The 71,599-nt window shown below is 41.3% G+C and overlaps 4 protein-coding genes across 9 annotated transcripts; 2 read left to right on the top strand and 2 right to left on the bottom strand.

Annotated features, from left to right (window-relative positions):
- Positions 1–17,394: 17,394 nt before the first annotated feature.
- On the top strand, positions 17,395–18,406 carry LOC117551349 (zinc finger MYM-type protein 1-like). Its single transcript, XM_034224193.1, has 2 exons — positions 17,395–18,052; positions 18,245–18,406. Exons 1-2 carry the CDS (start codon positions 17,480–17,482, stop codon positions 18,404–18,406), a joined length of 735 nt encoding a protein of 244 aa, XP_034080084.1. The 5' UTR covers positions 17,395–17,479.
- Positions 18,407–37,138: 18,732 nt separating this feature from the next.
- On the bottom strand, positions 37,139–45,058 carry LOC117551348 (coiled-coil domain-containing protein 106-like). Its single transcript, XM_034224192.1, has 6 exons — positions 44,931–45,058; positions 43,710–43,778; positions 43,254–43,331; positions 42,550–42,696; positions 41,666–41,929; positions 37,139–37,455 (listed from the first exon to the last, which is right to left on the bottom strand). The coding sequence occupies exons 1-6, from the start codon at positions 44,989–44,991 to the stop codon at positions 37,139–37,141; spliced, it is 936 nt and encodes a 311-aa protein (XP_034080083.1). The 5' UTR covers positions 44,992–45,058.
- Positions 45,059–45,448: 390 nt separating this feature from the next.
- LOC117551365 lies at positions 45,449–48,671 on the top strand. Its single transcript, XM_034224223.1, has 4 exons — positions 45,449–45,675; positions 45,806–45,919; positions 47,017–47,224; positions 48,139–48,671. The coding sequence occupies exons 1-4, from the start codon at positions 45,581–45,583 to the stop codon at positions 48,601–48,603; spliced, it is 882 nt and encodes a 293-aa protein (XP_034080114.1). The 5' UTR covers positions 45,449–45,580; the 3' UTR covers positions 48,604–48,671.
- Positions 48,672–55,422: 6,751 nt separating this feature from the next.
- zc3h11a (zinc finger CCCH-type containing 11A) lies at positions 55,423–69,712 on the bottom strand. 6 transcript variants are annotated; one of them, XM_034224205.1, is made up of 18 exons: positions 69,554–69,710; positions 69,157–69,238; positions 67,965–68,557; positions 67,221–67,329; positions 67,005–67,124; positions 64,498–64,621; positions 63,564–63,746; positions 63,389–63,454; positions 62,292–62,462; positions 61,687–61,764; positions 61,490–61,588; positions 61,255–61,314; positions 60,623–61,138; positions 60,401–60,474; positions 59,765–60,308; positions 58,802–58,974; positions 57,185–57,366; positions 55,423–56,696 (listed from the first exon to the last, which is right to left on the bottom strand). In XM_034224205.1, exons 4-18 carry the CDS (start codon positions 67,272–67,274, stop codon positions 56,483–56,485), a joined length of 2,658 nt encoding a protein of 885 aa, XP_034080096.1. In that variant the 5' UTR covers positions 67,275–67,329; positions 67,965–68,557; positions 69,157–69,238; positions 69,554–69,710; the 3' UTR covers positions 55,423–56,482. The 6 variants fall into 6 exon arrangements, with proteins under 6 accessions (XP_034080096.1, XP_034080097.1, XP_034080098.1 ...); XM_034224206.1 differs by having other exon boundaries at positions 67,965–68,028; XM_034224207.1 differs by having other exon boundaries at positions 67,965–68,028; positions 69,157–69,197; positions 69,554–69,701.
- Between the last annotated feature and the right edge of the window lie 1,887 nt (positions 69,713–71,599).

Genomic DNA, 71,599 nt, shown 5'->3' with positions numbered 1-71,599 from the left:
TTATCATGGCTGCCAGTGACGTACTTCCGGGTCATTTCACTCCGTTAGGAAGGTTCCTAAGCTAAATGGACTATTGGAATGCAACCCTAGAGTGATGACACTCACTCTGCACATGCGCAGTTAGATGGTAAGATCGCTGAGAAAAAAAGGAGCCACGTTTGAATTTCTCGCGTAAGATATCAGTAAAAGTGTGTTTCTGAGGTAAAATATTAACTACAATTATTTGATGTATTTTTTGGATACTGTCTTAAGTTCAAATGTCTAGGAATCCAAACTAGTATTATTAGAATCACTGTTTTGTAAGCTACAAATATAACTAGCAAAATATGGGTCAAGCTAGCAATCAGGCAGGTTCACAGGGGGTGAAAGCAAGACTGGTGGTCCTGGGACGGTTGTAACATGGCACATTGACAATGATGGCTCATTTGCTTGAATGGTCAATTGTTCATTCAAGCATACAGTTGTATCGTTGATTGGTGTGCATTGTCCCTGTAAAAATAAACAGAATAAAATACTGTACAGTAGGCCTAAAGTGTGTGTGTGTGTTTACAGTATGCCAAATGTCAGAAAGAGGAAGACAGACAGGGGAGTGCCTCAAATGAAGTTGAGAAGGGCAATCAGGGAAGTTTCAAAGTCCCTGGATATATGCCATGTCACCCTGTACCGGTTCCATACAAAGAGGCTGAGGTTGGAGAGTCAGGGATCATAATCACCCCCAAGAGTAGGCTACTGGACACCAAAGAAAGTGTTCTCAACAGAGCAGGAGATGCTTTTGAGAGACTACCTGATGGAGGCAGCCGATTTATATTATGGTCTCAGCTCAAAGGAGGTAGGTCTACATAATTAAGGTAGAATAGGCTATATATACTGAACAAAAGAAAAGTAAGTGATCAAATATATTGAGGCCTATAGTGAACAGACAAGTGAAATATTTTCTCACCCATGTCCATCCGTCCACATCCAAAAGCTGGACCAAGGAAGCAGACCACAAAGGGGAGAAAAACAAGAGAAACCGCTGTCCTCACAGACACTCCTATAAAAAATATACTTGAGGCTGAGAAAAAAAGATCTAACGCAAAGAAGTCTAAAGCGAAGACAAAAATCAATTTCTACAACAAGAAGGAGAAGATGCAGGACTCAACTGATGAAGATGAGGCCCAATACTGCATTGTGTGCCTGGAGAGCTACTCCAGGTCCAAGGAGATCTGGCTGCAGTGTTGCTCCTGTAAAGCCATGGGCACACAAGGACTGCACAGATGGAAGTGTCTTTTACGCCTGTGAATCTGATTAATTCTGGTGTTCTGTTTTAAGTTATGTTCATTATTTGATGGAGGATGTGTGAAACCCATTAAAATCTTGTTGCCTTAGAATTTGACAGCTTTCCCTATTTGTTGTCATGTAGTGTGAAAAAAGGTAACCGTTATTAACATGTTACAACCGTGCAGTGGCGACTGGTCATTAGGGGCAGGTGGGGCACAGCCCCATCTAGTGTCAGCAGAAAGTATTAAAATAATGATTACAACAAAATGCAAAAAATAAATTAAAAAATATATTTTAAGATCATGTTTAATCATCGGATTCGTCTGTATATTGCTGTTTTAGTATGTGTTCTTCTAATTAGTGTTTACAGTGTGTGCCTATTGAGCTGTTTAGAGCCATGTGGGACAAAACCCGATCATGCCCCTCCCTCTCACTGTCTAAATGAACGGTGACTGTAAAAACTACACTGCGCATGCTCAGAGTATTTTCCTATTTAATGTGTGTGGCAAAAAATAATGACCATAGGGGCATAGAGCTGCCATCCCCACCATACGTCATCTCACATAATTCAGAGCTGATTAGCTGTAAGTACGTGTGCCGCGAAAAGTGTGGTGTGTGAAGAGGAGGAGAGAGACGCATCCTAAAACCAGGAAGTATGCTGCGCATGGCTTCCCTCCACAAAAAAGCAATGAGATTTCTCCATAGGATTTTAGAAAATAGCTCAAAATAACATCTGTGGGAAACGTACCTGTTAGATAAATGCACGTTTTGTTCAGCCGGATAACATCCACATGTCTACCCTACTTTTATAATTTTCGAATCATAAATCCATCATTTAGATTTATGATAGACTTTTGAAACTACAAGAAGATAAGGAGGACTTTTACAAAAAAGTAATAGAGATTTTTGTCCAGAAGGATAGGCAAATGGACTTCATCTTCAAGTCAAGGTAAGACCACCATTTTATTGAAAATGGGATCTTACTAAGAGAGAACAATTCAATATTTAAATAATAAAATTACATTTTTTGGGTATCCTTCTGTTGAACTGTCTGTTTAAAATTAATTGAAGCATCAGACTAAAGAGGCTTTTGAAGCCCCACCACTTTTGTACATATAGAAACGCCACTGCAACCGTGCCTGGCATGTGCTACAACTGTGCTCATTTGACGGACCGTAGCCTTCTCCTCTGCCAAAGCCCCTCTTACCTGTGGGGTTCCCCAAGGCTCGATTCTGGGCCCCATCCTTTTTCTATTGTATATACTGCCCCTAGGTTCAATTTTCACAAAACATAATATCCCCTTCCATTGTTACGCTGATGATGTACAGATTTATCTGCCTCTCAATCAAAATGCCAACTCATTACAGCAGTTGAAGGACTGCTTAACAGAGATTAAATCCTGGCTGAGCCAAAACTTCCTCACCCTCAATGAGAGCAAGACCGAGGTCATCTTGTTTGGACCCCAACCAACAGTCTCCCCGGTTGATATTCTGGGCTCCCTCAATAAAAATATCCTCCCCTCTGTTATGAACCTTGGAGTGACCTTCAACAGCGCCTTTAAATTTGATAAGCAGGTCAGCACTGTAGTCAAGACCTGCTTTTTCAAAATACGACTATTGGCTAAGACCAAGTCGTTTTTATCTTTTAAAGACCTATAAAGGGTTATTAACGCCTTTGTTACCTCGAGACTGGATTACTGCAATGCGCTATATGTGGGTATGGACCAGGCCTCAATTAGACGCCTCCAGCTAGTTCAGAATGCAGCTGCACATCTTCTCACTGGCCATAAAAAGCGTGACCATATCACCCCAATTCTGGCTTCATTGCACTGGCTTCCAGTTCGGTTCAGAATAGATTTTAAACTTTTATTTGTTTTTAAAGCCCTAAATGGGCTGGCTCCTGCCTATATAGCCGAACTCCTCCATCGCTACACCCCAGGCAGAGCCTTAAGGTCGGCTGATCAGCTGATATTGATAGTGCCTAAGACCAGGCTTAAAACCCGAGGGCATCGAGCTTTCACAGTGGCTGGCCCTAGGCTCTGGAATACTTTTCCCCTCCATGTGAGGTCGGCCTAGACCCTGGGGGTTTTTAAATCAACACTTAAAACTCACTTTTTCTCTCTGGCTTTTGTTTAATTATTTATTTATTTATTCATTTAGTTCTTTATTTTAATATTTATAACATAACATAGGATTTCATAAAGTATTTTTAAAATAGTTTATACATTATTCGAATATAGGAATAGTAGATAGGATTACGTAAAATATAGTACCTTATATTTCATATTTTTTCCTTTTAGACCCTTGCGGTTTATTCTTAAAAACCCTTACCCTTACCCACCCCCCATTTTCCCTCTGCTGGTCTATGGCCTTGTAGAGGGTAACGGGGTACAGAGTCGCTTAGATAAGCGGGGGAGTGCATCTAACGAAGAGATAGGTTGTTGTGCTCCCTCTCTCTGTTTCTTATCCTATATCTAATAGAACTGCTCGGGTCTTGATAGATTGAGTGGGGAAGTTCATGAGATCTTTCTAGAGGGTTATCAAGAATAACTTTTATCCAATGACCTTTTCCCTCTCTGTCTGTGTCTGTGTATTCTCTTGTTCCGATTAACCCAGCCAAATCTTTTTTCTTGTTTTGTATCTATATCTACGCCGGAATCCGGAGTCGAGGCTGATCCTCTTGCTGTAGTCCTGTGTCTTGGATCCTCTATCCTGAATTCTGGATTAAGTCGTGGACTTCGGGTCGTGGCTGAACCTGTCTCTGCGGTCCTGCCTTGGGTCTCGTCATGCTGCTTCCCTGATGGCTTCCACAGGATTGTAGCTGACATCCTCGTGGATTCATCTTCTTATTACAGACACATGCATTTCCTAACATTCGGTCTATATGCTGTAAAATGTATTATCTCTTCGATTTACACACGGCATCTATTGCACGTCTGTCCGTCCTGGGAGAGGGATCCCTCCTCTGTTGCTCTCCCTGAGGTTTCTCCCATTTTTTCCCTTTAAACTGTGGGTTTTCTCTGGAAGTTTTTCCTTGTACGATGTGAGGGTCTAAGGATAGAGGGTGTCGTTTTTCTCATACTGATATTCTGAACAATCTGTGCTGTTGTATTTGCTGTAAAGTGTCTCTACTGTAGGCTATTTTTATTATATGTACAGCACTTTGGCTCGACCAAAAATCTTTATAAATGTGCTATATAAATAAAAATTGATTCGATTTGATTACAACTGTCCCTGTACACAAGCAAGGACAGTTGTAACAGTTGAGTTTTTAAAAAAAAATACATTTTCCAACCTGTACTTATTTCATAAAAACATCTTAAATACATTATTTCAGTAGCTGACATATTGATAATGTATAATATAGCAAAATGGCTATCCTATTGTAAATGTTTTTTTACTTATTGGGGTAAGCCCAAAAAGTGTTGCAACTGTCCCTGGTCTCCCCTACTTGATCTACTTTGTTGCTTTACACCACTGATTCCAGAGAAGGTAATAACATAATTAGAAAAAGGAATATTTTGAGTATCATAAACGATAAGTACCGTTAGCCGTAGACAAAAGTAAGCCTGCAGAGCGGGGCATTATGCGAACTGAACGTTAGCTTAATAAAGCTAAATTAGCTTAACAATGTATAATAGCTGAAAAACAATTGTTCTGACAGAGTATCAGTATCAAGTGTTATCCCACCTTGCCTTAAAACTACCACTATCATTCCTGTTCCTAAGAAAGCAACCACAGACAGCCTTAATGACTACCGCCCCATTGCACTCACACGTGCGACCCTGCTGCTGTACTAGCTTGTAGTTCGTTTATAGCATAACGTTAGCATTTTGCTTCTGGCGACTAGATTTATCATTCAAAAATTATAAAAGTAGGGTTGACATGTGGAGATTATCCGGCTGAACAAAACGTGATTCCTCTCTTAAATGTGTGTCAACCACAGACCTTATTTCCAGCTATTTTCCGAAATCCTATGGAGAAATCGCATTGGTTTTTGACGAAAGAACCGGAAGAAGTTTACTTCCGGGTTTTAGGATGCGTCACTGCGGTTCTCTATTCAGGGGCGCCGTAAGGGGGTGAAAAGTTAGGACGATTCTAAGGGCCCGTGACTGACAGGGGCCCCAAACATTTTTAAAACATTAAGAAAAAATGTTTAAGTAACCTTTCATCAATCATCAATAATTAACATTAATATAACTTTATATTGGTAATGTACTCACTAAACTTACGATTCATTTCACTTTTTTTCTTCCAAAAGTTAATTATCCAAAGCCTCTGTACACTCCCCTCTATTTACATGTAATGGTTTGGTCCTGCCTCCAAACGCTGTGCAGCACCGCACTTTCTAGCAGCAGAGAGTGGCTGCATCTCAGGGGTCCATCTCAGGTAGGTTAAATGGATTCCTTGCGTCCCTCACTTGCGTCGTTTCCCTGCGTTTAGTCCCTCCCACCAGGGAAGCATGGAGAGACGCAAGGAAATACGAGAAGCAGGGAAATGAGTTTTAAGAGCAATGGGACGTCCTTTCCTCCGGAGCGTCACGTGAAGCGACGTCCGTTTGTGATGACGCTGCACAGCTGATCGTCTGACAGCAGCTCTGTCCCCGTTATTTCCACACACACCCCCGCCTCTGTTAGTACACATTTACTGACATATACATTTGTATCATCTGTTGTAGACCCAAATAAATAAAATAAAATAAGAACTCATCCTCAAAAAAGATAAACGCCATTCTTAAAATGTATAAACGAAAAAAGCGATCACTAAAATGTTTCCAATAAATGAATACAATTATTTTTGACCACTTTGTTGTTCAGATATATCACATATTTGTAACTAAATGATACATTAATTGAAACAAAACACGGTATAAACTGAGGAGTGACTCCCGTGAGTTTCATGTGTTTTCTGCACTCCGCTGGGAAACTGCTCTCATGTCAAGAAGCAACAGATCAGTGCATGCACTGCATCGTCCAATCAGTAGGGTTGGGTACCGAGAACCGGTTCCGGTTCGGAACCGGTTCCAACATTTCGATTCCAACGGCATCATTTAGAAATGTGAATTTCGGTTCCGCTTTTCGATGCCTGAGGAAATGTTTCTCGCCGCTCTCCGTAGCCTACTGTATGACTGCGGCGGGGCGAGAAATGTAGCGTTGTACCTACACTTCCTACCTGGGACCAGGGCCGGCCCGTCGCACTGGCGTTATAGATGTTCGCCAGTTCTGGGGGGTGCTGCGCTGGCAGCTCTGGGAGGGAAAAAAACATTTTTGACCGTTGGTTCTCATCCTAGTTTTCGGCCTTGATGTAACAACATTCATAATTTAGTAAATGTAACACCCTTTTCATCCCGGTTACACTTTTCATTTGCCCTGTACGATGGGCGCTGTAAGTGATGAAAATGCGGGATGTTGGCTTATGGGCATAGATATGTCTCATAATTATTTGTGTGAACATAAAAATAATTTGTGTGTAAATATGTGATTTGTAAATGTAAAACACCATCCACAAATGCATTTAAAAGATTTGCAAACTCACAAATAAATTTGCAAATGTAAAACGGATCTGCAAATACGCTAAATATTTTCACAAATAAAAAAAAGATCTGTGAATATCTCTTTAACATTTACAACTTTCGTTCCGGCATTTGTGAATCCATTTTGTAATTGTCCACCAAAAATGCGCTTGCGGATCTCAAATCTCTGCTCGTGGATCTCACATTTCTGCTTGTGGATCGTCTTTTTACACACACGGAATTTTGAGACATATTTTCCGCCGGTCTCGGCTAAAATCTACTCGTGTCACTCGGTTATTTTCGGAAACCACGTGATTGCCCGCTGATGACGACATTTCCGCATGATTTCAAAGTAAGAGCATGATGGTTTGTTTAATGCTCTGTTTTTTTATTATAATGAACAGCGGAACGTTAGATGCATTCTTTATCACCATCATCATCATCATGTTATAGTGATACAGTTAGTTTGTGTTAGTTTATTGGTTCAATATAGCATATATCGAGCACTTTCGTTGATGTTGAAGTACAGGCTAGCCGTATACGCCACTTTCGGGTCCCGGGGGAGCAGCTGGCAGCTGACAGCCCAGATAAAACTCTTTCTACATTGTTTGTTGTGTATTCAGTCAAGCGGGTCAAAGTTACAAAGCACTTCACATCTTATTAATCGGCCTAATTTTACCTTACCAATGCAGTAATAAAGTAATCTGTAGAAAAGTACCGTATTTAGGTTAGCCTTCATAGTAAGGCTACATTAAATGTTATAATATTCATCGTGTCCTTTCTACTGTATATGCATATATTCCTGTCTATTGCTTTCATTTGTATTTAATGTTATTGTGTTTATACTTGTTTCCACACATTTCACAATTTGGGATGAATGAAGTATCTATCTATATATGATATCCATCTATCTATCTGTCCGTCAATCTATCTATCTATCTGTATATCTATCTATCTGTCTGTCTGTCTCTGTCTGTCTGTCTGTCTGTCTGTCTGTCTGTCTGTGTCTGTCTGTCTGTCTGTCTGTCTGTCTGTCTGTCTGTCTGTCTGTCTGTCTGTCTGTCTGTCTGTCTGTCTGTCTGTCTGCCTGCCTACCTACTATTTGTTTTTGTTTGGAAAGGTTTTGTCATTGTATTGTTCTTTACCGGCACCTGCAGAGCACAGGACTTTACATTGTACTTACAATTTTACATTGTAACTTTGACCCGCTTGACTGAATACACAACAAACAATGAAGAAAAAGTTTTATCTGGGCTGCTTCGCTGCCAGCTGCTCCCCCTGGGATCCGAAAGTGGTGCATAGCCTGCACTTCAACATCAACGAAAGTGCTCGATATATGCTGTATTGAACCAAACTAACACAAACTAACTGTATCACTATAACATGATGATGATGATGATGATGATGATGATGATGATGATGATGATGATGATGATGCTGATGATGATGATGATGATGATGATGATGATGATGATGATGATGATGATGATGATGATGATGATGATGATGATGATGATGATGATGATGATGATGATGATGATGATGATGATGATGATGATAAAGAATGCATCTAACCAGTGGCGGCGCTAGGGGGTGGCTACTTGGGCTCAAGCCCCGGATGTTTTCTGAAAAGCCCCGGATGTTTCACTTAAAAAACGTCTCTGGAGTAATGTGCAGTACCGGAGTCCACCAGAGAGGCATCCGCTGCGGGACATTAGCCTGCGTACTACGTAGCCTGCCCTGAAGTAGAAGTGATCCTTCCTAGTGCCTGACGAGTTTTAAGCTAATAGCCTATACAGTTATGGATATTAGAAAGTTATTGTCATTGAAGCAGGCGCCACAAGCTGCAGCAGCAGCAGTATCAGCAGCTGACAACAATGTCATCACAAGCAGTCAAGAAATGGATAATGTTTCAGGTTTGTGAATCTAATGGTGATATCTGCACTCTGGCTGACTGAGTAAGAAGTGAAAAAGAGTGATGTAACGTTAATGTTATAGCTAGTAAACATGGAGTAACCACACTAAGTATACCCTTATGTTAGTATGTATACAGAACATGACTACAAATTATCCTAAGATGTAACGTTAACCCTTCATAACTCAGTCTACTTTTAATACTAAAATAACGTATTCCATGTTTTATTTTGTTTTCGCGCGTGGAATTATACCGGCTCTCGTTTCAGTACACATAACAACAGAACTGACAGGCAACACTCTGAATCAGACTCCGATTGGCAGTGACTGCATCCACTCAGAGTGTCCGATTCAGAAACGTGACTCTTACACATTTTTTACGTCACAAACAAAGATGGTGGATGAGAATAGATCTATAAAACGATAAGCAATGCGCCAGAATCAAGGTGAGACTATCCGCATCCTTTAAAACTCTACGCACATTCGTTTCACCTTAATAAGTAAACGACTATTTGAGTGAGTTAAGGCATTAGTTTGCTTCATTAACGGGTGTTAATGAGTGTTCTCCAGTGCCTTTTGTCCGCTTTAAGGTGTTATTAAGGTAAGGTTAATGTTGCTCTCAAAGTGCACCAGATTGATGCTTTCAACTTCAATATTTAAAAAAAAATCTTCCCGGGGGAGCATGCCCACGAACCCCCCAAGAGGAGGCGACGACCCCCCTAAAGGATGTTCGGTCCACCCGCAGGCAGGGGTAGCACTGTACCCCTGCACCCCCCCCCCCCCAACAACTCCTGGGCTAAGCCCCGGATCTCCTACAATCCTAAATCCGCCACTGGAACTGAAGTAATAAAGAATAGGCAGACTACTACCATTAGTTTGTTTTAACATTCACATGTTTCAGCATTCCTGACCTCAGCCGTTTTATTTTGTAACCCGTTGGGAGAGAGATTTAAATTGAGTTTTTCTCAGTAGCTGAATGGCTGTGATTACAGCAGCATTGGATAGTTCTGCACCACCTTTTGGGTTCTCTGAATCAGTGTGTTGGTGAAGAGTTGCTCACTACAAACAGAAGAAGTGTGCAAAGAACGCATCTCTGAGGAGGTATTGACATTTTGCTTGTGCCTCAATCAATCAATCAACAACTTTATTGATCCTCGTTGACCTTTGTCAAGGCAACAGTGGTGTGAAGAGGTACTGCTGTTTTGGGGGGATTTCTGCTGTACAGAGGACAACGTGTGTCTGCCAAGTGATTCCTTCCCTCATCCCAATGCCAGGGAGAGTTTCCTTGGAGCCCACTGACCAGGGCCGGTCCTAGCTTTTTTGGGGACCCTGCCACTGACTACAGCTGCATCACTGACTGTGCTCATTATGACAAGATCTTGAGACATGCTTGTCTCAGATTGTTCAGACTCTGAAGGAATGATGCAATGATTTTACAGCATAATTGTGCAAGAGTTTCCCAGGGGGTGGTGTAGAAACCTTAATGCTTAGTGTTTAGATGAGAGGCTGCTTGTTTAAATGATGGTCTGGAATACTGAAAAGATTAAAGTTTAATATTCTTGTTTAGCAAACAAGACATCTGATTATTATGTCACACATAATAATCTTGACATAGAAACTAGCTATGGGTAAAACGTGTGGTTGTTATACCATTGTTATCATGAACAAAAGATAAATAAGGAAATAGTATCTGCTTAAAGATGAACGGATTTCATAGAGAGGATTAGTTATTGTGAATACTCCACAAGGTATCTACTAATGTATTTTAAAGAACCAAATTTAAAGAACTTGAATTGACTTGATAAATAAGTGAAGATAAGAAGATGTATTAACCATGAATTAATCAATTGGTAAATTAAAAATAGCGGTAAAGAGGAAAACTATTAAAGTGAAGTGAAAAATCATCCTAAAACACACTGATGGAACAGGGGGGGAGGCGTGATGGAAGTATGCACTAGACTTTAAGTAGTGAGTTTTTGGGAGTTAGGAGTACAGTGAAGAACCATATTCTTCAATCTTTTCATCATATTTACAAATTATTCTTTTAGAGTTTTTATTCATGTGTGAATTTGGTAGTGTTTTAATTTGTTACAGTATTGATCAGTTCAAAGGGAGAGTTTTAGTAACATCTCTATAAGATCAGACAAATATTTATTTATATAGGCCATGTTGAAGGGAAAGCTAGTTCTAAACAAAATATAGTATTTCAATTTGAGGTACTGGTTTCACCATTGTGGCATAGTTATTACCATAGGAGGGCTTTCGGATGGACATACGAAATGACTTCTGTTTTTAAATCCTTGATAAAGTAGGGAGTAATTGTTGCATGTTCGGACACCCAGGGTTCCACACACTGCTAAAGAGTTTAACATTGTTTTTTAGGTAGACCAGAATTGAAGATAAATGAGTATAATGAGCTATGAAATGCAGAGCTACACAGATCCTAGTAATGGTTTGACTCAAGATAATAGTTAAGATAATAGTTCTGAATTATATCTATTAGACATTTTAATATAGATTAGGTGTTAATGAACTGCAGTAGTAGTACTATAAGGAAGTGAGTTTTGTACCAAGTTGCAGGAAATGTGGGAAACAGCTGTCCCAATGAAAAGTTAGAGATATCTGGAAAATTATAGTTGTAATCGTGAATTAATAAATGATGGCGCTCCATATATGACACATTTTTGTAGACAAAGGATACTGGCCTATGCTGAAATATCAAAGTCTCTGCAGAGCACGACACATGGCCAAAAACACTGAGACCAAATGACCTTTGACCCTGACTGACAGTGTAACTTGAGAAGGCACTGTCAATGACTGACTCTGGGGTGAACCTGACCAAACTTGACCAAACCTGACTTTACAACCTGACAGTGTGAGTGTATGTCTGCATGTGATCAGTGCAACTGCATGATTTAAAACAATGACTAATCAAGCATGTTTTTGGACTAACACATTATTCTGGGGCTCTGTGGGAAATGAGGGATGTACATTTGTGAATGATGTTTGGTATTTTCTTATAATCCATTATTACCTGAAGGTTTTCTTCCCATACAGGATTTTGTTACACATGAGTTCATGTGTAAAAAGGGGGAGTGTAAACTTCACAATCTACATTTTTCAATCTGACCATTGATTGACAGTTTTAGAATTAACCTGTTCCATATCTGGGGATAAGATACTGTTTGATGGATGTTGACATGTTTCTAATATTGATTGAGTTATAACAGGTAACACAGATGCAGAATCAGTGGCCAAGGGGCTACTGTGAGAGATGTAACTCCAGAATGGAATACTGAAGAAGTTGACCTGTGATAATGAAACAATTTTGTAATATTTCAACAGGTAGTCAAGTAACTGAGGTTTGAAATGTAGAAAGAACATATTACAGTTAAAACTAAAACATAGTAATGTAATGAGACAGAATTTAATTTAGACAACATCATGTAACTAGCCTGGTAAAGAAGTAAAAGCCATAGACTTTATTGTTTAGGTCATTATGGGGATATACATTTCATCTAAATTCATAATAGAAAGACATTTGATGACAGTTTGTTGTATTAATTGTAATTGTAATTCTGTATTCATACGCAGTGGGGGATCAAAAAGCTGAGGGCCCAGGAGCCCTGAGCGTAGGCTTGAGGGATTTGTATCAGATTTCTCCACACAGGTTGCTGGCGCCAAAAGGGGGACCCAGGAGGCCGACACAGCGGAGTTCGTCTGGCTGAAGGTCATCAGGACAAAGTGGCTCAACCCCAGGCTCTCCGGCCCCGACCGAGTGACCCAGCGGATCTCTCATGCCGTCCTAGGGGGGCGCGGGGCTCCGTTGGCGGGGCGCAGCGCCCCTCCAAAACAATGGTAGGGGAAACACTGGATAGTGTTTAATCAACGATAGGTTTCCCCCCCTCAAAGGTGATTGGTTCCCTGCATCGCAGGTATTATTGTGATTGGCTCTTGGGCCACATCAAAATTAGACTTGCTGTCATCCTCTCACACTGACACCTGACACCCTCTCACACTGACACCTGACACCACACATACACACCGGGAGCCGGGACGAAAGTAACACGGGACGAAAGTAACGGAGCGATTTTATCCGAGCCCAAACCACTTTGACCGGCCAAATTACGTTAATACTTAACAGACCTACTAAATATCAGGTTTAACTGTCAGGAGTAGCTAGTGTTGTCACGATACCAACATTTTGGTTTCGATACCAAGTCAAGAATTGCGATTCCGATTATTTTTCGATACTTTTCTTAAAAAACAGTCTTAAATGTAATTATTGTGCTTTATTTCACACCAGAACCATAACCATAACACAAACTTTTAAACAATGAGGAACATAAATTAATAAATGACAAGATTTTCCTATTAAATAAAATTAATACATTTCTCACAGACAGGCCTCGTGGTGTCCGTAGGCTTGCCCCTCACTGTCAGAGATATAGCTCAAATACTTCCAAATTTCGCTTCTTGGCGTCTTTTTTGTCACCAAGCCGAGGCGCAGCGGCAGTTGCACTCCCACTTGCAGCCATGCTTCTCGTTTTCTCACATGCTCTGGCAGCTAGCGCGTGCACGAGAGAGGGGAGGGACTTAGAGCGTTGCTTGAGAGGGCGGGACTGCAGGCACGGCTGCAGTGCAGGGAGTGGAAGCAGAGCGCTAAACACACACGGCTTCTTATTAAAACGGGCCCGCTTTCTCACCGGAGTACTTTCCCCCGTCATTCTTAAAGTACCGATACTAATGAAACGGAGGAATCGTAACATTTTAACGGCAGGGTATCGCGGTGGTACCTTTCAAGTATCGGTACACCCGTAGGGAAAGGGGGACAGCTGGAGCCAGTGTGCGGCGGGGGAAACCACCTGCTAGGACCAGGGGACGACATCAGGGACGGATCTGGCTCTCGTCAAGGAGGTCGACTCGGAAGCTGTCATCAGCGGACTGGAGGAGAAGGACCTCGAGGACATCCATGCAGCAGACGACTTGGAAGCTGCCATCAGCGGACTGGAGGAGGAGGATTGGGAGGACATCTCTAGCGGGCCGGAGAAGGAGGATCGGGAAGACATCTCTCCAGCATCGACCCGGAAGCCGCCATCAGCGGGCCGGAGGAGGAGGATCCAGAAGACATCTCTCTAGCAGGCAGCCCAGAAGCCGCCGTCAGCGGATCGGGGGGACAAAGACAGCACAGGGGACTACACTCTCCGCTGAAACAGGTTGATATAGCCGGTGTGGACTTTGTTCTAATATCCCATTTTTTGAGGAACTTTGTTTTAATATCCCATTTTTTGAGGAACTTTGTTTTAATATCCCATTTTTTGAGGAACTTTGTTTTAATAACCCATTTTTTGAGGGAGAAGCTGCCCCTTCCCCTTCGTACCAAATGCCCTTGCTGGCTTACGCATCGGAGGGGGACGAGCACGATGACTCAGCCGACAAGGACAATTTTGTTAACATATTTTGGTCTCCCTCCACTGTCATAAGAAGTTGTTATGGTGGACTGTTTCTAAAGGTTTAAAGTGCTCTAAATCCCAGCTTCTGATGGATTTATATAAATGTTGGGGAACAGACAGTAGAAAAGAATGACAGTGGTTATGTTTCAAATGCTGTGTATAAGTTGATCTCTGAAGGTGAGATCAAAAGAGGGATTAAAGTAAACAGATATTGTTCTAAACTGTATTAAAGTAAACAGGTATTATCTTGAACTGTATTGAAGTGAACATGTATTATTTGGGACTGTTTTAAAGTAATCCTATATCACACACACACACACACACACACACACGTTCTTTTCAAGGTTCTTTCTGGGGGACAATATAATCTCAAGCACCAATATATCTGTGTACAATGTTTGATACGAATATATCTGTGTACAATGTTTGATTGTTTGGGAAGGAATAGTTTGTGTGAAATCTTCCTTGGGAAACTAAAGGAGTGAAGTTAGGTGGAAGATAATGATTGACTCTGCCTTTGTCTACTCACGCTCTGTTCAGAAGTAATGTACCAATATATCTGTGTACAATGTTTGGTTGTCTGGGAAAGAATAGAGTTTGTGTGAAATCTTCCTTGGGAAATTAAAGGAGTGAACTCAGGTGCAAGAAGGAAGGGAAGTGACTCTCCGCCCCAAATATGTCCATATACAGTGGGGCAAAAAAGTATTTAGTCAGCCACCAATTGTGCAAGTTCTCCCACTTAAAAATATCAGAGAGGCCTGTAATTTTCATCCTAGGTACACTTCAACTACGAGAGACAGAATGGGGGGAAAGAATCCAGGAAATCACATTGTAGGATTTTTAATGAATGAATTGGTAAATTCCTCGGTAAAATAAGTATTTGGTCACCTACAAACAAACAAGATTTCTGGCTCTCACAGACCTGTAACTTCTTCTTTAAGAGCCTCCTCTGTCCTCCACTTGTTAACTGTATTAATGGCACCTGTTTGAACTCGTTATCAGTATAAAAGACACCTGTTCACAACCTCAAACAGTCACACTCCAAACTCCACTATGGCCAAGAACAAAGAGCTGTCAAAGGACACCAGAAACAAAATTGTAGACCTGCACCAGGCTGGGAAGACTGAATCTGCAATAGGTAAGCAGCTTGGTGTGAAGAAATCAACTGTGGGAGCAATTATTAGAAAATGGAAGACATACAAGACCACTGATAATCTCCCTCGATCTGGGGCTCCACGCAAGATCTCACCCCGTTGGGTCAAAATGATCACAAGAACGGTGAGCAAAAATCCCAGAACCACACGGGGGGACCTAGTCAATGACCTGCAGAGAGCTGGGACCAAAGTAACAAAGGCTACCATTAGTAACACACTACGCCGCCAGGGACTCAAATCCTGCAGTGCCAGACGTGTCCCCCTGCTTAAGCCAGTACATGTCCAGGCCCATCTGAAGTTTGCTAGAGAGCATTTAGATGATCCAGAAGAGGATTGGGAGAATGTCATATGGTCAGATGAAACCAAAATAGAACTTTTTGGTAAAAACTCAACTAGACGTGTTTGGAGGAGAAAGAATGCTGAGTTGCATCCAAAGAACACCATACCTACTGTGAAACATGGGGGTGGAAACATCATGCTTTGGGGCTGTTTTTCTGCAAAGGGACCAGGACGACTGATCCGTGTAAAGGAAAGAATGAATGGGGCCATGTATCGTGAGATTTTGAGTGACAACCTCCTTCCATCAGCAAGGGCATTGAAGATGAAACGTGGCTGGGTCTTTCAGCATGACAATGATCCCAAACACACCGCCCGGGCAACGAAGGAGTGGCTTCATAAGAAGCATTTCAAGGTCCTGGAGTGGCCTAGCCAGTCTCCAGATCTCAACCCCATAGAATATCTTTGGAGGGAGTTGAAAGTCCGTGTTGCCCAGCGACAGCCCCAAAACATCACTGCTCTAGAGGAGATCTGCATGGAGGAATGGGCCAAAATTCCAGCAACAGTGTGTGAAAACCTTGTGAAGACTTACAGAAAACGTTTGACCTCTGTCATTGCCAACAAAGGGTATATAACAAAGTATTGAGATGAACTTTTGTTATTGACCAAATACTTATTTTCCACCATAATTTGCAAATCAATTCTTTAAAAATCAGACAATGTGATTTTCTGGATTTTTTCTCATTTGGTCTCTCATAGTTGAGCAGTGGCGAGCCGTCAGGGCCCTCTAGGCCCTCTCTGAGGGCCTAAGATATTCTAAAAAATAATATTTAAAAACATTTAAAAAATATATTATTTTTTTTAAATATATATTTTTTAAATATTATTTTTGTTGTATTTTTACCGAAAAAACTTGATTTAATTGTATTTAAAATAAAATTTCCAAAGAAATAAATCCTTCGAATCTGCCTGTTCAGTTTCTGTTTGAATGTGAAGGGTTACATGAAAAAAGCTCGTCTGGCCCTCTATGCGATTCACAGAGGGCCCGCTATAGTAAAACAACGAGAGAGTAATGTCAAGTGACAGAACAATTGACCAATCATATCTTCCCTCTAAATGGGAGGGCTTTATTATCGCGGACTTTATGACAAGTTCCGCCCGCTGCGCTGCCAAGTTTATGCATGTGATATATCAACGGGTCAAGCTAGGCGGAATTAGCATACGTTCATTCACGATGGCTCACGTTAGTGATAGTAATGACATCGTTGCGAAACTACTAACCGAGTCTTTTTCAAGAATGAGTTACACGGATAAATTAGAGTTAATTACCAAAGGGCGACCAACACCACAGCTTAATTTGGTTCAAAAAACCAAACGGTTCGAGAGGCATTTTTAATATCGGCAATTACGCCAGATACAACTGGATGACCGGATCAACCAGGGAACACAAGCTGTACTGCTGGGATTGCTTGCTTTTTGGAGCGGACAGTGGGTCATGGGCCAGAGATGGATATTCTGATTTAGGAAGTTTATCCAAATCAGCACATCGCCATCAGAATGCTTCAGGTCACCTCAGAGCTACTATTCTGCTTAAAACATTTGGGGACACCAGGATAGAGCTCCAGCTGGATGAGCAACAACGCCGGGGTGTCATCCTTCATAATGAAAAGGTGAAGAGGAACCGAGGAATTTTGAAACGCCTGATAAATTGTGTGGTGTACTTGGGCAAGCAGGAGTTGCCGTTCCGAGGTCACGATGAGAGTGTAACTTCATCAAACAAGGGGAATTACATAGAGTTGCTGGATTTAGTGGCAGAACAGCGACCTGCACACACACCTCGCCACATCAACAGTATTTACCGGCACATCTTCAAGGATTCAGAATGACCTGATCAGCGCTGTCGCTAGTGTAATGACGGATAGCATGAAAGAGGAGCTGAGGAAGGCACCTTTTGTTGCGGTCATGTTGGATGAAACGACAGACATTAGCAACGTGGCGCAGATGTCATATGTGCTTCGATATGTCACTGACGATGGGATAAAAGAGCGTTTCTTCAAGTACGAAGATGTGACAGAGGACAAACGAGCAGAGGCCATAGCTACACGGCTGCTGGAGTTCCTGAGGGAGAGTGGCTGTATTGACAAAGTGGTCGCGCAGTGCTACGATGGAGCAGCTGTTATGGCCTCTGGATTGAATGGGGTGCAAGCGAAAGTTAAGGAAACAATTCCACAGGCCCTTTTCATTCACTGCTATGCTCACATCTTAAATCTCGTTTTGTCAAATGGAGCTTCCAAGATAAGAGAGTGTAAGGTCTTCTTCTCCCACCTCTCTGGCTTGGCCACCTTTTTCAGCCGCTCAGCAAAGCGCACCAAGCTACTGGATGATATTTGCCAGCATAGGCTTCCACGGGCAGCTCCTACTCGCTGGTGCTTTCATTCTTGCTTGGTGTGCACAGTGGCAGAGAAGACCAGGGAATTGAGAGAGGTAAGATAATAATAACAATGAACGTAATGGAAATATTAACAATAATAAAGAAATGATTTAGTGTTGGAAACTACCCACTCATAAAAACATGAAGGTAAAGAACTATGCTAGTATTACATTAAATGAAAAGCTAATCTTAGTGTTTACTGGAGGTCTAAGTTGTTTTTTCTAAACTAAGCATTACTCTCGTAGGTGTTCGAGCACATCGTAGACCATCACACAGAGTTTGATGACGAAACTGTTCATTGCTCTGATGGATACATCACCCTCCTTACCAGCTTCGATTTCAGCTTTTGGTTGAAAACCTTCCACGCTATCTTCTCCTACTCGGATGTTGTTTTTGAAATACACTGAACAAAAATATAAACGCAACACTTTTGTTTTTGCTCCCATTTTTCATGAGATGAACTCAAAGATCTAAAACATTTTCTACATACACAAAATAACCATTTCTCTCAAATATTGTTCACAAATCTGAAAAAATCTGTGATAGTGAGCACTTCTCCTTTGCCGAGATAATCCATCCCACCTCACAGGTGTGGCATATCAAGATGCTGATTAGACAGCATGATTATTGCACAGGTGTGCCTTAGGCTGGCCACAATAAAAGGCCACACTGAAACGTGCAGTTTTTCTTTATTGGGGGGGTCTGGGGGGGTCCGAAAACCAGTCAGTATCTGGTGTGAGGGATAGGATTAAGGTTAGGGGTAGGGTTAGGATTAGGGTTAGGGTAATGTTGTGAATTGAGTGGCCCATGGTGGTGGTGGGGTTATGGTATGGGCAGGCGTATGTTATGGATGACGAACACAGGCCACTCGATTCACAACATTACCCTAACCCTAACCCTAACCCTACCCCTAACCCTAATCCTACCCCTCACACCAGATACTGACTGGTTTTCGGACCCCCCCAGACCCCCCCAATAAAGCAAAACTGCACGTTTCAGAGTGGCCTTTTATTGTGGCCAGCCTAAGGCACACCTGTGCAATAATCATGCTGTGTAATCAGCATCTTGATATGCCACACCTGTGAGGTGGGATGGATTATCTCGGCAAAGGAGAAGTGCTCACTATCACAGATTTTTTCAGATTTGTGAACAATATTTGAGAGAAATAGTTATTTTGTGAATATAGAAAATGTTTTAGATCTTTGAGTTCATCTCATGAAAAATGGGAGCAAAAACAAAAGTGTTGCGTTTATATTTTTGTTCAGTGTACTTCAGAACAAAGGTTTTGATATGCAGTTCTGCCTGGCCAGAGTGGATCAGCTACAGCGACAAATTGAACAGGAGAAGGGGAACTTTGACAGCGTCTACGATGAAACCCAGGCTTTGGTTGGTCCTCCGCGCGGCCGTGGAGCTCAAGGAGACGTTCGTGCACGGTACAGGGAGCTCCACTGCAGCGTAATTGACAGCCTGCTAACCCAGATTTCCAACCGCTTCAGTGACCACAAAAAGCTGGAATTCCTGGCCCTTCTGGACCCGCAACAGTTCGGGCATTACTGTAACTATTTCCCAACTGCTGCCTTGAACAGTTTGATGGAGAGCTATGGCGGATATTTCGACCAGCCTCGACTGCACACGGAACTCGCCGTGATGTACGGCATGTCTGACATTTTGGGGAAAAGCCCAGCCGACATTCATCAGTTTATCCTCAAAAAAGGACTGAGTGAAAGCATGAAACAGGTGTACACCCTCTCATGCATCATCCTGACAATACCTGTGTCCACTGCCTCTGTGGAGAGGTCCTTCTCTGCGCTGAAGCGCATAAAAAGCTACTCGAGGTCCACGACTGGGCAAGTCCGACTGTCAGACTTGGCCTTAATTTCGATCGAGAAGGAATTGCTGATTGCTTTAAAAGCAAAGGATCACCTGCATGACGACGCCATCAAGTTCTTCATCCAAAAAGACAGGAGGATGGACTTTGTGTTTAGGTGATTTGATCATCAAAGGTAAGTCAAAGTGATTTTCAATGTGGGCCGCCGTGCCGACTTAATTCATTTGTAATTGTTACTTGGCTGTGGGTGCCCTGTCATGATAGGTGTTTATATAAATGGTGTTGTTTTGTGTGGTAGAGGGTCGCTGTCATTGATGCGTTTTGCACCCCGGGCCGCTGTTTTGATATTCCGCTGAAGTATACTATAGGCTGTGACGTAAAAACTTTTTTTTTTTTTTTTCGAGGGAAGAGGGGGGTGGGGTCAGAGGGCCTAGGTAGAAAAGTCACGGCTCGCCACTGTAGTTGAGGTATACCTAGGATGAAAATTACAGGCCTCTCTCATCTTTTTAAGTGGGAGAACTTGCACAATTGGTGGCTGACTAAATACTTTTTTGCCCCACTGTATACTGTTGTTTACCCATGCAAAATGCCCCCTGTTTCTGACTGGCTGGTCCCGATATCTGTATCGCACGGCGGTAGAGCGGGGAGCCCGGAGTGCTCTGTTACAGGGCACTCTGTATTTCGTATTGTGTTTTTTACCATTAAAATCAGATTATTGTTATAACTTTTATGCCGGTGTTTTGAACTCCTTCTTTTATTAATCTGACCAGGCTCATCTAAACGGACGGCGCGGAGCAGAGGTGGGCTTTAAGCCACCACTACTGTGTTTGCTTCTACAGCACCCAGGCAACAACTCGGACCAGTTTATCCAAGCTGCTGAATTTCCTCACATCAATCAGTTGCCCTATAACTGAGCCAGCTGGTATTCTTCGGGTTCGAGTCTCTTTCTCACCCTCAGAGGGTTTTATAAGGGTTAGAGGTTATTTGCCATCAGGATGCTTCATCTTTGCCTGAGCTCTGGTGAGTGCTGCTGTGAATGTTTTCCTTTGGATTTTATTGATGTCCTCTTTTGCATTTGCCGCAACCTCCTTTGCTGACTTCTTTGGCCACTCCTTCACTGGCATTTTCAGAAAGGAAGGTCCTTTCTGCCACTCAGATCCCTCCTTGAGATCAGCAGGGGTCGCTCCTCTTTCCACCATTTCATGTACCTGTGCCTTGTAGGCAGCTTGCCAATCTGGCTCCCTCTTGAGTTGTTTTTCTGTCCTCAGAAAAGTTGCTTCCACTGCAGTCCTGTTGTTGGGAAGAGAGATTGGGTCCTCGATCCAAGGGTACTTTGTATCCCAGTGTGGAGCACTACTGTGGGCATCAGCTGTAACATAGGTAAGGCCTTGTTTTATGATTTCCAGCTCTTTTTCCTCAATTAATGTAATTTCCTTTCCTCCAGGCTGACAATGACCACATCGACATCCTCCACATTTTGGTTCACAGGCTCCTCCAATACTGTCCCACTTCCACCAATCCAGAAACTCTCTGTCAACAGCTGTGCTTTTTGTTTCAGCCTGAATCTCTTCAGCTCCGATGATTTCCTCGTATTTCACTGCGGCCATACGCATGGAGCAAGCGAAGTGTGTTTCAGACTTATGTGTTGTCATCTCCACTTCCTCAAAGAGATCAGGGTGAGCTCCAGCCACAGTTTTACCCAGTGGGCTGTCCCACAAAACGAGGTCTCCGACAATCTTCACCCTCTGTGGGACCAGTCTACCTTCTCGGTGGCTGATAAGTAGCTCAATGTTTTCTGGTCTTTCTAAATCCTCAAGTTTGACTTCTGGAAAGAATTTCTTCAGCTGTTCAGGTTCGATGACTCTTTGCACGTTGGCTATTTAATTGAGGCCATAACAAACAAGTTGGTGCGCTTTTTCTGTACCTCTGGGTGTCTTGACACTAACTCTGAGGAAATATCTTCTGCTGTTCACCCTCAGTGTCATTCCTCCAACTCCATGGACAACCAATGTGATTTTTTCACTTTCCAGGTTTAACCGGTTGGCGGCTCTGTGGGTTATGTAGTTGGTGTCTGATGCTAAATCTATCAGGGTTCCAACTTTCTGACCTGAATTTGCAGTAACTTACAGCAGCATCATGATAACTGGTATCTCGTCATGTCTATTTCCTTCCATCCGCACAGACCGGTCCTTTTCATTGCAGTTTGTTATTGCAGTCATATTGGAAAAGGCGTTCTTGTATTTTTCTGCCATTTTGGGAGAGAGTTCAGCAATACATTTCACTTGCTCTTCTGTGAGTTTGGGTCTTTTCTTCAAGTCTTTCCCACCTTTGTCCAGTTCACGTTCTCTGTACTCTCCTTTAGGACAGAGGACAAAGTGGTGGTCTGAAGAGCTCCCCTTCTTGCATTCTCTTTTCCTGCAAAAGTAGGTGCTTACACACTCATGTCCTTCTTCATGACATCTCAAACACCTCTTACAAGCTCCCAACCTCTTCACAGCATCTAACTTTTCGACCAGATTTAGGCTCTTGAACTGCTGGCAAAAGAATAGTTTCTCTTCATGCCTTTCTTCTCCACAGACAATACAACGTCCGTCTCTCCTGGTGGAACGTGTTGAGGAATATTTTCTTTCAAACTTCCTTTCCGGTTTCTCTGACTTTTCAGTTACTCCAAGCTGCTCCAGTTTTTCCAAGATCTCTTCTTGTGTCTTCAGAAACTTGAGGAGACTGTCAAAATGGTTCTCAGGGGTGACTCTATTGCTGGGATTTACCATGAAGACGAGCCAATCCTTCTTCACAGGATCCGGCAGCTTGCTCTCTATGGACCTAGTGACCAGTGGGTTCTTGATGGTATCTGTCCTTCCAAGCTCTGTCAGGTCTGCCAGTGCTTTCTCCACAGTTTGGATTAAGTCGATGACTCTTCTTGGTTGATCTGCTCTTAAAACAGGAATTTTCTCAAGATCTTCAATTATTTCTATTGCAATTGTAGACTTATTCCCATATCTATTTTCAAGCACTCTAAAGATGTTCTCTGCTGTATTGTATGTTGAAAGTCTGAGGTTTCTTGAGATTTTCTCATCCATGCTGTCCAAAAGCTGAATCTTTTTGACTTCACTCGAGCCTGTTGGTTCTCCCTGTCTTTGCAGGCTCTCCCAGTCTCTCCTCCATCTGTGGAAATCTCTTTTACAGCCATGAAATTTGGGCAGACTAATTGGTTTAATTCTCACCAAGGGCGTGGTGTTTGCTGCATGTGGGGTTGATGAAGCAGCCGTTAAAGTCAGCAGATATGCACTCTTTTCTTCTTCTGAATTTCTTTGTGCAAACACAAACTCTGCTCTCCTTGCTTCAAGCTTGTTATTCATAGACTTTAAGTCCTTGACTCTGCCTTCTAGATTAGTTTTTTCAGTCTCTGGAATCCACAGTTCCCAAGATGCTAGGCTTTTACTAGCTTCCTTGATCAGCTTCTCCATGAAACCCAACTGCATCTCATAACCATCCCAATTGAGTGCAGATACAGATGTTTCAGCAGCATTATCACAAGCCGTTTCTGCTTCCTGGATTGAAGTTTCCAGCTCCTTTTGCCCATAACGAGACCACAGGTTTCTTTGAACAATTATTCTCACTTCATTCATTCTGATTTCACTTTCATTGATAGTTTTCTCTCAGCCTCCAGTTGCTCGCTAAGCGCTTCTTCCACCTCTTCAGCAGTGCTGGCTTCTATGTCTGCGAGTAGGCCACTCCGAAAGTCATCATTTGCTTCACTGACGTTTCTTCCCATCAAAGTGAGCTTTTTGAATTCCTCCCGAAGCTCAGTTTCAGGGTCCTTCTCACTTCGGTTAAATGGATTCCTTGCGTCCCTCACTTGCGTTGTTTCCCTGTGACTAGTCCCTCCCACCAGGGAAGCATGGAGAGATGCAAGGAAACCACGAGAAGCAGGGAAATGAGTTTTAAGAGCAATGGGACGTCCTTTCCTCCGGAGCGTCACGTGAAGCGACGTCCGTTTGATGACGCTGCACAGCTGATCGTCTGACAGCAGCTCTGTCCCCGTTATTTCCACACACACCCCCGCCTCTGTTAGTACACATTTACTGACACAAATATTTGCATCATCTGTTGTAGACCTAAATAAATAAAATAAAATAAGAACTAATTCTCAAAAAAGATAAACGCCATTCTTAAAATGTATAAACGAACAATAGTTAGATTAATATTGATTAGAGTGCACAATAGAAATAAAATAATTGAGAGAAGAAAAAGAGATATGTTATCTATCAAAACCCAGTTAGATTAACATTCATTGGATTGCACACTTTGTGTGTTTGTGTGGATATGTAGCACATTAACATTTTAATAGCACTTAATGACTGACTCAATGGAAATGACAATAAATGAAAATGTAAAACGAAAAAAGCGATCATGAAAATGTTTCCAAAAAATGAATAAAATGATTTTTGACCACTTTGTTGTTCAGATACAGGGCCGCCCCTCCCTACAGGCCAATCACGCAGGCTGCATGGGGCCCCGCCTTGCGCAGGGGGCCCCGCCCAGAGGGCTTCAGCTGCTGTGCGCAGTTCTCCACTCAGTTCTCTGTGCACCCCCCGCGAGAGTGAGAGGTGACAAGGGGAGCACGTCTGTAACCCGACACCGTTGCAATGAATCGACATCTGACCACTCACGGCTTTGATACGGCCACTAGTGCAGGTCAGAGCCCTAGAGAGATAAGTATTAGTATCTCTAGGGCTCTGGTGCAGTTGAAGAGATGTCGGTGAAAAAACAGTTTCAGTCCGGCGCAAGCAAGAGGGGAAAAAAACAAAACATGAAGAAACTAGAGCATCACTCGAAGGTGGGTTATTGTATGAGTCAAATGTACAACTTGTGAATGTTGTATAAGTCAAATAGCCAATTGCCATATTAAAACATCCACTGAAATTCACGACATGAAGAAGGCAGTCTCTGCATAGCATATAGGCTAATGGAGATGCAGTTATTTCCAGCATTCTTTATTTACCATTCATTCAAGTATTGTATGCCTTTTATCTGCTAATGTACAGGAGGAAGAGTGATACACTGTCTGTTTAGTTGGCTTACATAACATTTAAAGTTTACAGCCTAAAAAACATGGAGCATTTTTTCCCCTTTTATTCATTTTTATGTCAATTTGCACATTTCATGGTGACGCTCAGCCTCTCCCCTTAAGGCAAGGCAAGTTTATTTATATAGCCCCTTTCAACACAAGGCAATTCAAGGTGCTTTACAAAAATGAAAGACTTCCAGACAAAGGCATTTAAAAACAGTAAAAGATAATAAAAGAAACATTAAAAGAAAAAATAAATGAATAAAAAGTACATGAATAAAAAGTAAACTTTTCCTCCTAACAGTCATCATCATGTCAACCACAACACAGAAAAATACTGATAGAAATGTGTGTGTAGTTGTTGATACATTGCTGACAGAGGGAACTACATTTGAATACAGATTTAAGAAATATCAGTTTTTGAGCATGTCATAAGCATGTTTTGTCTTGACTATATTACAACTATATTATAATAAAATATAGTATTTATATTATTGAATTGATTATGATTATTATTATTATTAGTAGAAGTAGTTTATTTGCATTAATTATATTTTAATCTTTTTGAGGCTAGTATTTGGCAGGAAATGCAGACGTATTCACCTGTAAACGCATACTGAACGACATACATGCACATTTACCATTTACCTCACTGTATAAAAAAGTAACTGTGTTGATAATAATAATAAACAGGAATTATATTTGCAAAGTAGCCTACTTTGTTTCCAAAAACCACTGTCGGTTGGGGGGGGGGGCCTCATCTCACAATGTCGCTTGGGGCCCCAAGTTGGCCAGGGGCGGCCCTGTTCAGATATATCACATATTTGTAACTAAATGATACATTAATTGAAACAAAACATGGTATAAACTGAGGAGTGACTCCCGTGAGGTTCATGTATTTTCTTCACTCCGCTGGGAAACTGCTCTCATGTCAAGAAGCATCAGATCAGTCCTCGATTATAGCTCCTCCATTATCCTCAAGACAATATGGTCTAGCTGCGGCCGCGGACAGTACACGACCGTCCACGACGGTACACGACACGCCCACCTGACACGACACTACGGTGGCTGAGAGGCATGGCAGAGGCATGGCAGATGAAAAGCTAATTGACGACACTACACGACACGCCCCCTACTACGCCGCCCACGGTGGCTGAGAGACCGTACATGGCATGTTATTGTAGCATTTTAAGCAACTATTAGGCAAATAAATTAATAACCTATCCGTATGAGAACCCCTTGGAACCCCTTATCCCATTTTGATGGTTGACATCTCATTTGAACAGTGAAAGCCAGAATGACAGCAGGGGTGAATTTCATTTTATAATTTTGCAATAAGTCAAAGATATGTTTACTGTATATTATAAAAATGCTTGTCATGTAGGCATACTGGAGGTACCGTTCCAATGATATATTAATAATAAGATATATATAGCGCCTATATATATATATATAGCAAAATAAACACAATTACACTGCGCTAAACTGCCACGACGAAGGTACGTTTTAACCGTTTGTTTTTTCGTTCTAATTTAAACAAAACAAAAAAGCAGAAACGGGTCGTTTTTTGGTTTTTCAATTTTGCCCCAAAACGAAAAAACGGAAATTCAGCTCGTTTTTTCGTTTTTCTGTTCTTACTGTTAAAACAAGTATACTACTCAATGTTTCGTTTCCATAAGTGGGTGTGTCTCCAGCGCCTCCTTGCTTCTGATTGGCTAGTGTGCCCTATGCTTGCGCTGTACTCTTCAAAATAAAGGTTCTACGTCTTTGCCTTTAGACTGCGTTACAAATATACGTATATTATTATATACATACATACAAGTACAGAAGACAGTCTGTCCGTATGTCTGTCTTTCTATGTATATGTCTGTCTCGATGTCTTTCTATCTCGATGTCTGTCTGTCTGTCTTTCTGTAACTATATTTTAGAGTTTAAAGCGTATCCACTTTTACTCCACTCCATGTATTTAAAACCTTTAGTAACTTTATCTGGATTAATTATGTGAAATCTAATCAAGTGTTGAATCAGACTTTAGTTCCACCTGGAGTAAATCCACCAGCTACCCTGCAGTATACAAAGTCATTCAAACTAGCTGCACCTTTACCAGCTTTGAGAACACTTTCATGATCAATCATTATAAAACATATCATATATATTATTCTGAAATGGACCAATCTGCACAACGACTACTTTCACTGTCGTTACTTTCACTATATTTTGACGAGAATACATTTCTACTTTCACTTGAGGAACATTTTGAATGCAGGACTTTGACTGAAACAGAGTATTCCTACACTCTGGTACTTCTACTTTGACTAAAGTACAAGATCTGAGTACTTCTACTTTGACTCAAGTACAAAACCTGAGTACTTCTACTTTGACTCAAGTACAAGATCTGAGTACTTCTACTTTTACTCAAGTACAAGATCTGAGTACTTCTACTTTAACTCAAGTACAAGATCTGAGTACTTCTACTTTTACTCAAGTACAAGATCTGGGTACTTCTACTTTAACTCAAGTACAAGATCTGGGTACTTCTACTTTTACTCAAGTACAAGAGCACCTGTCCCACCTCCGATCCCTTTTTACGCGGCTCAGCGAACACGGATTAATCATCAATCCTGCAAAGTGCCAGTTAGGGGTGTCTGACATTGATTTCCTGGGGCACCGCGTCACCAAGGGCGGTGCGGCACCTCTGCCAGCGAAGGTGGAGGCTGTTGCGACTTTTCCTCGCCCGCTCACAGCCTGGTCGCTCCGTGAATTTCTGGGAATGGTGACCTTCTACCACTGTTTCATCGCCCGGGCCGCACACATCATGCGGCCGCTGTATGAAGCGTTGAAAGCAGTGACGTGCGGTGAGGTTCATGGCTGGTGAGGGCACTGACTCTTTCAGATCTTGTACTTCTACTTTTACTCAAGTACAAGATCTGATTACTTCTACTTTTACTCCAGTACAAGATCTGAGTACTTTTACTTTTACTCCAGTACAAGATCTGAGTACTTCTACTTTTACTCAAGTACAAGATCTGAGTACTTCTACTTTTACTCAAGTACAAGATCTGATTACTTCGACAACCTCTGATTAATGGTTGATTTCCAAATGTTCTGTTGGTGCGTGGATGATCAAATAATAGTGTTTGATTGTATTGCCTTACGTATGCAGCTATTTGCCTGTGTTTAGAAACATAATTAAACATACCATGGACACACATTCAAACCATTTTCCATTTATTAAACATTGCAGATGAACAATTAACAAGTCATACAGCTAAAGAAAACTACAACAATAATGTTCTGTATGATGATATCATGGAACCTGGAATTTGAACACACAGCACTTAACAATAAACAATAAACTTAACAATAAACGACTGAACTGCTGTCCACTTTAGGGTAGGGCCCTTAAAGCATCCAGTTCTGCAGACAGTCCAGCAACCTGGGTATACACTGGCTCCTGATCCCTGCACTTAAGGCATTGGGGAGATGTTATCCTCCACTCCTCCACACAGAGCCTGCATCCCACGATGCTTCGGCAGCAGGAGGAAAACATGGGTCCAGTCATTGTGTCTTTGTCTTTGTGTCGCTTTTGTACCCAAAATGGTATAGGCAGAGAGCGAGTGCACGATTCCCAACTGGAAGTAGAGGTTGCTAAAGCAGCTGTTGAGGCCTATGTAGGCCTATGGCTTAATTCAGTGATGTAAAGTAATTACGTAGATTTACTCAAGTACTGCACTTATTACATAATAGAGTGGTGTAGTGAAGCGTCCTAAAACGCGGAAGTAAGTTCCTTCTGGTTCCTTCGACAAAAACCAATGCAATTTCGCCATAGGATTTTGGAAAATAGCTCGAAATAATGTCTGTGGTTGACACACATTTAAGAGACGGATTTTTGTTTTGTTTTTTGACGTTTTGTTCAGTCGGATAATCGCCACATGTCTACCCTCCTTTTATAATTTTATAATCATAAATCGAATCGAAAGATTTATGATTTTAGGACGTGTCACTGCACGACTCTATAGCCTACTGTTGGGTTTCGGAATGCTGGGAGGAGTAAATGGCCAGAAAGAATCCAAGAAACTTCTTGTAAAATTGACAGGGTTTTAATTATAGTAAACATGACGTTCCTCTGAGGCTGCGACGGGAGAGGGGCCGGATAAACGTTTCAGCTCCGATTATAAACTCTGGTACTTCCAGTCTTCTCCCATTGGTTGGCGGCGTCATATTCCGTGGCAATCTATTGACGTAGCTAAACATCCATTCATAAGCATTTAAATAGCTGTATACATGATAGTTAACCATATAGTAACAGTTGATATGTTAGCATCGATGAGTGGCAGTTGGAGACGGTGTGTTTAGTATGTAACGACACATGTTTGTATCCATCTCTTCACTAATGCTGCTTGATATGCTACATCCTACTGTGAATGCTAAAAACAAAGCAACTTCCGGTTCCGGAAGCTACTACCCTCGATATTTGTCCGTGGGGGAACATTACATCAGTGGACTAAAGTTCCGGTTTCATTTGTATATTGATTATTCTCACAATACAAACAAATGTAACGAGCCCTGAATTATGGGTTTTCTTTGAGACGTAGGAGCTGAGTTGAGGCTTAACAATGATGTGACAGAAATACTCACTAATAACTTTGGACATAATTGTGTAAATAATAATGAGATAAATATTCTGGGTTTTTTTGGTTAAAACGTACCGTGGTCCTATTTAGTTTTTGTTTTGTGTTTACAAATTCAGACTGGACCAACATATGGAAGAAAAATGATGACTGGTTACCTGGCCTCAAAAGGAATCCGAGCATCAGAGGGGCGTGTTGGTCGTGTCCTCAGAGAAACTAACCAGCCATATCATGCAGATCGGTATCGTGTAGGTTGTAGTGCCGAGAGATAGGGAGTCGGAGGCGGTGCAATGGAGGTACAAAGCTTGCTTTAATGAGCAGCAGAAATGTAGATGTTGTTGGGTCGCAGCCCGGGACGACAAGAGAAAGAGCCAGGAGGGCACACAACATATATAGATAACAACACATATATGTCCGTGTGGAAACAATAGCCCCAACTGTAGTTCCATGTATGAATTATGTCCCAGTGTATTAATAGGTGGTCACCACACAAGCCCCCCCAGAATTCAAACATGGCAAAAAAATCATCGCGTCCGTGGAGGAAGCACCACAGGGGCCGAGGAGGGTGGGGCCGCAGGTGAGGACCGGGCCATGGAACGGGCCACGAAAGGGGGCCGCAGGAGAGGGCAGGGGCCCTAACGAGGGCGAGGGCACCCACACCGGGGGCCGCAGTAGGTGTCGCGGAGAACCCAGCAGGAAAGAGCGCAACCCGGCCGCAGGCAGACGCACAACGGCGGTGGGCACGAAGCCCTCGGCAGGCGTCGAGGTATCCCCGGAAGAGAGGAGCAGTCCCCCCGGGAGGAAGGAGCGCAACCCGGCCGCAGGCAGACGTGCAACGGCGGCGGGCACGAAGTCCTCGGCAGGCGTCGAGGCATCCCCGGGAAGCAGGAGAGCAACCCGGCCGCAGGCAGACGTGCCGCGGTGGCGGGCATGAAGTCCTCAGCAGATGTCGAGGCATCCCCGGGAAGCAGGAGAGGCCAGACAGGGTCCCGGAGCGCGCCACCCATGGGCCGATGGAGCATGGGCGACGTCCGGAACTGTCGAGGCGAGAGGGGGTCCAGGAGTGCGCCACCCAGGCGCCGATGAACGTGAGTGGCGTCTGGATATCCCCGGAAGGCAGGAGAGGCCAGACAGGCTCCGGAGCGCGCCACCCACGGGCCGATGGCAGCATGGGCGACGTCCAAAACCGTCGAGGCGAGACGGGGTCCAGGAGTGCACCACCCAGGCGTCGATGAAAACGTGAGTGGCGTCTGGAACCGCCGTGGAGGTGGTGAAAAATGTGAGAGTGTCCACATGAGGTCAACCGGCTGGTCGAACCTCCTCTCCGGCACCAGAAAAAAAACAAAAAAAAACTCAAAAGGGTAGATAGCCGTTAGCTGTTGCCGTTAGCTGGCAGCCATCGGTAGCTAGCCGTAGTTAGCCAACGTGGTTAGCTGCTAGTTGTCGTTAGCTAGCGCAGCTGGGACATGCAGCCGCACGCCCCGAAGAAACCCCACGAGGCAGCAATCGGGTTCATCCCTACCCAGCAGGTCGTGCATCGTCCCCTCTGTAGTCGGAAGGCAGATGCGGGAATGGCGAGCAACATCCCCAGCCATTCGGCGAGGCGCGCACCGAGCCTCCGTCCGCGTGCCTGTAGCAGCCACGGACGTCTCCAATCAAACCCCGGCATTTCGAGAAAGGAACTCGAGTTCCTTTTGCCGTGTTCGGCTCCGTCCCGGAAACTTCTCAAGACGATGTCAGGGTCACCAATGTAGTGCCGAGAGATAGGGAGTCGGAGGCGGTGCAATGGAGGTACAAAGCTTGCTTTAATGAGCAGCAGAAATGTAGATGTTGTTGGGTCGCAGCCCGGGACGACAAGAGAAAGAGCCAGGAGGGCACACAACATATATAGATAACAACACATATGTTGAATTATGAAATGTAATATATGAATTCTGTTTATTTAATACTCTTATACTAATCACTTCCTGTATTCCCGTGATAAAAGGGACCTGCGCAATAAAACGTGTCACTTCCGTTTGAAGCACAGCTGATGGTGTATGTGTGTATTTATTCCTCTGTCACGTTAACTATGTTCACGGTATTCCTGCCCTAAGATCATGGCATCGCTAACAGGTTATGGGCCCAGGAGGGACCATGGAAGCCGGTGGAACCGTTTGTGTTTCGACGGAGATGAGAAGAACTACGAGTTATGGGAGACAAAGTTTTTGGGTCATCTGCGACTGCTAGGATTGAAGGCTGCCATCCTAGAGGAGCCAGGTGAAGAGGATGAGGCTGATGATCAGAAAAACGAAGAAGCCTATGCGGAATTGATCCAGGTACTGGACGATAAAAGCCTTTCACTGATCATGAGAGAAGCAGCGGACAACGGAAGAAAAGCGTTACAAATATTGAGGGACCACTACGCTGGGAAAGGGAAACCACGGGTGATCAGCCTCTACACTGAACTAACGTCGCTGCAGAAAGCAGCTAATGAGAGCGTCACTGACTATATTATTCGTGCCGAAACCGCAATTACAGCACTGAGAAATGCTGAAGAGACTCTTAGCGACGGGCTGCTGATAGCCATGATTTTAAAGGGACTGCCAATCTGTTTTAGGCCGTTTGCCATCCACATTACACAAGGGGATGAGAAGCTAACTTTTGGTGAGTTCAAAACAAAGTTGAGGAGCTATGAAAGCACAGAAAAATACAATGCCAACTTGAGTGAGGAATCTGATAATATTATGAAAGCGAGTGGCTGGGTGAAGTGGAGAGATGGCCCCAATATCACCTGCTACAACTGCGGTCAGAAAGGACACCGGGCTCGTGAGTGTCGAAGTGCGAGCAGCAAAGACCAGAGACAGTGGTGCAGTTTTTGCAAAAATTCCACACATATAGATGCAAACTGCAGACGCAAAGAGAGAGACAATGCTAAACAAGCAACTGACGTTGAGGACCACTCATTTGTTTTTAAAGTACGTGACAGTCCAGTAACCGGAGTTACACATAAAGGGCTGATGGTCGACACCGGAGCAACGTCACACATAATAACGAACATCGACAAGTTTAAAAGGTTCGATGAGACTTTTCAACCGAAAGACCACTTTGTTGAATTGGCTGACGGGACAAGAACAAGTGGTGTCGCTTTGAAGAAAGGAGAGGCGGAGGTCTGCCTGCAAGACACGGAGGGACGACGAGTGACAGCGATGCTGAAGGACGCGCTCTATATACCGTCCTATCCACAAGACATTTTCTCTGTTAAAGCAGCGACAGCCAACGGAGCATCAGTGAACTTTCGTCAGGGTTGTAACCAGCTGATTCACCAGAGAGGTAAAATATTTGACATCAAGGAATATGATAGACTTTATTTTTTAAACACTGTGGACTGTGAAGCTGAGGACGATGCATGTTATGGATGTTATGACATTCAAACATGGCATGAAATACTTGGTCACTGTAACTATGATGATGTGTCACAACTGGAAAAAGTCACTGAGGGGATGAAAATTAAGGGTGGGATTGATACATCTAACCTTAACTGTGAAGTGTGTACTCGAGGTAAATTTGCTCAGAGTAGGAACAGACAACCAGATGCAAGAGCTAAAGCAGCGCTCAATCTTGTGCACACTGATTTAGCAGGTCCCATTGAGCCAGAGGCTAAGGAGGGATTCAGATACACATTGGCTTTTACAGATGACTTTTCAGGGGCAGTATTTGTGTATTTCCTAAAAGCTAAAAGTGATACTTTCAAAGCCACAGAAAAATGCATTGCTGATGTCGTACCTTATGGTAAAATCAAATGTATAAGGTCTGATAACGGTACAGAATTCACCGGGACAAACTTTCAATCGCTCCTTAGACAACATGCAATACGACATGAAACTTCAGCACCTTACTCACCCCATCAAAATGGGACAGCTGAGAGAAACTGGAGAACACTTTTTGAAAATGGCAAGATGCATGCTTCTTGAGAGCAATTTACCAAAGAAGCTATGGACATATGCCGTCATGACTGCAGCTGTAATACGTAACAGATGTTACAACAGACGTGTAGGACAGACACCTTATTATATGCTGACAGGACGTAAGCCGAACCTCTCGAAAATGAATATATTTGGATCTGTATGCTATGCATACAAGCAGGAAAAGAAAAAGTTAGACTCGAGGTGTGAGAAGGGTATTTTTGTAGGGTATGATAAAAACAGCCCAGCATACCTAGTCTACAACCCAGACACTGGTAGTGTTCGAAAACACAGGCAAGTGAAGTTTGTCACAAAAAGTATAGTCGAGCGACATACACAGACTGATTTTGAGGCAAGTGATGATGATTTTTATGAGAAAAGGTTTGTATCCACCAAGCCAGAAACCCAGGGGACTGACTCGTGTCCAAAAGAGACACAGGAGGCTCGAACTGAGACAGATGACACAAACACTCAGACAGGAAAGGGAGCAGAAGGTCAAAATAGAAGCTATCCCCAAAGAGAAAGGAGGAGACCTCAGTATTTACAGGACTATGAATGTAAAGTACAGTGTGACGACCAGAAGTATGTAAATATTGACTACTGCTACAGAGTAATGTGTAATGTACCAAACACCTTTAAAGAGGCCATGAATTCAGCAGAGTCAAAACTCTGGACTGATGCTATGCAGGAGGAAATGAATTCTCTTAAGGAAAATGACACATTCACATTGACCACACTACCAGAGGGCAAAAATGCAGTGGGGGGTAGATGGGTCTATACAATCAAAGAACAACACTGGTTAACTGCTAATCATGTATTGAGGTACTTAAAGGGCACAATTAATCAGGAGCTATGTTTTAAACAACAAGATGAAAAACTGAAACTTGTTGCATACTGTGATGCGGATTGGGCAACAGACCAAAATGACAGACGGAGTATAACAGGGTACTGTTTTAGTCTAACTAGCAATGGGCCTGTTATTTCTTGGAGATCAAAGAAACAGCAAACAGTAGCTTTGTCGACATGTGAGGCAGAGTACATGGCACTGGCTGCCACAGCACAAGAGAGTGTGTATCTTGTGCAGCTAATAGAGAGCATGGATAGTGAGGGTCAATATACTCCTGTAAAAATCTTTGAAGATAACCAGGGTGCAATTGCTCTATCCAAGAACCCAGTATGTCGTCAACGATGTAAACATGTGGATGTCAAGTATCATTTTGTTCGAACTGTACTGAGTGATAACATGATAACCATTGACTATTGCCCTACAGCTGATATGGTTGCTGATATTTTCACTAAGCCTGCAACAAAGGTAAAAAGTGAGACATTTGTAAAGTATTTGTTTGGAATGTAAATAACCCCAGAAGTTTCAAACACTGTGTTATTGTGCAGGTGTATAAGGTGTTTACATTTGAATTCATGTTGAGAAATTGTGCAGTATAAGAGTAAGTGGGGGTGTTGAATTATGAAATGTAATATATGAATTCTGTTTATTTAATAATCTTATACTAATCACTTCCTGTATTCCCGTGATAAAAGGGACATGCTCAATAAAACGTGTCACTTCCGTTTGAAGCACAGCTGATGGTGTATGTGTGTATTTATTCCTCTGTCACGTTAACTATGTTCACGGTATTCCTGCCCTAAGATCATGGCATCGCTAACAACATATATGTCCGTGTGGAAACAATAGCCCCAACTGTAGTTCCATGTAGGAATTATGTCCCAGTGTATTAATAGGTGGTCACCACAAGGTATTATTAAAAAACATATAGATTTTCCTGTATTGTACATTGCTGTGAACATATTGTGAGAACAATAACATTGTGTTTAATTCCTCAGAGATTAAGGAACTTAAATCCAGTGCCATACAGTGCAGAGTACATGGGTCACAAATTGCACATTGACCAAAACGAGAAACTGGTGATGTATGGGGTGACCCACGTCCTTGCCGTGGACGGATTCTCCAGCAACATTGTAAGCCACTCCACCATGCCAGTGAAAAACAACCTGACCATATATCAAGAGGTTTACCAGTAAGTTTCAGTGCCCTGTTTCTGTTATAATAATATAATAATAACCTAATAAACAGCAGACAGTAAATAATTTAGTAAACATTTAGCTAAATAAAAACACAATGGCTAAATGTAGCTTTATTTGAACAGTTTTATTTGGGAAAAATATTGTAAATCGAAAACTACTGACAGGTAACCACTGTATATTGTACGTTACTTGGTAATTGATTGATGAGATCAACATTTTAACTGCGTACACAATTCGCTTTAGCAATGCTTAGGTTTTAACAACAAACATGAAATTCTGTTACATGTCATAAGACTTGGTAACACTTTACAATAAGGTACACAAAATGTGCTTAGTTACTGCTTAGTTACTGAGGAACTACTAGATAGTTAATGGTTAGTTAATGAGTAGTTCCTCAGTGACTGCGATTGAGGAACTGATGGTTAGTTACTGGTAAACAGACTGGGGGTACTGTATTAACGAATCATTCGTTAATGGTTAGTTAATGAGTAGTTCCTCAGTGAACTTATGGTTAGTTACTGGTAAACAGACTGGGGGGTACTGTATTAACGAATCATTCGTTAATGGTTACTTAATGAGTAGTTCCTCAGTGACTGCGATGGATGGTTAGTTAGTTACTGGTAAACAGACTGGGGTGTATTAATGAATCATTCGTTAATGGTTACTTAATGAGGAGTTCCTGAGTGAACTAATGCTTAGTTACTGGTAAACAGACTGGGGTACTGTATTAATGAATCATTCGTTAATGGTTACTTTATGAGGAGTTCCTGGGAGACTTTGATTGAAGCAATGGTCCGCTGCAGCAGGGCACATTTAAACCTGCCATCTTCGGCTGGCTTGGGTCCCACCCACCCTGGATCAACTGGTGGAGGTGGATCCGATTTACCTTACCATTACTTAGGCCGTTTGGGTATGGTAAACTCAAGGAACGCAAACAAAAACAGTAGTTACCCATTACCTAATGATTACCTTACCGTTACTAAAACAGTAGTTACCCATGAAGTAATGCTTACCTTACCATTCGTTGAGCAGTGTGTGTCCCCTCAAGTAAAGTAATGCATGAAAAACAGTAGTTACCCATTACCTAATGATTACCTTACCGTTACTAAAACAGTAGTTACCCATTAAGTAATGCTTACCTTACCATTCGTTAAGCAGTGTGTGTCCCCTCAAGTAAAGTAATGCATGAAAAACAGTAGTTACCCATTACCTAATGATTACCTTACCGTTACTAAAACAGTACCCATTAAGTAATGCTTACCTTACCATTCGTTAAGCAGTGTGTGTCCCCTCAAGTAAAGTAATGCATCAAAAACAGTAGTTACCCATTACCTAATGCCTACTTAACCATTCGTTAAGCATTGTGTGTCCCCTCAAGTAAAGTAATGCATCAAAAACAGTAGTTACCCATTACCTAATGATTACCTCACCATTAGTTAAGCAGTTTAACAAACAAACAAACACTGTTGATGACAATGACGGATCTACAGCCACTGAAGTTTTACATTTTTATTCAAACAACGATGAACATAACAACAACAACAAAAAATGGAAATAAAAAATACTTTTTATAAAAGAAAACTAAAAAACAATTGCAAACCAAAAAAACATCCATTCCTTCCTCACTTCCCCTTTGGATTAATGGATAATAGTCCTCCATTGGTCTTCAAGTCCTGGACCTTCCCCTCTAGATTTTGGTCTTTTATGGCAGCTTTACACATCTCAGTGAAACGGAGAAGGGTTTCCCCCTTCTTCAGTGTTCCCCGGATATCTTGGTAGATTCCCGGGTTCACGGCATGCAGTTCTGCAATTCCTGCAGTGTCGGCAATGGTTTTGCGGTCCACTCCTACCGCTCTGTAAGCCGCCGTTTTATTATTCCCCTTGTTTACCGCCTCAAGAACACGCTTGTAGCGGCTTATGGCGTCTTCTGGGGTCAGGACTGAAACAGAAAAAAAGACAAATATGTAACTATTTAACAACAGTAGTTTGTTGTTGCCTATCCTAATGATGTCTGTAGTGCAGAAATCAGTTTGGATATGGGTTTATTTATTGATAATATTGTTGTACTAGTGTTATATAGTGGTAGTGTAATCCTTACATACAAAATTGTGTAATGAATTGGTGTAGTGTAAAGGTATTACTAGTCGTGTAGCTTTGCTCAAAGTAATGTATTTGTATGTGTTTGGGGTGTGTACCTTTATATACAGAAGTTAGGTTTGGGCAATCAGCTCTACTTTTATCCAATCATGTTTAATAATGATAACTGATCCACAATGTGGATTTAACGCTCTATCGACATTGCCCCGTTTCTAATTTATAACGCATCAATATTGCCAAGTTTTAGCCTGGCATCCTCATGTCTCAGCAGCCTTTAAATGGAACAGTTTGGAGAATCTGCTCTCCCTGTTCTTTTATTAAAATCTGACACTGCAGGTTAATGTAAGCGTGCAGAGACCAGTTGTTTGGAAACACTGGTGTCGCTCTGAACAGAGCGACATCACAGCATGTTCTGTTTAACATTATAGGCCTACTTATATTCAGGGATGCAAACACCCGTATGGTGAAATAAGAGAGAACTATTAGAAACAGAAAAAACAGCATAATATACCATCTGACAAAGGCCTGCGCTATAATGCGTCAATTAACTGGCTATTCTTTATAATATACGGATAGGAGACAGAGATGTTAAGTTACAAATAAAGGGTTTTTATTACTATTTAGATCAGGGGTGGGGAACTTTTTTCTCTCAAGGGCCATTTCAATTTTTACAACTTTATCCAAGGGCCGTACAAATGATTGAACTCAATTTCTGCTTAAAAATACTAAAACCACAGCCCATTCATTTCACCTTTCTTTCATGCTGTGCAAAGAAAAAGCATTACATTACATTACATTACATTACATTACATTGCATTTAGCTGACGCTTTTGTCCAAAGCGACTTACAATAAGTACATTCGACCAGGAAGACACAACCTTGAAGAAAACAGAATCATATAAGTATATCAGGTTTCATAGAGCCAAACCAAACCAAAGCAACCTCTTAATCCAGATATTTTACCATGACTCATGCATGCATGCATACACGGTTGTGGCATGACCACCAAAACAGAAAGATATGGACACAAGATGTGTGCAAATTTGTTTTTAAATGTTGAAGTTAAAAGCATCAATCTGGTGCACTTTGAGAGCAAAATGAAGAGATCTATGGATACATCTCTCAACACCCATATGAAACAGAATTGTAAGCAGATTACTCTTTTTCTTTATGGATATTTTACAAATCACTCTCCTTTTAAACTGTATTCTTGTTATTTTAAAAAAACGTTTTTGTTACTGTCAAAGTATTTTATACCTGTATACCAAAACTACAACTCTTCGCTTCTCCACGAATTACACAAGTCACCCAAATCAGCGTCAAGGTTAGCCTGTTTTTAACGCAAAAAACAATGCTGTGTTTTGAATATCGGGGCCTTAACACCAGGTACCTCCTACTCAAAATTCCCAGCATCCGTTGAGCAAAAATGGCTGCAGAACCCAGGGTGAGGATGCTCAGAGTACATAGCCCGAATGACACCTCTTTTCCCATGTCCTACGTATCCTGCAAAACACAAAAGTGAAAAATCTGATCTACAGAAGGCTGTAAATGTAATAATACATTTGATTTCGATCATTTGTATGTATAATGTTATGAATGATCTGCTATCTTCAATACTATGGTTAAGTGATATTTAAATTAAACTTAAAAAAATCTATATACAGGCTGTCACCATATTTTGGAATTGTGAAAAGACTGGCAAGCCACTTCCCTTATAAGCTTTACAGTTACCTGGATTTTATTCCACCAGCCCTGCAGATATTACACTAGCCTACAAACCTCAATAGGCATGACTCCTAAAATCCCTAAATCTGTTGATTTTTTTTCACACATCTTAGTCCTTCTTCTTAAAGTCCTTAAAGTTTTAGTTTAAAATAGAGATACTTTTTAAATATTGTTCTATAATGATTAAATGTCAGTGAATAACAAAATGTTTAATTATATAACTTTTACATCTCATTTAAAAAAGGTGGTTGCTAACTTGATCAGTGGCATACTGTGACAATAACTGGGACTTCAGCTCAGCCACACTTAGCAGACAGACCAAAAAAGTGTCAACACGGCAAAAATATTTAGCTATGGATAAACCGCATACTGTGACAACAGCAGCTGGCTATGGAGTGCAACTGTTGCATGAAATGACGGCAACCACCACACAATTACATTACAATTATAAATATATTAATTTAGAGTTTGTCTTTAACTGTGTGAGACTACTACTGATACTCTCATGGAGCACTAGATAATTGTCTGTTTGGAAGCTGCTTTAATATATTAATGTGAGTCAAAAGTACATTTTACACATATATTCCTGCTTACATGATGTAGTGGGACATCCTGATATTTTTAAGTTGAAAGTGCAATATCCAAATTGCAAGAAGCTGCAATTATTATTTTTCAGCTAAATTTGAGAATACAAAATTATTTCCTTTTTCTTCAGTAAAATCTGGACTTTCACTCACTCTAGATCTAATCAATTACAGGTGGCAGCCATCTGTAATTTAGGTTACTTTGAAAAAAACAAATGGTGACAGCACTTAATTGTCTAAAGCTAACTGTGAGTGACGTGCACTGATACATTTTTGAGGAAATATAATCTATCTAACAATCTATGTAAGCACTGAAAGCACCTGAAGCAGAAATACAGAACTTATTTATCCATGTCATTGTATGCCAACCTGAACAATCTTTGAATTGCATTCTGCAAAACTGACAAGACGAAATGCAAAACATGGTGGACATTTCCTCGCGATAGGACTCGGAATGGTGAAACCAATTTGTGTCCACACCTGTAATAAGAAAGTATAAAACAATAAGCCTAAGGTTTAATTTAGCAAGCTTATTGAAATTGAATTTGTAAAATACAATATTTCTTACTCAATATCCACAAAAAGTGTGCCTTTTTCCGGAAAGCGTCCTGGCTGACGGTATTTCTTACTTTCCAACAAACCAGAGAAAGCGTCAAATATGCCATGTCTCCAGCGTCAAGAACTACCTCCAAAAGAATGCTCTGCAGCAATTCTTGCGGTAGCTATGGACATATTTTTTCAAGAACCAGGTTAACAACAGAACTGAATTTCAAAACAAATATTTGTGTATATTTATATATTGATATGCTCCTTCTTCATAACCAACCAAGAGAAGTGGTTACCTTAAGAATCCAGCAACATGTCTTTCTTGTGTCCACCATATTTTTTGGGCGCTCAGCTCTTTTATTGAATCCAACCACTTAAAAACACAAAAACAACCAGAAGATGATGCAGGGCTGGCTAAACTTTACTCTAGTTATGGTTGGGCTGATGGACAATGACATCGTGCATCAGCCATGTATGACAGCCATCGCCGTTGGATACCTGACCATCATCACATCATGAGTTAATAAGGCGCCCTCCCCTCCCTGCCCCACAAGAACGGGTAGAGTTTCCTTTTCGGAACAGTTAACTGCGGTACTCACATTACTTTAAACAGCCATAAAGTGGGAGGATAAGCTCAGGTTGATATATAATAGTTAAACAGCTGACTCCATTATTGTAACACCTATTACAGCAGAAATAAACAAAAAAGCATTGGTAAATGAAGCGCAGAGTTTAGTTTGAGCCGTGGTCCCGGAGCTGATCAAGCACCGCCGCAGAGGACATCGTCTATGTCCAGTTGGGTACACATCGCCCAATTGTAACTTGAACATTTGTTGAAATTAAAGACTTAATGCATACTAAAAGTATTTATTGAGCTGTAAAATACATTGTACGACTGTACTTCAACACCAGACTGCATTCGTTCCCTTAATGATCCCCTTGATGATAACACGCTAAGGCATGTAGCGACACTCCCTCACTAATTAAGTTTAATGTACTTTAAGTGCATGAGCAAATCCGTTTCAGTTTAGTGTTTTCAGTATGAACACAAACAGTCTGACAGCACCTGCTAATGCAGGTTAGCCCTGTTCACTAGCTGTTCCTTCTACACTGAGCAATGGTCAGTCTGTCACATAATTCACTGTAGTCCTACCTCCTTACTTCCCAAGTCAGACACTGTGTAGGTGGCCAACGTACCTCTCTTTGCAGTCTTTCCTTTTGTCTTCTTCGCTTTTTTTCCTCTTTTTTTCTTGCCGTATTTGTTTTTCTTGTTCTTCTTCTTCTTACTCTTCCTCTTCTTCCCTCTGTCTGACGAAGAGGATGAGGAGGAGGAGGAGGAGGAGGAGGAGGAACTGGAGGAATTGGAGGAGGTGGAGGATGAAGAGGAGTTGCCTGCCCCTATTTGGTCACCTTCAGAAGTAACTGGCGCCTTAACTGATGCCATTTTTAGAAGGGCCAAAGCTGAAACAAACAAGAGGATTAGAAGATAACTATTGTTACCACTAAGGGTCAGAACATTTACAATAATCTTTAAACCTTATATTGTGTGTTCAGAGTTTCACGCAGATCGGTGAAAATTCATATAGTGTTTTTCACTACATTTGAAATAGTGAAAAATATCGTGACCTGAAATGTTAGGTAAGTGAAACCATTTGTTCTTTAGGATTTATGGAATATGTGAGATTATTTTCATGATTCTAGTTCAAACGGGGCATGTGATATGCCTGTTCCAAGTTTCCCCCGAACAAACGGACTCAACATATTTTAACAAGTGACTGTTCTTTCCCTCTCAATCCAACCCTCTACTGTCGGTTAATAAGTGAGAGAAGTGAGCTGGAGCCTGATCTGTCAAGCTCCACCCCACCATTTGGTGCTGTCCGTCCTATATGCTTGTCATGATATGTTTGCAGTGAAATGACTGAATTGCTGATGCAACTAGTCATCTGCAAGCATGTATGGCCTCATGGACTGTGATGAGAAATGTTGTAGGGCTTGGTGTATGTGCCTGTTTTTTTTGTTTTTTTTCTCAAAAGCTATCAGATGCCAATAAGTAATTATTTAATCATTATTGATTTGCTTACCCTCAGCCAGCTGTATCCTCAGGTAGTCCCTTTCGCTTTCAACAGTTAATAATTTGTCCTTTGAAGCATCTAGCCTTATTTTCAAGGCATTATTATCTCTGTTTCTGCGCTGTTTCTGCGCTATGGCTGTGGGAGCTGCAGAAACATCTGTAATGACAAAAACGGCAAAAAAAACAACATTATCTTTTCTGTAGTTATTACACAAACAGTATGTATAGGCAGATTGTGGTTCCATGCCTTTGTTTAGCGTTTTCAAAAAATTTACAATAAAATGTCAAAATTATAGATCTAGGACCGCCTGTATTGTCGTGAAGTTGCAGACATGTCATTGATCACATTTAATAGAGACTGTTGAATTCTATATTGGGACTTGCAACTGCATTTAAACACTGCAAAACCTATGATAATACATTACAAAACATTACTATATTCACTTCAAGGCAACTGTAAGATCATTGATTCTGACAGGGGCTTCACAAGTAATTGCAAAAAATAACTTCAACTTTTAATATGCACTCAACCACACAGAAGTAAAATGGGCTCTAGTACATTTGCACAAGCGTTTACATTTTCGTTATGTAATATTTTCTTGTTCTAGTGTATTGTGCGATATTATATATATATATATATAAAGATAACACAATCAAAAAACAGTAACCGTAGATAAAATGTAAATGTAATGCAATGTCACAACACAACCTAACCTTTAGTTGATGCTTTAATAGTAGACTGCTGTCCTGTGAATGCATCCGAGTCAGACCCATCACTGCAGTGCACTACAGCTTTAAGAGGGGAGACAGAAAGTTCATAAATTAGAAATAGTGTTGACAAAATGGTACATATAGCGATAGGGAATATTTGAAATTGTGTAAAGGTCCAAAATGCCAAATTAGACCAAAAAAACATGGATGTCGTCCAAACCACTATCTGCCCACCCTGACCTCTACCACCAACAAAGGTATGGCAAAGCACAGTGGAAGAATCTCCTCAACACAGGAGATAACAAGGGGCTTCACTTTGTGCATGTGACATCTTTAATCCACTATACGTTTACATATTGTTTTTTTTACTGCTATCTGCTAAGCAACTACTTATTAGTACACCATCTGAGACTGAGTGGATCCTTAAAGTATGCTTAACATTTGAAAGCAAACACTTACCCATTTCCTTTGCCGCAGTGTGGGAGCTGCATGGCTCTTCCTCAGACTGACCAGCCAAATATTTATCCGCTGTAAGATTATGGAGCACAGAAAGAGTTGTTGATGTAGAGAGCATTACTATATGGAAGTATGTTTGTTTTTTTTCAGCTATATTATAACTTCATTGGAACTATTTCAAAATTGGATATCTGAAAAGCCACTCTTGAATGAATGTATGAATGTACTGTTTTTAATTATATTTTCATTACATATCGCCCAATGCTGTGTTCAAATCAAAATACTCTCGTTTCTAGCGCCCTAATGTCATTTACTTATTTAAGAGTTAAGATAAAATGTTAAACCTTCGTAATTGAGATATTTCAGTTTATTTGACGATTTAACTAATTTAACCCATAACAACCCAGACCCATTTCTACTTTTGGGGAAATTAAGGGGAACATAATTTAGACTAAATAGACCACATTTCTGACAATGTGACATTGAACTTTAATGGTAAAGTAACTCTTATTTATAACTTAATTAATGAGGAGGATTTTTTGATTTAAATTTGTTTTAACATTCTTTGAATTGAAGAATAAAGAATATATTAACTAAATATAATTGGATCACCTAAATTAACTGAGCAGATCATACTCATATTTCTAATTGTGACATATGTGTTACTCCAGATTTACTGTGAAAGTTTAAGGTTAATGTCCCGATGTGACATCAGTGTCACAGCGATATTTATCTAATTTGTTTCATATCAATTTGATCAAGAAATGTTAACAGGTTCAATGTAACAAAGTACATGTTATGTAAGCATTTTAATTCTTAAATGGCTTGATTTGTACCTTTAGCAACCAAAAACAAGCCTCTGAAATGTACCTAGTTCTGTCACATGTCTTAGCCCGACACATGACCCACCAGACTTTTCAGGGTGTGTCACTTAAGGACTTTATGAGATAAAAACAAGTCTAAAGCTGTATAAGGAACTTTACAAAACATTTAAATGTCATGTAAGCGCTTTGAGCTCCAGCAAGGGGCTTTATACATGTAATGTATTATTATTATTATTATTATTATTATTATGTAACACGTGGGTCCTCGTGGTTTAGCTAGCAACCTCAAATCAGATAGCACAGAACAAAAAGTGTAATAACATGTGTCAATTGAGATGATTTCGCGATGCAGTGTTACTGATTTCTGAAATGACAAAAATAAATTTCAATTCATACTTACATTCTGACACTAAACGCTTAGGGGGCCCCATCCTCTTTCGCTTGCTTCTCCTCGAGTCCATTTTCAGTTCTAAGCGTGTAGACTAGAGCATAGACTGTAGTGTACATATAAGATGGAAAGGTTGAGTTTTATCCATAGACTATATATAAAGGTTTTATCACTAGCCGAGATGCACGTGACAGGCTCATGGCCAATCGTAGCACTTGAATGCTATGAAGGGGCGTGTCTTGCATAGTGCTCCAGCCGGATCCCGATTTGCAGCGTATTAACACTTTATTACGGTTTTAATATTTTAATTGTATATCAGTGAATATAAAGAAGCTGTGCTTTGTCAATTGAACAAGGAAGATGAAATACCTGATTCAAAATATAAAAACTATTGGTTTGAATCGTGTGAACAAGAAATGAGGATCAGGGTGCTAGGGCGCTAGTGCGCTCAGCGGAGTTCCACTTCCGGTCTGGCCCAGCGGCAGCACATCTTGAACTACGCTGGGTGTTAGGTTTTGTGGACGGGCCGGGGCCGCAGTAACGCAGTAGTAACGCCGCAGTCAGGTTATAGGTTATCATGATGACACTGCACACCAAAGTACTCAGTCTTATTGACGGAAGACAGACTTTTTTAAAAAAAGAAAAAATTAATTGAATGGCTAATGAAAAAGGAATTGCTTCAAGGAAAAATGAAATGCAAACTCTGCAAAAAGAGGATGAAACTGGAGAAACACTCAAACGTCGACGGACTGCAGTGGTAGGCTAAGTCGTACATTTTTAGCATGGGTTTTAACGATGACTTCCTCTGTTTACTGATATGTAATGTTACAAAGACAAGTTCTTTATCAGGAAAAAAGGACTAGGAATTTACGATTTGTCTTTTGTAGGAAGTGCCGACGTAAAAAACACCGAGGGAAAACGACGAAGAAGTCAGTGAGGTCTTTGTCCCTGTTTCAGAGGAGCAAATTGTCCTTGTTCAGCTGGATGAAATACATTTACAGGTAATATTAATTCATCAATAATATCAGTCATTTCCTCAAAGCACAGCAAATGAATGCCTGTAAGTATTACGTTTATTTTAAGCATGTTGACTGTTGTTTAACATTACCGATATCTAAATGCTAATTTCAGTTAGCGCGTCAATGACGTTATCCATTATATGTTAGCATTGAGCTAGCGGACCAAGCGCTAGTTATTTGGCAATTCACAACGCAGGCTGCTTGGAGGTGTGGCGGGGCACAATGGCGCCGCTTTCACACCAAGCCCCCAGGAAGTGCGCCGGACTCTGAGGAGAACATTCGAGAGTTATTTCCCTCGGCATTATGAACGCGCATCCAACCCACGGGACCGCGCCGCCCGGCACCTTCATGTTACGTGTTCTGTACTACATGCGTTTTACCCTTAACCATAGACTGTATATATATATAAAGGTTTTACCTTTACCCATGGATGCACAATAAGAACGGACTCGTATCGCCTTGCCGTTCGGGTGTTCAGAGCAGAGCTCCCTGTTGGAGCGGCAGAGCGTGATGTGAACAGAAAAATGTTTCTGTCGCAATATTATTTAAAGAATCGTTGAGCTAGCTAACTAGCATACATTGTCACTATCTGCTAACATTAGCTTTAGCTTTCGTTTTCTAATAGTTTTTCTCATAGGCTATAAACAGAATAGATCTTGTACTTGAGTAAAAGTAGAAATACTCAGATATTGTACTTGAGTAAAAGAGAAGTACTCAGATATTGCACTTGACTATAAGTACTCAGATCTTGTATTAGAGTAAAAGTAGAAGTACCAGAGTGTACGAATACTCTGTTACAGTAAAATTCCTGCATTCAAAATGTTCCTCAACCAAAAAATGGGTTCAGAACGTTACAATGTGTGATTATTCTAATAGCTTAAAAATACATGTGTAGATGCTCTGATACAGGGAAACTTGATAGATAAAATTAATTAGCAACATTAAAATATTCTGTTTCATCTTGAGTAATAACAAATGTCTAATGTGAATTATAATTATACATTAGCCACTGGTGCTGAATGCGTTCTTCTTCATATGCTTTTGTTCATATTTAGTAATTCTATATTGATCTTTAACAGATTTTCCCAGGGACTGCAGCTAAGGCAAATTGACATGCTGCAGGATGGCGTGGCAGGAAGCAGTCGCACGCTGTCAAAAATTAGCCTGAAGTTGAGGAAGGTCTGCAAGAGTGCAATCAAGAGGAGAGAAAGGAGGGGAAAGCAGAGACTTGGAGGACCAAACGAATTTGTCATGCTGGACGAAAGCAACTTCTACCACAAAAGGAAGGTGTGTATAAACTACAGAGCCTTAGCCTTTGGCCTCACTAAAACTAAAACCTTTGTTTTTCAAGGTGAAATAACAACATATATTTTAAGGTCAGAGATTAACAAATGAATGAGCAAAGTAATGTAATTTTATAATTGTGTCATTCACACCCTTGTGACTGGCGAGACAAAGTATACATTAGAGAGAGCCAGCTCCACAGTGTATACACAGTCAAATAACAGAAAAAAAGGATTTAGAAGCTAAGAATTATCTCATCCAATCAGATCATTAAAGATGGGGTAGGTAAGTTTCAGAAACCGGCTCGAGATACACTTTTTGTTATATTCCATGGAATGCTCTTAACATCCCGATAGCAATGAATATCTGAAGTGCTTTGACAATAAATTAAAAAAAAATATCCTCTGTAGAAGCCGTAATACTGTCAAAAGTACAACCACAAACTCTTCTCGTGCCCTCATTGGTCATGTGCGCGTTCGTGTGTGTTGGAGGAGGGGCTCTGTAAGGAAGTGGCAGATTTTCTCCGGTTGTGTATTTTCAAATTCTAGCGATCTCGAGCCGGTTTCTCAAACTTACCTACCCCACCTTTAAGGAAATAAATCCTTATTCTTACTTTTTATTACTAACATTTTAAAAGTGCATAATCTTATTTATATATCATCTAATTACAATATCTATCTTACATTTTCATGTTTCTTGCAGCAAAATAAGCAAACTTTAACTTAATAAAATTAAACAGCCTTTTCTGTTTGTACCACTACATTTAAAAAAATGTCTCTTCTTTTTTGAGAAAGGAAGTCAATATTTTTAAATTGTAAAATAAAGCAAATAAACACATTACATTTTGTTTATCAATTGAAATTCCTGATGTTTATTTTTATATAACTGTGTTGTCCTTTTTCACTGCTTTATTACAGTATGGTAGGGGAAGATTCAGTCCTACGTGGAGGAGGAGAAAATGGGTCTTTGGAATGCTGGGCATCAGAGGAAAAAGGAGAAGACCTATCCTGAGGCTGGTGAAACAAAGATCACGGCGCCACTTAATTCCTCTGGTCACAAAATACGTTCGCCAAGGGACCACGGTGATAACGGACATGTGGAGGGCATACACCACTGCAATCGCAGAAAGTGGCTTTGTCCATTTCTCTGTGAACCACAGCCGGTCATTTGTGAACCCAGACACAGGAGCCCACACCCAAAACATTGAGCGGGCTTGGTCAACGTACAAGTCACAGGTCTGGAGACTGCGAGGAAACCGCACAGTGAAGACTCTGAAGAGTCATCTTGCTTTCATCGAGTGGACACATTGGCTGGCAAATGAACACAAAGATGGTCCCTTAGGCAGATTGCTGCATGACATACGCCACTTTTGCAAGTTCTGATGCAACCTTGTTTTCATTATTAGTGTCCTTTGGATTGTTGTTTAAATAAAAATGTAAACTTGAGTGCACAGGGTTTGTTTATTTGTTTACTGCTTAACGAATGGTAAAGTAATCATTAGGTAATGGGTAACTACTGTTTTTGATGCATTACTTTACTTGAGGGGACACACACTGCTTAACGAATGGTTAAGTAGGCATTAGGTAATGGGTAACTACTGTTTTTGATGCATTACTTTACTTGAGGGGACACACAATGTTTAACGAATGGTTAAGTAAGCATTACTTAATGGGTAACTACTGTTTTAGTAACGGTAAGGTAATCATTAGGTAATGGGTAACTACTGTTTTTGATGCATTACTTTACTTGAGGGGACACACACTGCTTAACGAATGGTAAGGTAAGCATTACTTAATGGGTAACTACTGTTTTAGTAACGGTAAGGTAATCATTAGGTAATGGGTAACTACTGTTTTTGTTTGCGTTCCTTGAGTTTACCATACCCAAACGGCCTAAGTAATGGTAAGGTAAATCGGATCCACCTCCACCAGTTGATCCAGGGTGGGACCCAAGCCAGCCGAAGATGGCAGGTTTAAATGTGCCCTGCTGCAGCGGACCATTGCTTCAATCAAAGTCTCCCAGGAACTCCTCATAAAGTAACCATTAACGAATGATTCATTAATACAGTACCCCAGTCTGTTTACCAGTAACTAAGCATTAGTTCACTCAGGAACTCCTCATTAAGTAACCATTAACGAATGATTCATTAATACACCCCAGTCTGTTTACCAGTAACTAACTAACCATCCATCGCAGTCACTGAGGAACTACTCATTAAGTAACCATTAACGAATGATTCGTTAATATAGTACCCCCCCAGTCTGTTTACCAGTAACTAACCATAAGTTCACTGAGGAACTACTCATTAACTAACCATTAACGAATGATTCGTTAATACAGTACCCCCAGTCTGTTTACCAGTAACTAACCATCAGTTCCTCAATCGCAGTCACTGAGGAACTACTCATTAACTAACCATTAACTATCTAGTAGTTCCTCAGTAACTAAGCACATTTTGTGTACCTTATTGTAAAGTGTTACCTAAGACTTTTGTATTGCTGTTTTGCAGGAGTGCTGTCCTACGATATGGAATGTGGGACCAAATCCGAGTAGACCATGGAAAATAATTCTACTTGACTCTTTTCATGCAGGAGAAATTGTCAGACTACCGGAATAACACAGGCAGACAGCCATACATGCAAACAAAGTCAACACAGGCGAGTTCAGAGTTCCCGTTAGAATATTTTTTCACCGGTCAACATGTCCGTTAAAGTTGAAATCTTCCGGACAAAATTTGAAAAGTGCCGGTCAAAGGTCTTCTTTGTTATTTATTGAGCTTTAAAACAAATGGATATGATTCGATATTAAACAAACTAATTATAGTAGATAAACTATTCAAAAGTGAACAGTAACTTACAATAACACGGGAATAATAAACGGAGCGCTCTCCCTCTCCTGACAGTCCGTCAGTATCATGCAGCTCGCGGATCCAGAGTGACCCGACAGTGAAACTAAACATATAACTAGGTAGTTTGAGTTTGAGATGTAATTAAAATAGCTACGTGTGATATTCTAACCTGAAGTGTGTGTTTTGTCCGCTCACCGCTGCATGTGATCATGCAGAGCTGCGTGTCGACTCGTCAGCAGCAGCTGATCTCTCTCTCCCGTTAGATTAGACTTCACTCGCGTTTATGTCCATATCGATCAGATCTAGCTAGTTCTAGCTAATGATAGGACTACCTGCTTATTAAAAGATACCTAAACAATAAGCGTCGCTATGCAACTTGGTCAGGCCACAAAGTATAGCGCAGCATTATGCATTTGTTTACATGCCCACCGGAACCCCGAGGCATTACCAACAGATCAACGCACAATCAACCCATACAGGACATCTATTTCTCCACATTAAGTGTTAGACATTATAATTGACTATTCTTGTCTGTCACATAAGTGGCGCAAGTTGCGCAACTGATGCGGTATTGCGCTAAGGGGACATTATTTTGACCGGACACTTTGACCGGAGATATTTAGATTTGCCGGTCTTCAGCATATTTTACCGGTCATAGTCCGGTAATTACCGGCTAACGGGAACTCTGGGCGAGTTGTTTTTTTATATGAATTGCAATCAACGTGTTCATACATTACATGTCATGTTACTTGTTAGACGCTTTTATCCAAAGCGACTTACATACTCAATACTGTGGACAATCCCCACATAGCCATTTTTGTCTTTTATTCCTCACTTTATCTGCTGTAATCATGTAAATTACCCTGTGGAGAGACAAATAAAAGATTTCTGATCTCATTCCATTATTCACCCAACTGCTAGCTGATAAAGCTGTCAATAGACCCATGGCGTTCACTAAACTTCTCTAGGGGACTGCTAGCTTTTTCCTATGACATAGGAGAGATACACAGTACTTTTGAACCGGATACAACAGGAAATGGATCAAATACAAAGCCGGAAATTGGAAAATGAACAATGGGAAATTACAATGTGCTCTCTACATTTGACTCTTCTCATTTTGATTTACTTTAAATTACAGAATCATATTATAGAAAGGATGTGGCCAGAGGTAAACAACAGGGTAAACTACCCTCTGAAAGGCGCACTCAACCACCTTGTTGACCAGGAGGAACTAAACCTCGAAGACAACATCACACGATATTGTGTGTCCACTCTTACCTGTCAGGTAGCCAAAATTGGACTTGACCGGATGGTGCAGTCCTGGAATGCACACAGAATCCAAGGTTTGTATAGCAGTTTTCAGAATGTTACTTAAGCCCCATAACAAATGACCTTCTTTATGTATTTTTATAAGTTGCACTTATACCCTACATTTGTTTCTCTCTGTATCCCTTTTTTACACTAGGTTGATGGAAATGTTTAAATGTGGCATGTATATATTACAATATTTCAATAATTGTCTGAGTAAAGACATATCTACTATCTAGTTTATAGATTGCTCTTATTGCATGAAACATATATATCTAGTAAGTACATAAACAGTCAAATTAAAAACATACTTTTTAAAGTTTGTAAGAAGTGTACTAATAGCACAAGTAAAACATTTTGTAAGGGCAGGCTATGGTTACACGCTGTGTGAGGTTCATTGATATGCATGATATGTAACATTACAACAACAATGGCCACTTATTTGTGTTTTTTTTTAAGGTAAGGGTATCCCAGATCAACTTGCTCATGGTGGGTGCCCAATGAGACTGCCTGCAGATCTTTTGCCTGAAGCTACAGATGCTGCAGACGGCTATCATCAGGAAGTGGGGTCCTCTCTGACACGAGTGTCGCTGTTTGGGAGAAACCCATTTGCCACTGTGGAGCACCAGACAGCAGCTGAACAAGAATTTGCAAGGAACTATGCGGACATTGCTGAACTCTTTGAGCGTGCCATTCATAACGAGCCAGCACCATTCCAAAACGGGATAAAGGATCTCATAGGCATTCTAAGAAGATATGTGTAAAAGTGCAGGGATCAGGAGCCAGTGTATACCCAGGTTGCTGGACTGTCTGCAGAACTGGATGCTTTAAGGGCCCTACCCTAAAGTGGACAGCAGTTCAGTCGTTTATTGTTAAGTTTATTGTTTATTGTTAAGTGCTGTGTGTTCAAATTCCAGGTTCCATGATATCATCATACAGAACATTATTGTTGTAGTTTTCTTTAGCTGTATGACTTGTTAATTGTTCATCTGCAATGTTTAATAAATGGAAAATGGTTTGAATGTGTGTCCATGGTATGTTTAATTATGTTTCTAAACACAGGCAAATAGCTGCATACGTAAGGCAATACAATCAAACACTATTATTTGATCATCCACGCACCAACAGAACATTTGGAAATCAACCATTAATCAGAGGTTGTCGAAGTAATCAGATCTTGTACTTGAGTAAAAGTAGAAGTACTCAGATCTTGTACTTTAGTCAAAGTAGAAGTACTCAGATCTTGTACTTTAGTCAAAGTAGAAGTACTCAGATCTTGTACTTGAGTAAAAGTAGAAGTACCCAGATCTTGTACTTGAGTAAAAGTAGAAGTACTCAGATCTTGTACTTGAGTAAAAGTACAAGTACTCAGATCTTGTACTTGAGTAAAAGTAGAAGTACCAGAGTGTAGGAATACTCTGTTACAGTAAAAGTCCTGCATTCAAAATGTTACTCAAGTGAAAGTAGAAAAGTATTATCATCAAAATATAGTGAAAATAGCGACAGTGAAAGTAGTCATTGTGCAGATTGGTCCATTTCAGAATAATATATATGATGTGTTTTATAATGATTGATCATGAAAGTGTTCTCAAAGCTGGTAAAGGTGCAGCTAGTTTGAATGACTTTGTATACTGCAGGGTAGCTTGTGGATTTACTCCAGGTGGAACTAAAGTCTGATTCAACACTTGATTAGATTTCACATAATTAATCCAAATCTGTAAAGTAACTAAAGGTATTAAATACATGTAGTGGAGTAAAAGTGGATACGCTTTAAACTCTAAAATATAGTTATAGAAAGACAGACAGACAGACATCGAGATAGAAAGACATCGAGACAGACATATGCATAGAAAGACAGACATACGGACAGACTGTCTTCTGTACTTGTATGAATATAATAATATACGTATATTTGTAACGCAGTCTAAAGGCAAAGACGTAGAACCTTTATTTTGAAGAGTACAGCGCAAGCATAGGGCACACTAGCCAATCAGAAGCAAGGAGGCGTTGGAGACACACCCACTTATGGAAACGAAACATTGGCTGCTTCTCAGGTCGATTAAATGAAATCCTTGCTTCCTGCGTCGTTTCCCTGCGTTTAGTCCCTCCCACCAGGGAAGCATGGAGGGACGCAAGGAAACCACGAGAAGCAGGGAAATTAGTTTTAAGAGCAATGGGACGTCCTTTCCTCCGGAGCGTCACGTGAAGCGACGTCCGTTTGTGATGACGCTGCACAGCTGATCGTCTGGCAGCAGCTCTGTCCCCGTTATTTCCACACACCCCCCCGCCTCTGTTAGTACACATTTACTGACATATACATTTGTATCATCTGTTGTAGACCCCAATAAATAAAATATTATAAGAACTAATTCTCAAAAAAGATAAACGCCATTCTTAAAATGTATAAACGAACAATAGTTTGATTAATATTGATTAGAGTGTACAAAAGAAATAAAATAATTGAGAGAAGAAAAAGAGATATGTTATCTATCAAAACCCAGTTAGATTAACATTCATTGGATTGCACACTTTGTGTGTTTGTGTGGATATGTAGCACATTAACATTTTAATAGCACTTAATGACTGACTGAATGGAAATGACAATAAATGAAAATGTAAAACGAAAAAAGCGATCATGAAAATGTTTCCAAAAAATGAATAAAATGATTGTTGACCACTTTGTTGTTCACATATATCACATATTTGTAACTAAATGATACATGAATTGAAACAAAACACGGTATAAACTGAGGAGTGACTCCCGTGAGGTTCATGTGTTTTCTTCACTCCGCTGGGAAACTGCTCTCATGTCAAGAAGCATCAGATCAGTGCATGCACTGCCTCGTCCAATCAGTGAGCGATACACAGTAAGGGGGCGGGGTGAGTATCTGAGGATTTCATCGGAGGATGGTCTGGTGGTTCCTCGGTTATCGCTCCTCCATGATCGCTCCTCGCTCCTCGATCCTCGGTCCTCCGGCAGAAATAAGAGCCATGGGACGGTACTCAAGATGGCGCAGGCAAATCAACTTCCGGTGAGACCGAGGACCGAGGAGCGAGGAAATGAAAATAGTCGACCTGAGAAGCAGCCCATGTCTCCTTAAATATCCTTGCGTCAGCGTCTCACGTGTTGGGCGTGCTCTCTTCTGACCATATTTGGAAGTACAACTTTCGCGGCCGCAGCTAGACCCTTCTCAGCCACCGTAGTGTCGTGTCAGGTGATGCTTATTATACATCCATGAGCTAGACCCTTCTCACTCAAGATGGTGCAGACTAATCAACTTCCGGTGAGACCGAGACCGAGGAGCTTGCGGAGGGAGAAAAAGAGCCACAGCGGAGAATAAACAGAAGGGCAACCATGCAAGGGAAGTCTTCTTCGCTGCTTTTGTGGCAGACTACAGCACGATTTACAGGCCTGGCATATGTACTACAGCGTCTCCAGCGCTTTCGAGCAGCAATGGCCGGCCGTGGCATTCCCCCGATAGGTGGAGAATTGACCAATAGCCGTAGCGCCACCGTCCTGACGTCAGGACAGTGTTCAAATCTGGATCAGTTTTTATCAGATCCATTGCAGCCCCTTTTTTATTTGGGTATGGAGGAAAATAGAGAGGGTTGTGTTTTCTGACACTTGGTGAGTTCCCTGGAACACATATTCGTGTATAAAAGACGTACAAAAGTGCATTTTGCATGATAGGTCCCCTTTAAGGTTTTTGTTAACACCCTTTGTGAACCTGGCAAACATGAGACTCTGGTGTGGAGTGTAGGTGGACAGAAAAGAGAAACACATCCATTAAAGCATCGGATTAGCAGTCATCAGTACATCAGTACAATATTTTTAACACCATTACTTATAATGTGGTTTGTAATCTCAAATGTATACCTTAACCTGTGTTTTTTGTTTGGAATTAAATAGACCTACAATAAATGTGGTGTTAAAACACAGATTGAATAAAAAAAGTAATTAGTTAAACATTCCATTACACTTGATGTTGATTCCCAAAACCTGGCTCTAAGTATTGAAGGCCTCTTTGAAAATAATTGGTCCAGCTCGTCATTAAAAGCACTTTTTATTTACACAGTAATATGTAGAAGTGATTTAACAGTAAGCTCGTGGGAAAGGGTCATGACAGAACAAACGCGTATTAAGACTAAAAAACACGTTGAACTTTTCTCACATCACATTAATAAGCCAATGCAAACACAAGAGAAAAGAAAACTAAAGACCGCATTGTTGAACTCAAATACACTTTGTCAATCATATTGGGAACATACAAACATCAGAATCAGTCCCTGAGGTGTTCTTTAACAAAGCCCAGAGAGCACTTTAATTCACACTTTTATCCCAGAATAAATGTTTTAAAGGTATTTCCACTGAATAAAAATACATTTCAGTCAAACATTATAAAAACGCTAAAGAGCATCCACTGGCAGAAGGTGCACTCCAAAGGATCTGCGTGGAAAATCTATGAACACATACACCTGTTCCAGATGAACTCAGTATCTTCCTCACAGGCTCTGATCTGAGCATTGATGACACAGGGTTGTCATTGTTAAATTAAAATTAATACATTTAAATGTCATAATCTGGGAAAACAAAAAAAGAAACATTGGGGGAAGGCTACTTTTAGTGCAGCAGTATTCATTATTCACATTCCAGATTGCTCTTCCCTTGGCATACACAGTATACAGATGTGACTCCCCTCTAAAAGAACACATTCATCATTCCTACAATGTAACATCATCCAGGATTGCTGACAAACTGATGTTATTAACAACATCTCCCAGAGCCAACCTTTTTTCAATTTCTCTTTTCAAGAGCTGAAAAATTTAACAATGATCATGAACTGACATGATAAAGAAAGAGTCAAAGCTCTGCAGAATAACCCTGGTGTAAGCAGATGATCATATTGGCTGGAAATGACAAAGGAGATTTCAAAGGTAAAAATCAATATGAACCTAAAACTTAAAACAAGTTCGACCTTTCAGGGAAAATGTCTTCCTTTTTTTTTTTAAATGGTAGATATGGTGATGGTCTTCACTTCTTGAAAACAAGACATGGTTGTGAGCAAGAAGTCAGGGCAGGGGGTTGATTGTGCTTGACTGAGCCCTCAGCTGTCAATCATTTCTGAGAGTTCCTGCAGCAGGTCATCCTCTTCGATGCCAGGGTCCATGTCTCCCTCCAGATGGTCGTCGGTAAACTCGTTTATCAGCTCCTCAAAGTCATCCACGGCGGAGGTGGAGACGGCAGTGCTGGAGGTGGAGGTGGTGCGGACTGCGCTCAGTCTCCGTGACTTTGACTGTGTGGGGGACTTCAGGACTGGGCTGAAGGTACAGAGAGGCCTGTTATTTATGTAATAACCAACAATGCTGCATTCATGTCATATGCGGGGGAAAAATAATCATGTAACAATTTTCAATGGGATTGTCAGTTAAAAATGGGCAAAGATACAATATTTATAACTGAAATAAATTACTTAATAGAAATGGACTTATTACTTATTGTGTTATTTGGAAAAGTTGTCAAAAACGTTTGACATTTTGTTGCCTTATGAGAGCATTAAACACTGATGTATTTGTTAAATAAAATGCTCTGTAATGTAGCAGACCGGACTGGTTGCTCTTAATCAGAATGTCACACCCCTCACTTTAGGAGAGATAAAATACTCAAATGTACGTGAATACAAGTTGTAAATAAAGTTGTTATCACAGTTAAAAATGGTTCCTATAATGTTAATACTATCATATCACTTCTGACGCTTGCCCACAGACATTTGCTTGGTGAAGTCTTACACTACCAGTCTGAGCTTTACCTTTGGGGGACGGTACAGGCGTCCCTGACAGCCTGTGGGGTCTCTTGGCTCTGTGTGAACACTGGGACAGTCTGGAGCTCCTCTGTCAGGGGGCTGCAGCCCGACCCTAAGTCTAGTAGGGTGCTGGGACTGCGGGGGACAGCAGCGCTCAGCTGAGCCTCTGCATTGGACTGAGGGGACTCCTGAAAATGGATCAAAAGTAACCATAGGTCATTACATGCACAAGGTTGTTTAGATTTCCCAACATACTGACATCACACAGTAACTAGGGGTGTAACGGTATCCGTATTCGTCCCGTACCGTCACGGTTCGGACGTCATGGTTCGGCACACGACGAATATGCCTTTTTTTTACGAGTGGGAAAAAAGTCTGTCATTCAGGGCAGTATCCACTACACTATTTATAATCCAGGGGGCGGTATTGCGCCTAAAGCTGTTTGCCAGCCGCCCTTAAACAACAAATGAAGAACAAGAACAAAACACAACAAAACGAACAAAATACAAGAAGAAGAAAAGTTAGTATGGCGATTTCAGATAACACACAGGAGCTAGAACCCACCTGCTTCTTTTAAATCAGCTGTGTGGGAACATTTCGGGTTCCCTGTGGACTACAATAACGATGAAGTGAGCGAGTGGTGGATCGGACGAGGATGGTGTGTCGGCGTTGTTCGATAGCGGTGCGGTATGCTAATGGTAACACACGCCAAACATGCTAAATCATATCAGAAGGCATCATCCAGATTTTCCACTCACCGGAGCCCCGAAAAAGACAACAGCAGTTCAGCAGCTGATCCCCGCTGTTTTTAAGAAGACAATAGACATGAAGCCGTGAGACCAAAATAAATAACGGAAGCTTTTGGCATATGTTTTTCAACTGCTCTGCTGCGCCCTTATGCAATAGTGGAGGACCCCGGCTTTTATTGATTGTGATTGAAACACTTTCTTATTATTTATTTTGTAATATTTTCAAGACATTCTTTTTAGTTGTACAGCTTATTGAACCTTTTTGTTTGACATCAGCCATTATAGATAATCTGGCCATCTGAGTGTGTCTGGTTAGTTTGTAACAGTGTAATAAAGTTAATTATTCAAAATCTTAGAGTTCCTTATTTTTTAAACTGAAACTTGCACTACTGTTCAAAAAAACAAACCTGGAATTATGCATTTGGGATTTTATTTTGCCTTTTCTTGTTGTACCGAACCCGTACCGAACCGGGACCCCCAAACCGAGGTACGAACCGAACCGTGACCCCCAAACTGTGAACCGTTACACCCCTACTAGTAACTGTAATTCTTTTCCCCTTAAACTTCAATAACAAAGCCGAATAAAAGAAAAAGGACCAGATATACCAGAGACGATTATTAAGACCAACACTGTTAATGGGCATAGCAAATCACTTAGAAATGCACTAAGGACATGATGAGAAGAAATGCATAAATAAAATGCAAGTATTACAAATAACTTATATAAATACGTGAATAAAAAAGATAAATGCGAATAAAAATACATGAGGAAATATATAGGAATACAAAAGCAAAAATGGAACATGCCAAATCAAATTCTTTAAGATACGTTATGGCTATAGAAACTAGTTACTGGCACAGCGTGTAAACCTACCTGTCTGTCTCTGCATGCTGTCTCCTGCCGGGGCCCCTCCTGCACTGCGGGGCCGCTGTTCAGGGGTTTAACAGCAGCAACAGCAGAGCGCTGCGCCCCCCTTCTCTTCTGGCCTGGTTTCAGCTGCACTGCAGGCTTCATGACAGACGGCTTCACATTCAGCTTGGGCCTCACTGACAGGGAGAAAAAAGTTGAAATGATTAATATACATACTTCCAGTCACAGTGCTTTGTAGCCCTTTCCACCTGTGCAGAGGATGTTCTTGTCTACGAACCCTGTTTGAGCTCCAGCTATTCCATGACCAAACCACCAGGTTCCTTCAAATCCCATACCACAATTAAGCTGTCATGTCTAACCCCGGGATTCCACCGGGTCCGTCTGCGGCGCGTTACGACCTCCGACCTCGCTATGCAACGCCTCACGTCAAAAATAGACCAGCCGCCTGTTTCTAGCGGAGCCCAGCGCCGAGACGCTTCTGGGACGCAGCGCGTCTGGTGGAAACACACGCATTGACTAGAGTGGCCACGATCGAGGTGAGCGCCGCGGCGCAGACGTAACGCGGCGCAGAATACAATACCCGGTAGAATACAGGGGTTAGGTGGGTTCCTGTTGTGGCAAAGTTGATCTTCATATGAAGTAAAGTATAAATGTATTATTTTATTGTCGTTTGGTATTTTCAAAGGCCTCAGAATCTTTCACACTTACGTGAGGTGACTGGTTGTCTGTGTGAGTTAAGCCAAGATGAAGATCTGTCTGAACCAATAGTTACAAATAGTAACGATGGGATCATACAACTGAATAAGCTTAAATAAATCAGATATTACTTTGATATGACTGAATCCAAGCTGTACCGAGACCTTCTCTGTGTGAAGTGTTATTATAGTATTTAAGGAAGGATCACTGAGGCTCAAGCAGAAACATGGCTGCAAAAGGAAGTATGCGTTACAGTTAAAGATAAAATACCTTTAGTGTTTGCAGTGTGTTCTGGGGATTTCTGATAATTGTTCAGTGTTATATCAGAAGTAGCACCCTGTGGAGCCGCTCTGGCCTGCCTGGCTAGCGGAAGTGAAGTGGGACTCCTTGTGTTTTGGTCTGGGACCTCCCTGGAGCTGCCGGGGCTCTGCGAGTCACACTTGGTCTCAGCTTGCATTGGAGAACAGCTCTTCTTCACAGGGCTTGAGGATGCAGTTGTAACGGCAGCAGGTCTTATACGAGGAGGCGAGCTGTTCAGAGGGGAAGCAGCCTTGGATTTGAGAGGGATTGGTTTACTAACAGGGAGCTTTTGGGTTGAAGGGGTAGAGTCAGGGGATGAAGAGCCTTGGTATGTGACAGTGACTTTAGCAGGAACCGTCCTTTTCAAGGTTTCTTCAGTGGTTTGTTTCTGAGGAGGCTCTGCTTCAGCCAAGCCTTTGGCTTGCTCCTCCATTTCCTGCTTGCGAAGGCGCTTCTCCCGCATGATCTCCTCAAAGGTCTTGACCTTGAGATTGTTACTGGTGGCATCACTGGCCTAGAGACAAACAGGAAATAACCGTCAGGTGGAGTTGTCACAGAATAACAAGCAACCATAGCCAACACTGCAGAATCTGCTACACACTGTACCTCAGGAGCAGCAGGGGGAGTTTTCACTGTCTTCTTGGTCACTTGGTCACTCTTCTCTGTTGTTCCGTTGCCTGCTGAGTTCAACATAATGTACATTTTAGAAATACAGAAATGTGTAAAACGAGCGATAGCAAATGCGTTAATCAGTTTCCAGCAGTAGGTATGATCAACAGTTCTGCAAACATCCCTTCTGCTAAACGATAAATGTGTGTGCTTTCTCACTTTGCCGAGCCGGTTTCTTGATGCACGAGGCTAGGCGAGGCTTTTTAGCATCAGTCTCTTCAGAATCAGAGCTCTTCTTGTTCTCAGCCTCCAGGGACTGCTGAGCTGGACTCCTGCCTGCCTTCTCCATGCGGATCTCCTCCAGAGTCTTCACTCCAAGCTCCCCCAGGTTTGCTGCCTCAGGACTAGCAGCCACAGTGTCAGACGGTCCCTGGCTCTTGCCTGCAGCTTTCTCTACACTGAGCCTGGCCTTCTTGAGGGTGGGGCTTTGATCCTGTTCCTCCTGCCTTTTCTTCTTTGCATGCAGGATCTCAGAGAAGGTTTTGATGTGGCTAATGGGATCCTTTTTGATGGTGATAGCTCGCTTAGCACTCTTGGTCGGTTTGGGTATGTCGGTTTCAGGATCGGCTTTACGGCTCTGGGACGGAGATCTTCCTGCCTTCTCCTGTCTGATTTCCTCCAGAGTTTTGATGCGGATCTGCTCCGAAGCTTTCCTTGACTCCACGTTGGTCTCAGCTGTAGGGACGGTTAGAGGACAATGAAAACTATGTATTTATCAATATTCATAATTCATTCCTTTCCAAACTAAATGATAAACAGTTGTAGCTTTATATATTTGTCCGACTTCTTACCTGGTTTGGTGGGTGAAACAGACCCGGGCAATCCAAGTCTGTCCTTAATTGGCTTCAAAGCTGGACAAGCAGAAGAAATTAAATGTTGAAATATACATTTTTCATTCTGTTTGTACAAACATATCAGTCACATTAGTGCTCTGCCCACAGATAGATCATCAGCATGATTTGGGGTCAAATGTTACAGGTGGTGTTTTAGGTTATACCTACTTTTTGATGTGACCTGAACACTAACCTTTTTGAGGGGGCATTAATGGCTCTTCCTCATCCACAATTCTTCCCAGACGCCCAGCCAGACCTCTTCTCAGTGGAACACCATCTCCATTGTTCATATCTACAGCAAGAACAAGTCATGAGCTGCTAATCTTTGAAAACTACTATTATGAGCATCGGCACTTCATCTGTTGAGGTGTGTAACAAGAGGGCATCTACCGCTGTTGGGCATCTTCTTCCCAAGCCTTTCAGCCACACTACCTCTGGGTCTCCCAGTTTCTTGAAAGACAAGTGGGCCTAAAAGAGAGGGACCATGTGCTGTTTAGAACAAAGTGATATTGACTTTACTTCCAGTTAGAACTCGAAAGTAACCGTTATTATTCTGTGAGTTCATTTGAAACATTATTAATAGTAAACCAATGTTACAGAGCCAAGTACGATTTTGCTTATAGCAACCATGAGCCATATATTTGGAGGGTATAAGGTCAAAAACAATACTGTGCCTATTATGTCTAATTTATCACTCAATATCAATATTACAGTTGTTTTGTCCAACAAATACAATAATACTAAACATTCAAACTAGCCTCGAAGTTGTGTGGATTGTGTTGTTTTTAGCACAACCCCTGGCACTGATTGTTCTTAAAAACTGATCATACATAAAAAGGTTTATGCCATTAGTGTTTTTGTGATCAAATTCATAATAATTTCACAAAATTCACATTTGACCATATCTTCAGAGCCAAATATAAAATGCGTAAATCTGGAAGCAGGAATGATGCAGAGTTGGATACCCTAACACCTGAAATTCTGACAATGTTTACCATCTCCAGTCTCAAAGAGGGCTGGTCGGAAGAATGACTGGATGTTTTCTTTCTCTCCGTTGGATGAAGTATCAGCCCTCTGGATGGGGTAACCAGTTCTCTTCATGCTGGCCTTCAGGGCCTTCCTAAGCCGAATCTCCTCCAAGGTGCTCACTCCAAAGTTCAGTGAGTCTAGTGTGAAGACAACATGACACCGTTAAATCATAATCATTCCTTAAAGGTCCCATGTCATGGCCATCTCTACTGATCAGAATTCCAGTGTTGAGGTCTACTAGAATAGATTTACATTGTTCAATGTTCCAAACTCACATTGGTTTCTCATACAGCATCTCTGTATAGCCTGTGTATTCCCTCTCTGTCCTACACGCCTTGTTGGAGCCCCTGCCCCCCCCCTCCCTCCCTATGAGCCTGATGTGTGATTATGTGTTACAATGGTGTTTGTTAGCAACCAGAAATTGACACCAGTAATGACAAACAGAGGAGAATGCTGCGTGGGGTCTAGGTGCCGTGTTGGCGGGACGTTGCGGGGCTCGCTGCTCCGCCCTTTGAGGCTCGAGGAGCGGACAGTGTGAGCTGGATTACTGGTGTTGTTTCCTGGTTGCTGCGTTGGGTCTGCGAGACAGCGAGACACAGAGGAACTCAGCCTGAGCACACACATGAGTGTGTGGTGAACTGAGTGGAAATCCACAGAGAGAAAAGATAAGGTGTGTGCCGGCGAAACTCCACAGAGTAGCACGGCTGAGAGAAGATAAGGCTGAGTGAGTGAGTGTGTGTGTGAGAGGAGCTCCACGGATTGGTTCATTTGGACCTGGGTATGGTCACTTTACTCAGGAAGTAAACAATGGAAAAAGAGAAATGTCCAACGAGGCGTTCTGGGGCAGCAGACAGGTCTTCTCTGTGTTAGAGTTTTACTCGCTACAGGGTGTTCTTTGAGGGTTTGTGACTCTGCAGACCGTTTACATGCAGAAGCTACAGAACACAAGGGGACGGGTAAGAACCGGAAAAGCATGACATGGACCTTTACATTCCACACAGATTATGATGTAGCACAGCTTTGTTAACCAATAATGATTCTAAATGTGGTGTGTCAGTCTCACCTGACTTGGATAGTTTTCTAGGAGAGAGGCCAACCCTTCCATCTTCTCCCTCCTCTGAGTACTGGTCTGGAAAAGTAAAGACATGTGATTGATAACGACTGTAGGAAATATCCTGTCCCAGAAGGAGGAAAAGAAAAGGGACGAAAAAGCAATTTTGAGATAAAATCAAGCTCACCATCTTCATCCTCGTCATCATCTGCTGGATTAATTACCACTGGTGGGTGTGTGGGGCTTGGTACTGGCTCCTGAGTTTCTGTCTTGATCACACCTCTGAGCTGGGGATTGGCTGCAGTGGGGAGGGGGGCAATTGGCGGGGGAGCTGGTTCCTCATGTGGCTGTTCTTCGGCTTTGTTTAGACCTGAGAGAATCAGTTATTATTCATTTTTTCAGTTGAATGTAAAATTGTCTTAAACCACTCACCATTTGTATTCAAATGGTGCGTTCACAGCGGACAAGATGTGAATCCTTACAATCACTCAAACAAGACACGCTGGCAAGCGATCTTATCTCTATGTAGATACCAACTACAATAATAACATATTTTGTTGTGATTTAATTGAAACACTCAAACTCCCCGGGCGCTGTACAATAGCTGCCCACTGCTCCTAGTACTAGGATGGGTTTAATGCAGAGGTCCAATTTCACTGTGTGCATGTATTCGTGACCATTAAAGAGGGTTTCATCCTCCAATCCTACCTAAAATGATAACGAGATAACTGATACCGTTAGTAAAAAACACAAACTAATGCTTTGGCGAGTGTGCTCACAAAAAGGCATGTTGTAAAATGTTGTTTTCTGAATAGAGATCGGATGGATCAGGCTTAGCCAACATAAAGCTGCTCTGTCCACACTCACAACAACGTCATACAGACGTCACTAAAGCAGCGACTGTATTCGCCATGCAATAGACATTCAGTGGTACATTTAGAACTTTTCTCCTGTTTCTGAACAGAAATGATGAACTGTGATGTTTGTGGGCCGTCTCCCAGAGCCAACGGCTGCTGTTTTGGTTTTGTGATTCAACAGCGTCAGTGATGTCTGGCTGATATTCTCAACGCCTCCGGTGTGAACGCACCTTTGGTGTGTTTGTTAAAGACAAGTAAACTCACTTTTGTCCGGTGGGACAAACATGCCCTCGATGTAGCGCGGCCTGTCATGGAAGAAGGCACAGTGTGGCTTCTGGCAGCCGGCTGACTGGCTCTCCCAATAACAAGGTATCTCCTTCCGGTTTTTCTGTTTCAATTACAAAGGTTAGCAACATGTTGATTAAATCACATCTCAATCCAACGCATGTCCATAATGTTGCCATTATTATATTTGCATTATATAATTGTGTGTTTGCACTTCCTTTGTAGAGCGGCAGTACTACAGCTAGCCAGCTTATCCAAAGTAATTATTTTTAAGCTTCGATCTAGAGCCACCTATTTAGCAATATTAAACGTTAGCTAGCTATTTTGTTTCTTATAGCAAAATATGGTATAGTGATTAAACAGAGAAGATTAAAAGTGTGTGGCCTTTGACTTTGGCCTGCAAAGGTGTGGTTATTACTCTGATGTGTAGGAGGAAGAGCCATATTACATAAGCCTCATCTTCAAGGCACACCTTCAGATGTAATGCAGGTTTTAGAAATGTACAGCTTCACATGGTTTTACTGCACTCAAAATCACCTGAAGCTTACCAACAAAATGCTAACATTTGTTTATTTTTTATTAAAATAATGATTGATGCAGGTTAATAGTAATGCAGATATTTAATGGACCTTGTTTATTGTAATACTGCACACTGACAAGCGTGTTGTGTGATGACTTCACAGTTCAACTATTGGACTATTTCCACTACAGCGCGGTTTAAGCGTTCCGTGCCCGGCCCGTTTTTGGTTGCGTTTCCACGAGGCGTAGTTCCGGCTAGCGGGTACTTTTTCACAGTTTTTCTGGCTCTCCAAAATCGAGGTTCTTTCCGGGCCAACAACCGAGCTGAGTATGCTAAACTAGTGAGAGAATCGCTGGCTTACTACAACAAAAAGAACACATTTGACCGTGATTTAAATTGTAATACACGTTTCAAAATGATGCTGAAGTAACAACATACTGATACCGGTTAGTAAAAACCATGAATTAATGCTTTGACAGGTCTGCAGTAGGGCTGCAACAAACGACTCATTTGATAATCGATTAATGAAACGATTAATCGATTATTCGGATCGTTAAGGTTTTAACTGTACTACTACTTATATCGATACTGCTTATCGATCCGGTCCTTTTAACGATAGTATTAACGGTTCTTTTGACAAGAAATAAGGTAAACTAACTAAACAAATTGTGAACAAAACTAACATTGCTTTTTATTTTAATTAAATGCATAATATTTCACATCAAAAGAAACAACAATGTTTTAACAAATCGTATTAAATAATCTGGTGACAGAACTGTAAACAGAATAGCTGAAACTTTAACAAAATAAATAACTCAGTTTCCTCTAATCATTAACCCATGTTTGTATAATGTAGTTAACTCCGTGTGTTGCTGCTAGCATACATAACACCTGACGTGGAAACGTTACTCGTGGATGGGGCTACAGAGCTGCTAGAAAGACAGTGGAACCCGGTGCATTCCTCCGTCTGGATGTGGAGCACTTTTGATAAATGTTTAGACAAATTGCTCGTGTTACCGCCCTTACATGCTAAACTCTTATTGTGCTTTTGGTAACGAGCATTGTCCACATCGAGACGGGTAAAGTTTAACCACACCTCGGAGCGTGTTCTCTCCGCCATCTCCTCCGTGTGTGTGTGTGTTGCTGCATGTAGCAGCTGCGTGTGTGTAAACTGCCCCGCCCCCTCGCAAGCAGGCGGGGGAGAGATCTCTCGTCTGAATTGGGAAGATCTAAAATACATTATAGACGCATTTTGTAGTCATATTGCATATTAGAAACGGAGTTGGCGACACTAAGACTGCGATATAATGTTTATGTAGCAATAATACATATGACATATGTTTTAAATGTCTCCTGTACCGATAAAAAAGAGCGATAACGTTGGAGCTTAACGGGGTGTAGAACACATGTGATGACGTCACCAACGAATCGACGACTGAATTAGTTGCCAACTAATTTGGTAATCGATTTTAATCGATTAGTTGTTGCACCCCAAGTCTGCAGACAGACGGCAGGAGAAACACCTTTTAAAATGCGTGTTTTCTGAATGCAGATCGGCTAAGCTAATGCAGTATATGCTCCGACCGTCCACACCATAACAACGGCCTACAGACATAAATAAACCAGCGACTGTATTCGCCATGACACAGGCAGTCTGTGGTTTGTACTTGTTTCACTTTTGTCAAGTTTCTGAACAGATAAGAGGAGCTGTGAGCTCTGAGGGCTAACAGCTGATGTTGGTTTTGTGTTTGCATTGAAGATGACGAAGTGAGCCTGGCCTAACAAGGCCTAACAAGGCCTAGCCATACCGTACTAAGCCGAGCGAGGCCCTGCCGTGGAAAAGCGCCATAATTCTACCCTTTTTTGAAGGCCAGTCAAAGGCCAATGAGGCTAGAGAGGGCAAACCTTGAAGGAGACATTACTGAGATTTCTGAATTATAAAACAATATTTTTAAATGTTTCTTACTGTGATCTCCATGTGGCGAAACTTGCAGACGGTACGGAAACAGCGTCCCTCCTGCCAGAGGTTGCAGACGATCTCACTGCCCATAGCTGCCTCACAGTGTCTGAATGGGCAGCTGTCTCCCTGGATGATACATGAAACACAGTAAGACCCTACTCTTTTTTTCTGGTTACCAGGCTATGTGTGAAAATGTGAGCTTTGTGCACAAACGTTGCTCACTTTAGTGCAGGTGGAATAGTAAAAGAAGTAGCAGTCATCTCCATGGTTGGTCATAGTAATGCCGGGGACGCCTCGGGTGGTGGAGGTGATAAACCCAGCAGCTGATTCTCTTCAGGACCAACAAGAAGAAGCACAGAAACCAATCAAAAACAGAGATCCTATCCTACTACATTACATCCATTTACTAAACGTTTTATATCGAGTCTATACATGGCAGATTTCTTCATATTACAAAATAAAATAAATCTAGTAAGCATACCAACTACCAGTTCCTGATTGGACCTTAGTCAAATATCCTAACCGCACAAACATTTCAGGTCTAACACAACCAAATGGGTTTTCTTGTGGTTATCTGATGGACAAGTGTGACTTATTGTAGTGTTTTCAATGCAAAGTCCTGCGTTATTACATGATGTGAAAAATGGAGACTCAGGAGAGCAGAAGGTAAGCAATGTCTTTTTAAAGGAGCAGTGTACTTTCATTTAATTATATTACAAATAATGATTTATTAACACATAGCATACAATTGGTAAACTATTAACAAATATGCTTTCTTCTCTGACAACTACTAGACTGCATATGTGGTGAAGCAAACATTATGGTAAAATAATTTAAATCAAAATACATTTATCAGATGACTTTAGTTGGAGTGAGACATTTGAATTAAGCTCACCAGTAACACATGTTTCTCATATTCCTATTCCATCTGTACTTACAAGCCAATTGTGATGTTGCTATAATTACCTGAGGTGGCTGAGAAGTTGTATCCCTCACTGCTGGTGGGGTGTCTCCTTGGTGGTATGGAGTCCTGAAGGAACACTTGATCCGTGAGATAATAGGAAAAGAGGGGTGGCTCGTCCAGAGACACTTGTCTTCCTACGACATCCCTTTTCTGAGACTCTGAGAAATCTTTATCCCGCAAGACTGCTAAGCATAACTGAAGGTGGATGCAATAGAGTCCTTTGGGAACTTTTTTTTTTATTATTTTTTATTAATTGGTGCAGCTAATAAAATAAAGAAATAGGGGGGCATAAACTGCCAGAAAATACAAAAATTGATCTCCAAAAATGCTTAGCAAAAAAAGTGTGGATGGCAGGTGGAAAAACAATCCTCAGCTTCTTCTTGGAGTTGGTGACATTTGGGTGATGGTAATAGAAGAAAAATTGACAGGATATTCAAGCCGTTAGAGATTTTCAACCAAAGCTGAAGAAAAAAAAAAGATCTTCTGCCAATGAATTCTCATGGGGGGAATGCTATCCATATCCAGGGATTCCCGCAAAGAGCCAAGAGGATGGATTTAAACCTAAAAAATGAATCAAAAACACTCCCCCAGGGAACTGAAACAAAGTGTTATTAAGAGACAGATAGTTCTTCACAAATACAAAGGTGACAGTTGGACATTTCTGCAAGGAGTGAGACACAATACAATCAATAATGACTGCAGATGAGTTTAGTTTTAACAAGAGTCCAGGTCAGTGGACAGACTCTATTTGACTAGATTATTAACCCATGTTTATATATTTCAAGTACCGAATTCAGAATAAAGAACAACTGAATCTGCCCTTTTCGAGAGTCCAGGCCTGGATTGTTTATTTTCACCAGACATGTAGGCCTCAGTTCGACACTGATAAACCTGAACAACAACTCTGGCTTCCATCTTAAGGAAGAAAAAAACTGTAGCTAAGCTAAATAGTACTTATACGCGATATGACGCGATAAACATAAAATGATTTACAAAGTTACTGACTCAAAATATTATTAAACCAAATAACGGGATTTCTCCTGTAGCCCCAAATTAAATTAAAAGGTCGTGAGTTTAACGTTACAAGTAAATATATCTGAGACCACTAACGTGACCAAGAACAGAGAGAGTTTAAAGTATTTAAAGTGAAAGCTTTAAAAAACAAAACAGTCAAGACAACAATCAGATACTTACTGTTTATAAATTTAAAAAGTAGCTGAGTTAGCTGGAGCGAACTACGAACGATTCCCAGCAGAGAAGGAAAGCAATAACGTTACTGTATGAAGGGCAACAAAGACTAATGTTAGATAAAATAGTGGAGTACATATGACAATGGATTTTATGTCTGCTGTCTAACACCCGCCTTAACACCTCTTATATTGTGTTTGTGTTTTTATTTCAATTATATTTTTAGCTTATGCTACATAGCAGAGGCCTACCAAAACCACCAATATCTCGCGACCTTATCGTTAGTGGTGTGTTAGCCTTCGCTAGCTAGTCGTTATCGGCTTTTGTGTGCCGTGGTATTAACTTTAATAGTACAATACTGAAGTTTAATGAATATCGAAAGAAAGTATGTGGTGTCAATTACCAGTTTCAGGTTTAAAAATATATTTTTTTAAAAGTTGTGTAATGTCGGAAGACCCGTCCCGGTTCGATGCCTAACGACGCCGCACTTTAGACCACAGTAAAATGGCGGCAGCAGAGAACGCAAGAGGGAGGTCCGTAGACCATAGAGGGGAGGGCATAGGAACACAGCATGGGAAGGGTGGTCCAAACTTCTTCCTTCTTATTTTGGATTCGGTAGACTACTAGACGCTGCAATGGCTGTGGTATGGAAGCAAACAAGAGACAGAAGTATTTGAATTGTATTAGACACCGAATTTATAGCATTGAAAACAATTACTTTGAAAATCATGTATCTGAATTGTTTTGCTCCGAATGTACCTATGTGAAATAAAAATGTAAGTTAAAAAAAATCGAATGTTCAAATTCAGTTCCCAAAACTTCAAGTGAAAAATATTTGACGTCAACATTTCGGTGTATAAAATTCGACGTCCAAAATTGCGATGCAGCATCATCCGGGCTACTCAGACAGGATAAGCAATCGAGCCCGAATGCAATCAAACCGACTTCTGGCCTATCAGAGCACGGCTTTGTCAGTCATGTGATCACAACAACTCGAGAGAAAAATGACGGACAACTGTGGGGCTCGGGTAAGTATTCAGTTTGTGCTCTTTATTTTACAAGCAGTGAGGGCTCGACAGCATTTGTATCTTACATTAGCTAGCTAAATTAGTGAAGTAGCCTTGTGCCTTGCTGTTAGCAAGCTCCGTAGTTATCATTAATTGAAGTGAATCATAACGTTACCGTGTCCTTTTGTGTGTGGGGGGGGGTGACGGTTTGCAAAGTAACGTAACGATCACTTCGGTTAGATAAGTCAAGTAGACCGTGCTACACTATACAAATACTCTCTTACAAAAGCCCAGCATTTAAACATGTTAATGGTACTTTAGTAAAAGTATGCTAGTATAATTAGGAAAGTGTTGTTAAAGTATTTAAAGTAGACACAAGTTATACTATTATATCATTTGTTTTATTGTTATTACCGATGCAAGAGTTGACTTAACTGTGTGTAGTTGGAGCTCATTTTGAACAATGAGCTAACTAATGATTACTTTCATAATGGTTTAATGTGCTGACTATTTTCTACATTAATAGATGCAGGTCTGGTTTGTTCAAACTCTCAAAACAGTAGGACATGCTGTCATAATTACCCAGAGTCCGAAGTGACACCTTTACAATGTTAAAGCTGTTAGATCAATGTAGTGACGTAAAAACTAAAATATTCAAGATAGTGTAGTGGAAAAGAGATAATATTTTAAAAACATGTTACTAAAACAAAATCTCTTGTTTTGGACTGACAGTAATGATTCAAGAAATAGTAGATCAAGAAATACACACACATCAATCTGTGTGCATTTGTTGTGGATGGAACACAACAAATGGTGCTCTTACCTGTGATGCCTCATCCAAACATTATAACCACTGTATCATTCAAACTACAAGTAACAGTTCTAGCTACTTGACTTTAGACAAACAATTCAAAAGACAAAATCAACACAATTTATAGAAAGACCAATCTTTATTTTACAGTGCCTCTCCTTTTGTTTGTATTATTAAACCCTGTCAATCTAAAAAACTGAGCAACTCAACAATTAACTTTCTATTTCTTATTGTCCAAAGCATCTATTACACTATTTGTTCCCCTCTCATATTCACAGGATGGATGATTAGAGACTTTGGGGGAAACCTCAGCTTTATGAACGTCCTGTCTGTTGGTTTGGCCAGAGAGGACCGAGGGTCTTTCCCTGCGAGGAGGACCAGAGGCCTGTACTACGAATCTAGTTCAACATAACCTGGATATGTTTGAGTTAGCCGGTTGGCCTAATCCAAAACATACGCGCTCTCGCTAAGCAGTCCTACGACGCGGGTTATCAAGTGGATCACTCAAGCCAGCCATGCCCTATCTAGTTAGGTGCACGTTCACATGAAAGGGGTGGTATTTGGAGCATTCGACCAATCACAAACATGGAGAAGCATACTGACAGCGCAGCGTCATACTTCCTGAATGAAA

This window comes from Gymnodraco acuticeps, unplaced genomic scaffold (genome assembly GCF_902827175.1).
Source record: "Gymnodraco acuticeps unplaced genomic scaffold, fGymAcu1.1, whole genome shotgun sequence".
Lineage (NCBI taxonomy): Eukaryota > Metazoa > Chordata > Actinopteri > Perciformes > Bathydraconidae > Gymnodraco > Gymnodraco acuticeps.
The sequence above is the reverse complement of the archived record's forward strand: the minus strand, read 5'-3'. Positions and strand labels throughout refer to the sequence as shown.

What these genes read in the sequence shown, in the direction of transcription:
- LOC117551349 (XM_034224193.1), top strand. Translation starts at nt 17,480, where the DNA reads ATGACGGATAGCATGAAAGAGGAGCTGAGGAAGGCACCTTTTGTTGCG. An exon ending in AGACCAGGGAATTGAGAGAG is followed by an intron (nt 18,053 to 18,244) that starts GTAAGATAATAA and finishes TTACTCTCGTAG; the next exon opens with GTGTTCGAGCACATCGTAGA.
- LOC117551348 (XM_034224192.1), bottom strand. Translation starts at nt 44,991, where the DNA reads ATGGACTCGAGGAGAAGCAAGCGAAAGAGGATGGGGCCCCCTAAGCGT. An exon ending in CACTGCGGCAAAGGAAATGG is followed by an intron (nt 43,332 to 43,709) that starts GTAAGTGTTTGC and finishes CCCCTCTTAAAG; the next exon opens with CTGTAGTGCACTGCAGTGAT. An exon ending in GAGGATACAGCTGGCTGAGG is followed by an intron (nt 41,930 to 42,549) that starts GTAAGCAAATCA and finishes TGTTTGTTTCAG; the next exon opens with CTTTGGCCCTTCTAAAAATG.
- LOC117551365 (XM_034224223.1), top strand. Translation starts at nt 45,581, where the DNA reads ATGAAAAAGGAATTGCTTCAAGGAAAAATGAAATGCAAACTCTGCAAA. An exon ending in AACGTCGACGGACTGCAGTG is followed by an intron (nt 45,676 to 45,805) that starts GTAGGCTAAGTC and finishes TGTCTTTTGTAG; the next exon opens with GAAGTGCCGACGTAAAAAAC. An exon ending in TGGATGAAATACATTTACAG is followed by an intron (nt 45,920 to 47,016) that starts GTAATATTAATT and finishes GATCTTTAACAG; the next exon opens with ATTTTCCCAGGGACTGCAGC.
- zc3h11a (XM_034224205.1), bottom strand. Translation starts at nt 67,274, where the DNA reads ATGACCAACCATGGAGATGACTGCTACTTCTTTTACTATTCCACCTGC. An exon ending in ACTATTCCACCTGCACTAAA is followed by an intron (nt 67,125 to 67,220) that starts GTGAGCAACGTT and finishes TGTATCATCCAG; the next exon opens with GGAGACAGCTGCCCATTCAG. An exon ending in TGATGACGAGGATGAAGATG is followed by an intron (nt 63,455 to 63,563) that starts GTGAGCTTGATT and finishes TTACTTTTCCAG; the next exon opens with ACCAGTACTCAGAGGAGGGA.